This window comes from Varanus komodoensis, unplaced genomic scaffold (genome assembly GCF_004798865.1).
Source record: "Varanus komodoensis strain SLA01 unplaced genomic scaffold, ASM479886v1 scaffold25, whole genome shotgun sequence".
Classification (NCBI taxonomy): domain Eukaryota; kingdom Metazoa; phylum Chordata; class Lepidosauria; order Squamata; family Varanidae; genus Varanus; species Varanus komodoensis.
The window spans coordinates 15,557,541-15,612,479 of NW_025335661.1; the positions used below are offsets into that span (position 1 = coordinate 15,557,541).

Here is a 54,939-nt window from a genome sequence, read left to right on the forward strand (position 1 = left end):
CAGAAACAATATAATGCCATTTTTTTATTTCATTGATTAACTCCACACTTTCATCAAGAACCCCAGTGTTGGGAATAGTAGACTTTTTCCCCCTTTCTTTTTCTTTCTAAACATGCATAGCTTCTAAACTTGCATCTTAAATCTTTTGAAAATGATTTAGGATGAAGAGATGGTTGCAGCAAAGTGCATCAAAAAGCCATGCCTGTATGTCTGGGGATACCCATATTTATCTGCATTTGCTGTAGGCAGGTCCAGGAGTTGTCTCTAATTTGAGGTTTGTGATAAGTATTGAGTACCATGACATTTTGAAAGTGCGAAATAATGCCGAATTCATCCCAGGTTGGCCTGGCCCTATTCACGTTGGCGTTGCTCCATCCCAACGCACAGTGAGCCATTGGACAGCGGCTTTTTACCCACTTGAGCCTCTAATGGCCAGCTTGGACTGGTTCAGGTCATATGAGCTCTATCTTGCTCCGTTACCTCCATTAAACAATCACTCGCAAGCCTCTGCTAAATGCCACATCACCTGAAGCCCGGCACTGAGATGCAAGGACCCAGACTGAGATCCTCTGAAGACCAAGAACCTCTACCTCACCGACGCAAAAGAAAATTCTCAAACCTATAAAGAAAGCTCCCCAACCCTTTGACAAGTAAAATTGTCCAGGTGTCCAAACTTTGAGAAGTCTTCAAGAAACTTTAAGAGTCTGGGACAGGGAATTATTTAAGCAGTTACCTAGCAGACTTTACCCAGGTAGCACATAAAGGGGATATACTCCACTGGAAAGTAGGATTCAAGTTTTTTCTTCCTTCAGAACCAATGCAGAGAGCAAATCTCCCAGGAAACAGGAAAGTGTGGCACTGTCACCAGAGGAGATTGCACTGAGATCGTTCCTGGGGCGTAGGTATTCCAGAAAGAGAAGGTGGGCCTGACACATGCACCAGGGATGGTGCACCATGGAGACCACAGGTGTGCAAGGAATAAGTCGGCAGCTTAACACAGGCCTGTGAATAACTGGGCCGTGTTTTTCTGTCTCATTCACCATTTGCCACTGACTGGGCAGTTTAAACTGCTGATCACTTTGTCTTTTGAAAGTGACTGACCTTTTTCCATTCTGTACTTTTGCCTGAATCCCTCTTTTACCCTGTTTTCACCAAAACATGGGGGGAATGGGGGCTCTCAAAAAGCATGCCATGTTATTGGTCACATTACCTCTGGCTGAACAACCAGATTGCACACAACATGCTGTGCAAAGTCTGTAACCTAAGTTGTGCTCCTTTAAGGAAACAAGGGTGTTGCAAATAAGTCCATCTTAGGGAAACCTCAGAAGGGTCCTTGGCCAGTTTTTCCCAAGGGATTGAGACCTGGTTTGTTTTATTTCTGGTGGCAGCACATGGGACCCATTGGTTCTGCTGCACCAGGCCTTGCGCCTTTGCCAGGTCACCATGGTCACATACCCACATCCACAAGATGCATCCCGGATGGCAGTCCCAGAGTAACCCTACACCATTGTTCTGGCCTTGAAAACACGGAGGAACAAGTTCAAACAGCAGGAAAGTAGATTTTGGATAAACATCAGGAGAACTTCCTTAAGACCATTTAACAAAGGAATAGATTTTTTTATTTTTTATTTTTTTGCAGGGGGTGGGGGTCACTTTGTTGTAGATGTTTTGGCAGAGGCTGAGTGCCCATATATTAGGGATGTTTTAGTTTAGGAGCTGAAAATGGAATTGGAGCAAGGGCCATTTCCGCCACTTAACACGTCCCATCATGAACCCTGCAGGTCACAGCCCTGTTGCGCCATGCTGCCCGGTGACCAAAAACCTGATAGTTTGTTGTTGAAATTTGACAGGAGGGCAGTCCAGATACTCAGAAGAGTAAAAATGAGTTGCTTTGCACGCCTTTATAAGGTCTGCAGGGTTGTCACCCAATTTCAGCAACAACTGAATTTTTGGTGCTGTGGCAGTGGGGGTCATACCAGAGGACGGAGTCTGCATCAGCCCCACTGGCCTACACCTGGTGTGGACACAGCGTTCACTGTAGTTCCTGCAATGAGGATGCTGGACAACATGACCTCCATGTTCACTCCCAACCCTAAAAATTATGATTCCCCAGAGCATCCTGCTCTTTGCCCTTCTGTCTTCCTGAAAACAGCAGAGCTGAGCGAAGAAAATAGAGAAATTGCCTCCTTTGAAATGCTATCCGAGGTAACAATATCAATGTTAATGGCTGTGCAGGAGGAGAGGAATCTGCATATTAGATCAAGGATAGGAGAAACCTGTTTCTACCAGTGTACCTGTTTCACAGACATACACCGTTCAGCTCTGCATGCATGCATTCACCCTCTATTCACCCTCCATTGTTAGCCATATGGAGAAAGCAGTATCAAAAGGAATCTACAGCAGACTTTGAAGATCATGCAATGCTGCTGTTCAGGAAAAAAATTGTCCTGGACAACCTTGGAAGTTGGTAGTATACATACTCATCTGTATACTATCATCTAGTCACTGTGATAATTAGAGCTTCAAGATCTCAGTATATCTAGGTGAACAATATTCTTTGTATCGGTCTTCCCCAAAGTTTTTGCCCACAACTCCCATCAGCCCTGACCATCCTGCTAAGCTCAAGCTGATGAGAGCTGCATTCTCATGTATCTGAAAAGTGTCACATGGAGGAAGCTTGCTCTGTATTTATATGGGCATATTCTTTCATGCACCCAGATCATCAATTCCCTGGGCAGCAGGAAGCAGTTGAATTATTTCCCAGTGAAACATGAGCTTGCTCACATAACTGGACAACCTAAAATATGAACTGACTACAGGCTGTCACTGAGTTGATATGTGAATCCAGATGCAGTAACCCAGATGGTTTGTTTACTAGAAACAACCCACAAAGAGAACCTATGGTTTGTTGGTGGGATTTGAACTTGGCATTGCGTTTGACAAACCATGGTTTATCATGGCTGGATTTGTTTACACAACAACCCACAATTCAATAAAAACTCATAACCAACCCTGCACAGCCTTACTGGGTTGTGAACCCACTCTTACATCATATACCAACTTGCAGATTTTTATTAACAATAACAGAAGCTTTATCATCTGTTTATTTATTTGATATAGAACTCTCAATGTATAGGATATTTCACAGAGTACAAAATGGCAGATTCCTGCTGCAAGCAGCTCACCATCAAAATCCAACATGGGATTGATAGAAGGTAAAGTTTGTAAGCCTAATCAAGATTATATGAATTTTTGGAGGGAATAATTGAAGTACATTATATATTATTAATTGTTATAATATATAAATTAAAATGGAGGTATTAGTGGTCTCTTGGGTGGTGGGAGCACTGTATTATTTACTTTTTCATTCATTAGTTGGGCTTTTGGATGTTATATTATTGATACTGTGATGTTTGTATTGGGGGGGTTTTTTCTGTATTTTAAAAAATAAATAAAAAGGGGTAAAAAAATCCAACATGGGAAAACAACAGAGCAAAAGCAGAGAAGTGGAGGCAAGATTGAACAAGAAATCAGTCCATGAAGTTACCCTTACTTAAGCATAATTACACTGAAGGACAAGGGATGCTGTCAAAGGCTCCATGAGAAGGGTGGGTTTTGAGGATGGATTTGATGGAAGTTAAAGAGAAAGCATCATGCAAGCATCCTGAAAAGCTCTTCCAAGCAAAGTGGGCTCTCTAAGGGAGAAGAAGAGGAGTCTATCAAGGGAGGAAGAAATCAGTCAGGATATAAAAAATAAATGAGTACATGTTGAGCACAAAAGCAGGCAGTGCCATTCTGCAAAGCAGAGCCATTGTGTAGTGGTTAGAGCGTCAGATGGGGTGAGGGCAAGAATCAGGTTCAAATGCCCAGTTAATCATAAAGCTCCCTGAGCTTTCCCGGGCCAAATCACTGTCTTAGTCTGGCCTACCTCACAGGGTTTCTGGGAAGATACAGTTGCAAGAGGCACCGTATGTCACCTAGAGAGCAATTTGAGAGAAATGGTGTGTGCGCAGCAGCAGCTCACATCATGAAGCATTCAAAACACTTCTGTATAGATCATCTCGGTAATCCTTAAAACACACACAATTTGGTAGTCCTGCAGTGTCTTTCCTGAGCCAGTTTTGTTTCCTTTGCAGAGTGCACTGTAGCTTATTGCTGTTACATACTGTCAAGGTCAAGGGAATCTATGCCCCTCCAAATGTGATTGGACTCCAATTCCCACTAGCCAGATAAAGGACGTTTTAGTACAACAATATCTGGAGGGTTGCCAGTTTCCCCAGATGATGTAGGATGCATCCTCAGAGGCAGTTTCCCACACCATGGCCAAATGCAGCCTTCTGGGGTTCTCAGGTGGTCATTCCCCCCCTTTTCTCCCACGCTGCAAGAGCTTTGTGGAATTGAATTCAGCTCTTAGGAAGAACGAGACTCCCCATCTCTGTGCCAGGAGCTGTAGTCACCAATCATAAATGCCCACTAAGGAAACATCTCCAAAACTGTTCAGCAAGTATATTCTGCTAGCCCTAGAAATATCAAGGCTCATTAAGAAATCAAGTCAAAGAAAAATGCCCACCCAGCAAAATATTATCACTTTCCAGTTGCTAAGTGCCTCCTCCTTAAATATCTTCATCATTTTTACCTACCTGTTAAAAATAGTACATTTCCCCTTTGCAGCACTTCGATTTTCCACTGCTGCCGTTTCCTTTTAAGAATCCAGGGTTGCCCAGCGTAATCCAGCACCAGGAATTCCAGCATATTCTTGCCCGCTCTCCAATTCAACCTGCCTTCTATTGTTCGCTGGTTCAAAGTCCGCTGGGAGAACTGAACAGCTTTTCATTCACCTATTTCAAATTCTCCTCCAATGAGAATGAGTCAAGAAAGTTTTGGATGCATCCTTTACCCAACTGCTGCTTTTACACAGAGAAATTAGATGGGATCATTCAATTGGAAACTGGAACCTCTCAAAACCAAATTGTAGCTTAAAGAGAACTATTTAGACTTTCTAGTCTCTGCACTGCAGGACACAATTGTATCAACAATCTACTTTGCATGTTATGACACATTAAGAAATTATCATCCTTATCATCATCATCGCTATTGCATTGTTGCTGTTACCTGGCATATTTATATGGGGTATTTTAAGCACTCATAATACTTCCCCATGGATCATCTCATTAAGCCTTACTACAATGCTGTAAATTAAGTAAAGAATTATTCCCATTTAGCAGGTGTAAGGATGTAGGAAGCCAGTTGCAAGAAAATGGCAGTTTCCCTAATACCGCAAGGGCAGCAAGCCTAAATAGGTATACTGGAAACAAGTGCTGCTGAGTTTATTAAAATTCACACCCTGTTGTAGCAGCGGCTGTAGTGAGTTCACAGCTGCAGTAAGGTACACAACCAGCTTTTTACCCATGTGCTACAATGGCTCATCTGTTTATGTGCAAGCGAACTTTGAAGAGTCCAAAAAAGTTTTAAAAGTATTGCTCTTTTCTTTCCTGTAGAGGCTTCAAAAGGGAATTATTGTCAGTCTGATTCATCAGCTTGCGAGACAGCTCTGAGGACGAGAAGGAGAAGGGGGGTGGAGCAGAACTGTGACCTCTAGGAACAGCCAGCTTAAGTTTCACCTTTTCATCACTGTCCAGCAATGGACTGGCTGAAACCATAGAAACAACCCATTGATGTCATTCCATTCAACCAAAGTGACTGCAATTTTATAGCGAAGCATCGCAGGCCCCAGATGAAGAAACTTTATCCAAAGGTAATTGGATGTGACACGGTCCGTGAGTTGCACCCCTCATAAATGCCAGCAAGAGAGACAAGGAAAGCAGTTCCCCCCTGGAATTTTATAGCATTAGTATCTTAGTAAAAGAGCAAGAGATTTGCAAAGTCCTGTACCTGCACACAAGGATTTCCTCTGTCCCACAGAAGTAACTTGACCAACTATTTCTGGACCTTTAGGAACATTAGTAAGTGCTCTCTCTGAATGAAACGTGGGCATTTCCTTTGGAAGCCCAAAAGAGGGAAGTACCATTTTTTAAGGGGAGGTTAAACTGAGGAAGATATTTTAAGTTAATAAGCTAACCATAAGGTCAGAATTCCACTTCATTCCTCTTATATACATTGTATTTTAAAACTGTGGAACATGAAACTGAATTTAAAATAATTGTGCAATGGTTGGTGAATAAAGTGACAGGTTTTTCCGACTCTTCACAGAACTGTGGATCCTGAAAAACAATAACCATATTGATCATATAATCCAGTCCTCCATTTAAAGCATAACTTTCTGCTCCTAAAATCCCCTGGTCCCAGCATGTCACAGATGAGAAATGTGAGGCAGACAGCAATTTTTTTTGGAAATAACATGTTCAAAGTTGAACCATCCTAGCAAGCAGAATAACCTTGCCTCTTAAAAGAATACACATCAACATGATCAGGCACATTACATCAGAAAATAACATTCATTTAGCATCATTACCTTCCTTTTAATTTTACTTCCAACCCTTTTGGTGTTGCCTTTTTTCTCTAATCAGACTGCAGCTCATACCCACTACCCCTTCCACATGCCCCATGAATTTCTAAATCCTCCACTGACACTTTTACGTGAACTAGAAATTCGGTTTTCTGAAAGACAAGAATCTCGATAGACACTTTATTCTATCTTCTACATACAATGAACATAAAATTATGGAGTCAAGCAATGCTAGCAACTGGTGTGTGTTATGATACTGGCAGGACAATTATCATGCTGGAGGCAGACTGCAGCTGTATAGGGTGGTAAGTGGTCAAAAATTCTAAGCTAGCAATTTGGAGGTATTCCTACACACAGAGACCATGAAGGAATTTATTAGTAAAATAGCATTCTTAGACCTTATCAGCAGTTGCCAAGGCTTCATGGCTCTTTGCTGTCTCACCCCTTTAAACATGAGTGCATTTACTGCAAGAATGCAATATATTAAGAGCTATTCACAGAAGCTTGTATGTTATGATTCAGAAATGTTAGTTATGTTCTGGGCAGTTCACTGCTCTCCATCTCAGTCCCCTCAGCTTCCTGTTACACTGTTGTATGTTTCTGCTTTTGAGTTGACTTCAGAGGGTTCTACCCAATGTTACTCTAACTTAAATCCCATTCATTTCATTGTGCCTACATTAAGTAGGACTAAAATAAGATGGTCCCCACATAGAGGGTAGCTGTAAGCTGCCAAGCAGAGAGCAGAGAAACTAATTTTTGCCCTTTATGGTTTATGTTTTTCTTAATTTTGACCAACATAAAACTTTCCAAGGGTTTGCTTCTGAGAGCTACAAAATGATGCACATGGTATCTTAAGCCATCAGTAAGAGGCCATTCACTTTTCATCTTTTCTTTTTGGAATGGTAGCTCAAATATAAATACTATTAAATATCAAATGGTGGCTGCTTGACTGGACACCAATCTGAATGTTCTTTCATTTCTAATATTCTACTCCCCAAGTTCCCATTCCAGGCATGTAGAGAGCAGATCATTCTGAAGGAATTGATCATTGAAGATTTAGGATCTATTTTCAAGTGTGTTGCCACACAGCATCAGTACAAAGAGTCCCAGTTATTCTACTCAGGGCATAAGAGTCTCTTACACAGAGCCCTCTCTGTTGGCACGTGATCCATGTTGCCCCAGCATCGCCCCAGCAGTCGATTATCGGATAACAGCACACACAGGGGCCATGCGCATGCTTGGAAAGGAGTAGCGGCACCAGGCAACAACGTCACAAGCTGCGACTCATTAGCCGTGACTCTGAGCTTTTGCATGGCCAGTCAATGTGCTGCCAAGGAGAGAGAGAGAGAGGGAGAGGGAGAGATATTTGCTTGGACTGGCTGAGTTGTTTTTTCAGTTTTCAGTTTTCATTGTAGTGTCGGCACTTTGTGATAAATAAGTGGGCTTGGGTTGCAATTTGGGCACTTGGTCTCTAAAAGGTTCGCCATCACTGGGTTAGGACCATCTGTTATCTCTGGAAAAGAATGCTTTATGTCAGCATTACCCCAACTTGGCACTCTCCAGATATTCTGGACTTCCATTGCAGGCCCAGCTGACATGGTCAATTGTCAGAAAAACTGGGAATTGATCCAGACATCTGGAAGGTACCAGAAAGGGGAAGATTGCTTTATGGCACAGAATAGTGTGGTGTAGTGGTTAAGAACTAGGGCTCAGATCTGGCTTCTAGTCCCCATTCAACCATGAAGTCAACTGGGTGACTGAGTCAGTCACAGACTCTCAGCCCAGTCTATCTCAGAAGACTCTTGTTGTGGTGATAAGAATGAGCACAGGAAAATTATGTAAGGCACTTTGAGTTCATTTTAAGAAAAAAGCAGGATGTAAATTGAATTTAAGAAGAACAATTTCTTGCATACAAGGCTACCTGTGACTGAGCCTACAAGCATGGCCAGTCCAGCCATTATGCAGAGTCAAATGGCGGCTTCAGGCAGCTAATCTTGCATAGTACAAAAATGTATTATTGTTGTATTTTTACTTCCTGAGATTGTGATTTTTGATCCTGGATGTCAAAATTACTTCAAAAGCCTTGGCTATTACTTATTTCATTTCAAAAAGAACTGAAGCTATTCGGGAAGTTCAGAACAGCTCAGCACTAGGCACTCCGACTTAGGAAAAAGAGCACCAGTTGCAAAATGGCTTGGAAACAGGGCTTAGAGGAGCATTTTCCTGGGGTGATGGTGCCCTGTGCTATTACAGCCACCAAGAACTGGGTTCTACAAATGTAAGACCCTCATCATACACACACACACAATTCCCATATATTGTGAGGCTCAGGAACAGCACAAAAGAGTTCCTACAGATCTTTTCCCAGGTGTCTTCCTTGTCTGAAGAACAAAGGGGAGGATTTGGGGAGTTCTGTTTCTCTGGTGGGAACAGTACCCCTTAAAAAGGTACACCTCATGCCTAGATCACAATACTTTTGGCAGTGTTTTTTCCCTGACCTTAAGATACATAATGCCTTTGCCTGCTACTAAAATACTATTGTGTATTTTAGCTGCTGCCCCATATTATTATTTTTTAATGTCATAGCTTTACTGTACATTTTAATGTGGTATGGCATAAATAATGCATTATTTGAATTTGTTCTTCCTCTGTCCTGGAATCTCTTGGGCACAGGGCAGCATACAAATGTTTGAAGCAAGCAAGCAAATAAAATAATATAGATGATCGGGGTGGGGGAGGGAAAGGTCTTCAAGAAGCAGCAGCCCATGTGTCATGGTGCATTAGGGGCAGCTGAACAGAAGTCTATGAAGGCAGCTGCCACAGCTACTGACCTGGGGAAAGTCTTGTTAGTGACTGGAGTGGGAAGCCTGGGATATGGAACCTAGCAAACCTGGATTTGGAAGGGCCACAGGCTCACAAAACCAGGTCTGAAGGTGCTTGCAGAGCATAGAATTTAACCTGGTGGTGCAAACTGATTGCATGATCGGCACAAGAAGCAGCCCAGGAGAGGACCAGGCCAGGCCTTTCTTCAGGCACTGCTCAGCAAGCAATAGGGTGGGAGGCCCTGGCAGAGCACACACTACTTCAGCTGCTTCTGATGATGGATGGATCTTTGAGCCCCTGGGACTGCAGCCTAATGACGGAAGTGGCACTAGCAAATTTAATGGACGCAGATTTTCTGCTCCTCCTAAACAGAGGCAAGATATTGAATGTGAAAGCAGTTGAGATTAATTAAAATTCCCCTTTGACTGTTCCCTCCCTAATATGCAAATCAAATCTCTCTTCAGGTTGTTTTCTATTCTCACTGGTATACAAGGAGGACAGTGTATGTAACATGTGATTCCAAGCTCTTTCTGTCTTTCTCTCGGAGTGTGTACAAAACACAAACACAAACAGAAACAAACTCCTACGGATACAATACTAAGAGTAGCAAATGTTTAAGATACAACATCTGCCTGGAATAAATTGCATGAGTCAGTACAATTATAAAGCATAATCTTACTTTACTGTGAGGAAGAAAAAACAGAAAAGAGAATGGCATTATTTCTGACATAAATAACATACACCATAAACCTTGGCTTTGGTCCAGGAATGCAATGTGTGATCTCAAATGGCACCATTGATTCCAATTGCCATCTGGGAACAGGCAGAGAAGCAAAGGGAAGCCTGGCTCCTTCTCTTCCCCGCCTCCCACTTTCCCCACTGTTGATCTGTGATCATTGTTTGGTAAGAAGCACCGCATGCACTCGCTCTAGGAGTGGGTATGGGGGTTCATCCTGCCTGCCTCCCACTGCCCCAGGAGCAGCCATTTACAACATCAGAAGGGAAAAATCCTCCCATGGAAAAATTTCCTCTTGCTGGATTAGGAAGCCCAGCCTCAAATAATGGACCGATTCTGCATCTGGGTCCAGAGTGACACAGCAGAGGAGTGAGACTGTTACACTCTGTGCATACCTTCTTCCATATTAACCAGGTAGCAATCTCCTTTGTAACTGCACAAGAAGCTCAGCTCTGTCCTTGGTGAGAGGCTTGGATGGGGGAGGAGCAGCTGCCTGTTTATGAGCCTTCCTTTTGTCTTTTTTTTTTTTTAACTAAACAGGCATTTTGGCAGAGCCAGGAGTTAGCAAAGAGGGCACTGCAAATGTTCTGTGCCATTAACAACTCTCCTTACCCAGGCCCCTCTTGCCTGTTACAACAAGGAATCTAGCTCAATGTTTCACCCTCTTCTGCACTATTCTGTCAATACACCCATGCATATAAGCCTAATTATTAGGAGTTATACGCAATAATTACAGGATTAGACAACATGAGACACTAACGTCTAATTTATTCCCTCAACAAAGTTAAGCCACACTCCTGAGATGCAGATGCAAAAGGAGAGCTCATCCACAGTTTGCCATCACATACTTTGTGCATGCACAGAGGCAGCAATGGGGGTTCTATGCACACACCTATTAGTTGCAGTTCGCATTAGAACAACAACATAATCAAGTCTCACAGGACATTAGTAGATTGCAAGAGAAAAATGCCCCTTTACTGTGCAAGCTATTGATTGGAAAACTAATAAATAAATAAGCTCTTATTTTGGAAGCATATCCCTTTGCTATTAAATTGATTTGCAAAGACAAAACAGAATAGCAGGAATTATGTTCTCTGTCTCACTTGCTACCCTTCTAGATATGTTGGCAAGATTATTATATCATTGGGTTGCCAAATTGCAGTCAAGTATATAAAGATATGGTTGAGAACAAACAGCAATACATAATGTTCCACCAAAGTAAATGCAGTCATGTGCTCAGGTCTTATGATCAGGTCAATTATTCTTGGCAGGCGCACACAATGAAGATCACACAGCAAAAAACTTACATCCCAGTCCAGCATACTGCCTTGCATGCAAGTCCTGCTTTTAAGTCAGTGTCCTTAGGCTCCAGTCCTACGTATTAAGCTGGACATCAGCTTCACTGAATTCAGTGGAACTTACTTTGGAGTAAAGTTGTGTTGTCACGACCGCAACCTTAGAAAGCAGTCTCTAAACAACATAAGTAGATCCATTTGCACTTGAACTCATAGTCCCTGGAGAACGAAAGAGGCCAATTTATGGAAGCATGAATGATTTGCATGACTTATCATACCCACATGGGTTGGCATCACTTCCAGTGATATAATCCCAGGGACTAGGAAGTGAGAAGGGCAGGTCTGGTGCTTTGACATTTCCATGTTTTGTATACGGTTCACTGGACAAAAATGTACTATTTCTAGGACAAAGAATACAAAGCCCACAATGTCTGTAAGATGAATTCACACAACACATTCATTTGGTGGCAGCCTTGAATTTCAGCCAGCCAGTCTCAAGGAACACAACAGCATATTATGATAAGACTGTTATGTCCACACTGGTGCTGCACACTATACATTACCCAGGAAAGCTTAGCAATCTGAGCTCAATTCTGCAACAGGTGGCAGCATATGTATGTTACTGCATTGTCCCAGAAAGATCCAGTCAAAACTGAGCACTGGCTAAGAACTCTGGCTGCTGCATGCTTATATGCCCAGAGTATAAGCTCTGCCTACAGTGTTAGGGAGCAGATTCTCTACCCTCTCCAGCTCAACTCTCTAAACCAGGTGCTTCACAATTTGCCCAGAACTGGTTCCTGTACCTCAGCAGCCCACAGCTGCTCTGAGCAATGTATTACCAGCGCTTTTGCCTTTCCCTCTGCCCAGTGCCTTAAGTTTTCTCCTCCTGCTGGATACAGTTATGTGGCCTAGATTATCCTCTTCATTAAAAAAAGCCTATATTCAAGTTATAACAATATTTCAATATGCCATATGCACTTATCTCCCCAGTCAATATTTTCTGGGATGTTTTAATGTTCTGTCCTTTTCTCAGGAACCACCAACAGAAGAAATATTCTGGCAGAAAGAAAATGCAGTGTTCTATTCTTGTCCATCTGGTGTGAGTCCTTGGGCTGGGTTTTCCCCTCTTCCTTCCTTTCAAAGTCATTTTTTTAGCCAAGTTGCAACTTGTTTTAACTTCTGCATATATTTATTATTGCTTATACGTTCTTTAAACTTCTCAATGAATGTTTCTTCTTTCCAGATTCCTTTGCTTTTCTTCACCGCTTTCAGTTCGGCCTGAAGTAGCCTCCTGTGAAGCTTCCAGAATATCTGGGATTCATGAGTGAGTCCTTCAATAGGAACTGTCCTGCCAAGCCCATTTCTTAATATTTCTTCATTTAAACAGACACTAGAAAATCTACCCTGTTCAGAAAAAACAACAGAAACATTGCTGGGTATTTCATACAGTCATTTTACACCACCAGTAATTAAACAGAAATGGAGGCTGCAAATCTATGCACTCTCATTTGGGAGCATGTCCCAGTTAACTCAGTGGGACCGAATTCCAAGTAAACATGCTGAGGAAGCACACCCATTTCCCCCACCTCTTTGTTTACCTTTTTTACTACCACTAGGCAATCAAGCTCCAAATTCTTCCTTCCCAGAAGCTGGAACCATACCATTTGCGCAGGCTTTAGCTCTTCTTTTAACCAGTCTATGCCACTGGGGGTTGGGGCCACACCAGCAAGCCTGATCAGCAACAGCCCATCTGAATGCCCTAAGTACACATAAACAATGCATTTTGGTTTCATTACAACATTGTCAATGACATCTTATTAACGTAAGAAATCTAAGCAGAAATACAGTGGCTGGAGTTCTAGGGTGCTTCCAAATAAGACTTTTATTGAGCAATCCTCCCTCATTCAAAGAATTTTATAGGGAATCCAGATGTTGTCTGCCATTTGGTACTCTCCTCAATCTTCCTATTTCTTCTGTCCTTTTTCTCCTTTAAGGAGGGAAAGACAGATTAACTGCACAATACCTTTTGACTGGTAGTAGTTGCTGTCAGGAAGCACCCATTGCCTACATGGAATGAGTACAAAACATCAGTGAATATTTTCGTATTACATGTAGATTTTTAAAAATCTTAACATTTGCTATGACCAAAAAGATCTAAGAACTACTTCAGAAATCAAACATATTATATTATCAAGGGTGTGAATATGAGAAGCAGAAATGTACATACATCCCCCATCAGACCAAACTTAACTATGCTTATGCATATTTAGCTTATTTCAATTTTCTGTCTCCAAAGAGGTCAGCCTTCAAACAGGATGAAACAAATGCCCCAAAAGAAGCAAGTGCAGGTAACAGTCCTGAACTGTGTACCATACAGAGGTGTAACAGATGAAGCCCACTGACTTTTTTTTCAACCTTGCACATGAAAATCTACAGGGCGCTACAGTTGACCTTAGATTCATAGCATGTATTTCCATAGTGCGCTTGAGGCTTTGGAAAAAAATGCATTTCAAAAGTTACAATATTAGTGGGTACAAAATGCAAACTTCTTCAAAATGGAATGTGTGAAGCAAACCTCATCTATTATTCCTCCTATTGCTATGATGACTCATGCTAAGGCTTCTGTCCCCTGAAGTGGGAAAACATTCAAGAGATACAGTTTTTTCCATCATTGCAACACTGTTGTAAGAGCTTCTAGGATGTCTCAGTTTAGCTTTTAAAAAAGAAACACATAGCAACATGATAGCTTTTTAGCCTGAGTTTTGCTTTTTTAACTCCTCCCTTCCAATCTTTTTTCCTTTTGTTTTAGGTATATCCTTTAACTACTATTAATCTTAAAAGCCACTCCCAGAGTCCTGTTTGGCTAAAGGGCAGAGTATAAATACTGTAAATAAGTAAGCAAACATGAGTGGAAGAGTTCTACTGCACTCATGTCCTCCTTGTGGGTTTCCTACAAGAAGCTGATTGTGTTGGTCACAGTGTAAACAGAGCGGAATAGAAACACCCTTGGTCTGATTTAGCATTCTTGTTAGATTCTTATGATGAGGTATCTAGAAAGAGATACAGCACTAAATGTAACTGAAAGTGTCATTCCTATTAGGGTTCTGATCCTGTCTATCTCAAGCAACACCGAGGGGGAAAAGCATATGGTATGCAGAGACACCACCAGCTGCAAAAGCTTAGAATCACTAAAGGACTAACTTCAGTCAAAGGGTTCAAGCATATGCTGAAATCTTTGCAATTTTTTCTGTGAATGTTAGACCCCAAGTCATATCACAGGGGCATAGTTATCAAGCTAGCATATTGAGTCGCTTTTGCTATACTGGAAAGTCACAGGTCTGCAGCCAGATGGGATGACATGTAGAAGCAAAGAGGGGGCTGACTCGATGGCCTTATAGGCCCCTTCCAACTCTTATTCTATTCTACTCTACTCTGTTTGAAAGTCCCCTCATTCTGAAACAGTTTGTAATGTGGTATAGGAGAGACAGTATTCTTTGAGAAAGACAAGCCTCAAACTCACTTGGGAATGCAAAACTAATTATGCAGCTCATTTTCCAGTTGATTTCTCTATATTATTTTGAAATGGGATTGGTACCAAAAATGCCTCCGCAATATTTCTGACATATTTGTTTTCCATATGCAAAACCCTAGGAATACCTGCCCAAACTTACCAGGGAGATTGGGAGTAATTAAATATCAAATTTGCAAGTAGTTAATCAATGTTTAAGCTTGCCACGATAAGCTTAATCATCCCTTTCATCTTACTTACATCTCCTCTGAAAAGATGAAATGATTGGAAGTGTAATGGGAACATGTTCAATTTGTAAACCTTGCTCAGTTATTTGATGTAATCGTCCACGTAGCTTAACATTCTTCTTTATAAATTCTGGTGGTATTTCCAAAGCATTTGTGAATTTGGTTGTCTATTCATAAAAAGAAAAGAAGGGCCAAGAAAAAAATTCAAAAATCAGTGCAGAAAGAATAACATTAGAAAGGATTTCTGCAATAACTTAACACACACAGCACAACTTAAAAACACTCGCCAGTGGCAGACTCTCTAATCTGCTTCTATGAAGCTTGTGCAGCCATGAGCCACATCCACAGTTTATGCATTGTTAACCACCCGAAGCCCTTCACATGCAATGGGATACATATCTAAGAGCACAGTCCAGTCCAGATGTCTGCAACCCTCTAAAAGAAGCATGGAGACAAAGGTTACCTCTGTACTGCTCCCAACTTGCAAAATACTCAGATGACCAGCTTTGGCTAAGTGCTGCAACTCACAGCATGAGGGAAGGAGGCTGAGGCACCAAGCGAATAGCTCATTTCACGGCAGCACTGGTCTGCTGCCCTCCCTACCCACAGAAATGCCCACTTAATACCTTCTCTTCCAGCATGGAAATATACCAGCAGAAGGACCCAGACAGAAGCCAAGAAACAAAGCGTTCTAATGACAGAGAGCAGCAAGAGAGGAAATAGATCAGCCTTCCTCAGTCTTGTGACTTCCATAGGTTTTGGATCATTTCCCATGTCAGGAACACTGTGAGCTGTAGGCCAAAACACCTGAAGGGTATTGTGTCGAAAGTCAAGAAGAGTCCAAAGATGAAGGGAGCACTATGCCTTTCCCACCTCTTTCCTAGGTTAGTTGGCTTATGTTTCACAGTAGCAGCCTGCTGTGTTGCTCCCGGCCACAGTACTAATAGTGCTATTACTCTACTCATACTACTTACGCTCCCTCCTTCACGACACCCTCCACTGCTTTATCACCAGCACAGATCAGAGATCTGTGAACCCAATCCCACTTTTCAGTCATCCCAAGGGATATGCAACCTGATTGTTTATCGATCGCTTAGTAATCAAACATACAAAATTATTTCCTCACGTATCTAAACAATCACATAAACATATGTGATATCTCTCTGCTGGGCTGGGGAGCAAAGATTGTGTAGCAACAGTATTGGAAAGCATATTGCACAAGGAATTCATTTGCTATGAGCTGTTGAAAGACCCAGTATAGACACTGTTGAAGAGTGTCAAACATAAGAAAAGTTCCTGAATAATCTGTGAAGAAATCTATGCAGGTGAAAGTTCACATAAAATAGTAAACAAAAGTATACTTTCACCAAATAAAACACTCCGAGTGAGATCCCTCCCACCCCCCGATCTCAATGGGTTGGTTTCTATGCAACACCAACCTGCTGAGGGATTCTGTCACAGTGAGTTGGTTGTTCCACAATGTAGCCGCAATGTGTTCAGGCTCACTGTGGGTGCTCTGCTCCCTCCCCTTCTTTCCTGGCAAACACCACGGAAGGCACAAGTCCTCCCTCCCATCCACAATGCAAAGCTGATTTGACCTCACTGCAGCTTTTTGACACTTTTTAAACAATCACATATTATAAGTGTTTCGTGCCAAGTGAGACACTGGCTGTGGAACTTTACCCAAAGTAAGGTTGTCCAACTGCAGACTCCACAACAACCCACCATGGGTAAAACCCAAGAACAATCCATGGGTTCTCATTATGGGTTCTGGCAAAAAAGGCTCATCATGCGCAATCCATGTTGGGTTCACATGACAGGACAACCACCTGCAGTCTGCTACCGCTGGTTGGCTGTCATGCGTACTCAGTCAACGTCCACGGTAATCCCAAAGATGTGCATATCTTTATTTTCACAGGATCGTGGAGTAGTAAAATTGGAAGAGGCCAAGAAAGCCATCATGTACAACACCCTACACAGTACAGGACTCTAGTCTTAGGTCTTCTATAGTCCTATCAGTGAATTTTCACCAAAGTCTGACATTGCTTGAAAGAGAAAGTAGTTTTTTTCACTTGGTTTTAGATAGATAATATTATACATTTAAGGAAGGATCCATTTTCTGACAGATTTGTATATGCTTTCCAATTCTAGCCTGCTCTGAGGATCAGGTGGGTATCACACACATGTATAAGCCTCGATTAAAAATTATACAACCGCAAGCAATTAGTTGCTCATTATTGTATTTTGCTATATGCACAGCATCTAACTACTGTAGGTGCTTCATAAATATTTATCATTAATCTGAGTCCAGAACTTACCAGTTTAACACTTCTTGCAAGTAAAATCACTCCAGCTATTGCCAATCCAGTGCTGATATTCTGAAGGAGATAACATAATTAATTATTTCATACTCTGCTCACCCTAATCCAGAGTTTGAACAGAAAGAGAGGGCCTTCCAAATGTTCTCCCCTTGTACAGACAGCTTCCTCCTCCCGTACATGAATTACAGGCAAACAGTTCATACAGTTGCCTTCTACCAATATTTCCACTGTTATCATCATTGTTCACATCTCTGCTAGGTAGAATGAATCAGGATGGGCAAAACAATTCAACTTTTGCTCACTTCAGAGTATGCTCTCTGTTATAAAAGTAGCTCCTGCTAAGTCATCTAGTTTACTATTACAACTATGAAATTTTTTACTGAAAAAAATATTTAACATTTTAATTTAGGAGTACAACCCAATTAAAGAAACTGCAATTGGCTATGAGTTTTAATCAATTAAGCTGCAATGCAGTGCATTTTTAGGCAGCAAATACTTCAAAAAAAGCTCTGCCGAACCATGTTTAGGATTATACTTTTAACTTATATTTACATAAATCTGTATACAGTGTTATTATCAAATCCCAAAGCATACTTGATTTGTTTTTATTTAATGTATATATTTCATAGCAAGTGTTATCTTAGAACAGGCATTTCTCCTACATAAGAGAAAAGGGTGAATGCCTCTTTTAAAATGTAGCTTAAAATATTCACCTGATTTTTTAAAAAAACTTGTTTAAAATATTATTTAACAAAATGCAAACAACTTTCTGCTAATTGTTTGGGAACACCTTTCAAGTTGAGATCCAGTGTGATTTACCCATTGTGAATGTTAGACTAGGACTCAGGAGATCCAATTTCTAGTCCCCACTCAGCCATGAAGCTTACAGGGTGACTTTAGGCCAGTTATGGACTCTCAGTCTAACCTACCTTACAGGGTTGTTATCATGGGTTCCTTGAAAGAGGAAAAAATGTGGGGTATGAGTGTAATTATTAATGAAGTTGTTTAAGGGGCTTATTTATGCCCCTTTATTCTGCTATTTATGTTTCAGCAGTAAGGGGGCTTACAACTTCCAGCATATTGCTGCCTTTACTTTAATTCTCACAAAGTCCAATATGGCCCTACTGGTAATATACTAAAAGCATATTGCCAACACTTTATTATTTATTATTATACACTACAATATGTGTCATATAATTTGATCCACAGAAGCTACACAACTGTGAAATACCAATTATGTTGGTATTTCATCAAGCCAGTGGCACAATGGATACAGCATCTGATTACAGATCAGAAGATTGTAGTTTCAATACCTGCCTGGCTCAGGGGGTTTGTCTGTCTGGTTTTTTTAGAGATCCACTGAATATTTTTAGAGATACTGGTTACACTGTCAGCCTGAGGATCTGGGAAGTCTGAGTTTGAGCCTCCACTCAGCCCATAGAATGCACTGGGTATCTTTGAGTCAGTCAGTCTTATGATAAAATTAAGAGGAGAACCATGTAAGCTGTTTTGGGTTCCTTGCAAAAGGAAAAAATGGGGTATAAATTTAATGTAATTATCGTAATTATCATCATTCCTTTTTTGGAGGGAGTATGCACCATAAAACATAATGTCTAACCACTCACAAGAATAAGTCAGAATACTGAAATTTATGGCTTGCCAGAAATTAGCATGCATACTAGAACAAGAAAAGGACAAAATGATATCCACGGTTTGTTTCACATTCAGTAGGGTTTGTACTTGGCCCCAGATTCCAGCTTCTAGATCATTATGTGTGAACCAGGCCAATGGGTCTTATATCACATCAACTGGGACCATCCCCTGGAAGCAAAAATGATGACACTGATGCTGTTGTGCTCTGGCCATATCATGTGATGTCAAGATGCACTGGAGAAGACAAAAATGCCACGGCCAGTCAAAGAAAGAGGACGAGGAAGACCCACTATGACATGGTTCGAGTCCAGAAAGAAAGCAATAGCCTTGCGTTTACCAGAGCCTTCAAGGACAGGCCACTTTGGAGGGCTGTCACGCATAGGTCACCATAAGTTGGAGGTGACTTGACAGCACATAACAGCCACAACAAGGCCAATGGGACTTACTTCTGACTTAATATGCACAGGCCTGCACATAAACTTTGAGATAATTACTGCTTTTGTTTCTACAAGGACAAGGATTGGTGAAATGGGATGAAATGCTTTGCAGTATGATTTACAGTAAATTGTCATAGCAGGGATACAGAACCTCTAAGGGTTATATTCCCTTCTAGAGAAGCTTTGGTGGCCACACACCAGTTGGGTACAGAGAAAATGAAATATAATAGCATATTAAAGCTCTTATGGCCAGTAACTAAGCCTTAGGAGAAGCATGGGGGGCAAACTTCACAAAAGCCTGGAAATCACCAAAGAATCGGTTGGCTGGGGGAAACAGAGTGTGCCCTTCCGGGGAACATCCATAAGGCTAGATTTGGACCCAAGGCTTTGCCTATCTTCTAGTATAAGCATGTTAAGAATTATTTCCAGTGAGAAAAAGGAGTAGGAAAACATAAGAGGGCTGCAAACTGAAAACAATGTTTTCCAGACCTCCTGTAAAATTATGTAAATTAAGTGGTATGACTGCATAATAAAAGTTTTGCCTGAAAGCACACAGGTCTTTGTGGGGCTCTGTCAATGACTTCTGCATTAATTACCTGATTTACAGGGCTGAGATTTAGAATTCTATTATATATACAACAACCTTCCCCAACTTGGTATCCTCCAGACTTTTGGAACAATAGTTCCCAGCATTCCTGACTACTAGCTGGGGCTGATAGGAGGTATTTTATTTATTTATTTATTTATTTATTTAAAACATTTCTATGCCGACCCATCGCAACAAAGCCTTGGAGCGGCTCACAAAGAATACATAAATACATACATACATACATACATAATAACAATAAAAAAAGGTAAAGTTCAAAACATTTGGGGGACACCAGGTTGAGAAATGTTCTGATATACAGTGTATGACTGATAGGATTAATGTATAAATGAGTTCACTTCTCAACATTTTGAACCTGGCTGTGCTCAGTGAACCAATATTAAAAGAGAATGTATATCCTACATGCCTGAAGTCTGGCCAGCCCAGCACTGAAACAGCTTTCTCTAACAGCTTTAATTACTAGAGGGAATTTGCAAACTTTTCTCTTTTAGCATTGAAATGGGAAACCTTTTCACAAAGCTGAAATATACACTGTGATAAATCTTACAGAGGCTTGTGTGAGAAAGGAGACCCCAAATACTGTAAGCACATATGATATTACAATTATAAAGATCTAGTTCTCTTGGGGCTCCTTAATTCCTGTTGATGTGTGACTGCAGTGCAAAGTTTAGTTGATTAATCAGTTAAAATATTCCATTCATTTAAATGGGATCCTAGTTAACTGGCAGAGTTTTGAAAAATGAATTGTTTGATTGGATCTCCCATGGTATTTAAAAGGATAAAGGAAATCATGTTGGAGGGGCACATACTGATTTTGCTTGGGGTTGCAGATCTGGCAGGAAAGCAAGTTAAATTCTTCCCCTCCCATTTCCAAGTTGTGAATCACAGGCACCCCAGCTGCTCTTTGCACAGATCAAACATACAGCCAGCCTATGTGGCAAAAAGTGCTTTAATAGAAAAATGGTATTTACACATAGGTATTTTGTAATATGTCTTTGGATCACGGAGGAACATTTGTACTAATGTAAACCCTTTGGTCAATGACAAGCATATCCACTTTCTTCTATTCATCACTTAATCATATGTTATATGTAAACAGAGGTAAGGTAGGTCAGAAAGAACATAACTCTGTACCAGAAATCCATGTTACTTAACTGGAAACTGGCTGCTCCTCCACCATGACCTAGCATGACATCAGGGCACTTGTTCTCCTACCAAAGCTATGCCATGGCATTATAAGAGATCGCGCCTGAGCATATACAGAGCACCCATCCCTAACGACGATCTACAGCCACGTAAGAGCTCGGGAACTCCTGGTGGGAAGCCGCTATAGAAATTAAGCACACCGACAGTGCAATATTTATTTATCATTATTAGATTTGTATACCTTCAATTGTCCTCCAGAGAACCCAAGGCGGCTCAGAAGCGAGCGCCAAGAAGCCCACCATCGCCCCCTCCCAGTAGGTGGCCGAGGGCCGCGGCCATTACGCTCAGTGGGACTCATTTCCGAGCAGAGGCGCACTAGAGCTGCACGGACAGGGTGCTTGCTACCGCTCCTTATGCTTCAGCCCAGCCTTCCCCATCCCTGCACTTCAAGTCCCATCAGCCCGGCCAGTGGCCAGGCTGGCTCGGGCTTGTGCTCCACACCGTCTGGAGCCCCCAGGCGGAGGAGGGCTGCCACGAAGGGCCCGTGCGGCGGCGGCGGCGGAGAGACAGACTCCCGCTCGCGCGGCCTCGCCTCGCTCCCTCCTCCGCCTCGCTGAGCCGCACCAGCCCCGCCGCGTACCCGGACAAGCGTGAGGTGCGCGTCCGCCCATTCCGAGAGGCGGGCGATGCAATTCGTCGGCTCACCGCCTCGCTGCCCCGCCATAGCCGCCGCCGCCGCCGCCGCCGCCGCGGCCTTTCCCCGCCTCGCGCCTTCGGCCGCGCCGGGCGCAGCGCCGCTCGCTGGCCGCTGCCGGGAGTGGCTGCCCAGGCGCCCCGAGCGACAGAGCTCTGGCGCGGCGGGAAAGCGCCGCTTGGCGAGCTGGGGCGCCGCCTTTCCCCCTTGTGCTTTCCCAGATCCTGCACTAAGGGCGCGGACCACTCCGTGCCCGTATCGGCCTTATCGGCCACCTGCGGACGCACCGTGGACAACTCACAACCCGTTAGATGTCAAGGTCCTCATCGAAAATGATGGACGACATCACTAAGGGGGGCGCCATTAAAGACTCCTTCTGCCCGAAACCCCAAGTCAGGCCGTTCAGATGTGGTCGTGGGATGGCAACTCCCATCAGCCCCAGGCAGCATAGCCAGAGTTGGGAGCGGTTCCAGATGTGGCTGGATTGGAACTCCCATCATCCCTAGCCAGCAAGGCCAATTGTCAGGCGTTAGTTTCATTTATCCATTGCCATTTTACCACAAAGAACCCAAGCACGGGTACTTTACTTTATCCTCACACTGGCTCTTTGAGGTAGGTTAGCCTGAAAGCCATTCACAGCTAAATGGGCATTAGAACCCAATCTCTAGAGTCTCAGCCCACCTTGATAAGCACTGTACTGCACTGGGATATGGGAAGTTGCATTTAAGCACCTGGAGGACCACATATTCCCAATTTCTTCCATGTATGAACATGTGAAGTCTGATAGAAGTCGATAAAGTTCAACCTCCCTCCAAAGGGTTCAGGATGCCATATCTCTTGCTCTCAAGCACACAAATGTGCACACAGACATACACTGCAACCCCATGCAGTTAATAAATTAGGCTAAGCAGTGACTGGCCCAGATCATCTTAGTAAGTCTTTGTTCGGAGCTAAGATTTGAACCTCAGTTGCTCTTCATTTATGTTAAGTACTGTATACTAAGCTAGACCATTTGGCCTGCACTGTCTGCTCTGAATAGCAGCTGCGCTCCACAGCATACCCAGCAGACATCTTTCCCATTACTGTACTCTCTGCTAGACAGGCTCCAAGGACTGAATCTGGCACCTCCTGCCTCTGAAGCCTACACTTTGGTTTTGCATTTTTTCATTTAGGTTTTGCAGTTTGCTGTCTAGCAACCATGTATTTGAGGAATTTAAGAACATAAGAACCACGCAGAAAACCATTTGAAAAATAGATGTGTGCATGGCAGGGGTGTGGAGGGATGACTTGCTCTCTTAAGTCTCATAAAGTTAACATATCTCAACATAATCTGCATTGGGAGCTCATGCACTGAAGTAAAATAAAATTTAAAATCCCAGGGTGGTGGGAGGCACAAGAAGATACAGTGTCATCTACAAACATAAAGCAAAAGAAGATATTGCTATGGTTATGATATATATCCAATAGCAGCAAGGGTTATTTTAAAGCAGTTATTCAGTGGGGCAAATCCTTCCAGCTACACCAATCAATATGCAAGTGAAAATTAAAATTGGAACCATACTGAAACAAAAAATGGAATTTCCAACAGCAGGACCCCTGTCTCCACAGGAACAAGTTCCTAGCCCCACAGCAGACCTCTGAAACCACGGATTATAGCAAACACTATTTACTCTTTGTATATTTTTTTTCTTTAGGATGGTGTTCTTACCTAGCAACTTCTGCATACAATTTTTCTCATTTCCCTATTGAGAACTTTCACTTAAAAGAAGCACTTAATGACTTCTCTATGGCACTTTACGATTTCTCTTTTGCATAGAGCTCAACCCCAATGAAGTGAAAATGTAGTAAATGGAGCAGCAGATACAGGGGTCCTGCTGTATGTTCTTCTGTTTCCATAAACAGAACTTCCAACAAGAAAATTATACTGTGATTTATCAAGTTATTTATCAAGTAACATGATTTAAAACATTTTATAAGCCTCAGTGTAAAGGAAAACCCAAACACTTTTGGTAGAATAGTGAAATTATATAATTATATGGGTTGCATTTTATAAGCCTACCATTTTTAATTGTCTATGCACCAACAGACTTGTTTTCATCGTCAAAACTATTAACCATCACTGCAAAAGTAAAAGCAATTTTAATATAACACTGAATAATTTACAGCAAATCATACAGGAAAAAAACAAAACTCAGAAGTAATCCAGCATATACATTATCTCTATTTTACAGTCATTGTAATTAATTACATTGTTTTAATAGACTTCTTAGCTTTCCCACAAATATTTGCAGAGGTCCATTTGAGCAATATTGTAATACCTTTTCTGCAACAACTATGTACACCTTGTTTGTATATAATTTGCCTCAATCTACTTAAGTTTCTTCTAAGATTTTTTAATTACAAATAACATCTGGTCATTTCCAATGTAACTCTGAAGATACAAGTAGAGTATATAATTCATAGAGTTATCCAGGCAAAAACCATTATATTTATAGCCGACAGCAAACCCAGAAACAGTAGCAAGGCTTTGTAAATTTAATAATGACAATGAAGACAGCATTGCAAAGTGCTGGATAAGATTGAGAAGATAAGAAGCTCATACAGTCATTATCAAATAATACTCTTCTCACAGCTCAGTATCCTTCCTTCTTCCTTAGATTTTTCCTTCAACATAAGGTGATTATTACAAGAAATGTTGTCTTGTGAACCTTAGAACACAAATGAGATCACATGTTCCAGTTTTCATGAGGTAATTCTACTTGACGGCCTGAATGCTCAAAACTGCTATCCGGAATGTATCATTATCCTGAAAATGGGAAGCAATTACATACTAAGACTATTGCATATTATCATTTATCTCTATTAAGTGAACACCCCATTTAATAAAATTGCAGTGAAATTCAACCAGACTTTAAATTTGATTTTTTTTTCTCAGCAATTTAAAGCATTTCTATCCTGCACTAAAACTACAGCAGTTGGCATAATTAATTTACCTTTCCACACACTGCAGATAGCTTTCAATAATTATCACTCTTTTGTTCCCATTTGATAAGAGTTAAAAAGCATCAGATTTTCACTTTCTCATTATCCTGAAAATGAGCAGCAATTACACGCAATTACAATTCGTGAAAATGCTGATGCTTCAGTTCATGAACTATTTAACTTGTAGTCCCATAGATTCATATCCCTGCTGTAGCAGGTGGTGGCCCTCAGAATGTTTTTAAATCCCCAGAAATACTTCTGCAAACCATATCAGTGACCAATGCCCAAAGACAGTAAATGAAATGTTAAGAGTACAAATTCCAATGAATTGAAAAGGTAATGCTAACTTGCCCTTGGATTCACTGTATAAGCACATGTGTTTGTAACCCTTAGGAACATAATATTGAGGAAGGATCATTTTATTCATCTCTCAATGGTATATACTGAGACTATATTTTAGTAACAACAACAAAAATAATTACACTAATCAACACAGGTGGAATATCTATAGGTTAGGCAAAAGATCTATTTAGATTCCAGAGGGTTTGGGCATGCACAGTAAGATTCTTGACTTTTTTTTAACCTTGTAGAACAGAATGGTATGCTGTGAGCTGTTTTGAAAGTTGATTGCATTTTATAATTAACTCGGATTTTCAAGGGGAGAGATGCTATTCTTTGAACAACATAATCCAAAGTCCACCTTGAATAGTTCTTTGGGTCCCAGCCATTACAGTTCAGCTGCCTTTTCAAATCTTAGTCCAGCATTGCTATTCATTCTGGGTTTTAGTGTAGGTTACACATTTAAAGAATTTACTTTTCAGTACCAGACATTTGTTTAAATACATAGCCTTTATTCATCTTGGCACATTGTATAAACAGTAATACGACAATATAAAAAGGTTATCTAGATAATTTATTGTGCATGTTCTACAGCCCTTACACACTTTTCTAGAAGTATCATCTCTCAAATGCTGTGTAGAGACCATTAAGGAATTTTCTTTTTCGATAAACTGGTCTTCTATTTATGTTATCACAAAACAAGAAATAAATGGAGCAACAATAAAACTATGCTAAAGCCATTAAATAACCTAATTTATGTAAGAAGTACTGAAACTAACATTATATTTGTGCTTAACCAGCCAATGAAGATAGATCTAATTTAAGGCAAACAGAATTTGGCTATTGCAAACAATGGACAAAAAGGAGAAGTGTTTCACAGAGTGCTATGGATTTTCATTCAAGTAAACAGGTCTGATTATTCATCTGAAATATATTCCAAAATGAAGATAAAATACTACCCCTATGTAGGAATATGCCAAGAGGAAAAAATCTGCAAACCCCAAACGCGATAAGGATGGCCAACAGATAGTGTATCATGCCTTCAACATCTCAAAACTTACTGCCTAGCTACAGATCATAACCCAAAAGTGCCCACAGATAAATTTATAATTAATTAATCAGTAAATGGAACACTATTACTCAGATTCAATTTTGTTTAGGGCCATGGATTCAATCAGTGTTTTGCTATTTCACTATTTCATGGTAGGCTGGGATTTTGAAACAGTATTTTTGGAGCAGCTTGTTTCAAGGTAATAGACTTCTAGCATTGTTCCAAGTATAGTTTTATTTGGAGAAACTGTTCTAAGCCGCTCCAAATAAAATATGTTTCAAGGCTGCAGCCTATTACCAAAGTCCATAAACCAGGTAACAGTAATACCCTGAAATAAATCCCAGTACCAGTGCCTAAGTTTTTGGTGACTTAGATTAGATACTGCTGAGGCGTGGGCAACTTCATTCTTCATGTGGAGGAATAAGGCTAACAAGAGTTCTCTCTCTGCTTGTAGTGTAAAGCTTCTTTTAACCCCTTGAGTCTATCTCCATTTCTTTGGAAACAAGTCCTATGCATTTCTATGGACAAGTTAGCATGCTTAAGTATGTGTTAGCTTCCTTTTCTAAAAGGCTTAATGTTTATTTACATTCTGAAAAGAGCTATGAAAGAAAAACTGTACAAAGTGAATTATCTATGTTCTCTTGGAATCGAGAATATCCCATTTCAGAAAGAACTAACCTCCTAACATAACCAATAAAATTAAGAAAATACCTTTGATATTAATATTCAGCATTTCATTCCAGTATCCTAACTATGACACTAGGCTGTGATACCTTTGGAAGGTATTATGTAAATAGTAATAGAAGGTATATTAAATAGTATTATGAAAGATGTACAAAATACATCCAACATACTATTTAGTGCCCCTTTTCATTTGCTGTGCATCAAACTGTACATCATTAAGGCACTAAGATGAAAATGTCTTCTGAATAATGATTATTCCCAGAATAACCAGCCACAGGAAATCCATGGCACCAGAAGGAAGGGGCACTCCTATACATGTTCAGTCAGAAAAAGGTCCTGCAACTCCCAGCAGGAGTCCCAGAGAATGCTGGGAGTTGGACCTCTTCCTGTCTAAACATGCATAGGCTCGCTACTTAAGTTATGGCAGAACAACATGCATGGTCTAAAATGCAGCAGCACAGACACCCAATTATCCTTTTAACAATTTCTTTTCAAAAGGCACCGAATCTCATTTGCTTAGTCCTCACTGGGTTCTGCACACAAATGCACAAGTAGTATCTTCAGTTCTAGAGAAATCATTCAGTTGTCTTTTCTACATACCAACTGAATTCACTGACCTTATGCCTGTCCCTAATCTTTGGGAAGCCTTTTTGTTCAGGACTGCTTAATATCCCACTGTGCCTCTCAATTACGTATGATTATTGTCGGAAGTCCAGTGAGTCATTCCTTCAGATACTAATGCTACACTGAAGAAATCATTTCTATTTGCAAATCAAAGTGCCTTGAAGTAAAATGTGTACATTTTGAAAAAACTAAATTGTCACTATTACAAAAATATGCCTTTTATAAACCTTTAAAGCTTATAGGAGCCAGGAAGAACACATCTGAGAGAATCTTTCCTATTCATTGTTTCCTCTCACAAAGTGTAACTAAGCTATGCAATATAAATGTGAAACCATTAAAAAATACAGGAGGATTTTCTGCTCTATAGCTTATTTTTGAACCATACAACCATTCTATTCAATCAAAAACGTTCCAAGGTACCCATCTGCAGATTTAAGAAATATCATTAAAATCAATCAGAGGACAAAAAGACAGCCATCACAAGTTAACATGACAGCTATGTAGTTTAAAAGTCCTGTTTTGGAGTACAATTTTTGTTTTTGCTTTTTAAACTTAAGGGAAAATTTAGATATGGAAGATAAAGTTTACTACAGATCCATACACTACTCTCCTGGCTTTACTTTTTTGTAAAGTCATTTGGCATACATAAACTGACCGTTTTTTAAAAATATAGGTATTTTTTTCTCTTGTACAACTTTGGAACAAGGCCATAACAATGTCTTTTGGTCCAGCATTCCATTTCCATTATCTTGTTCTCCTGCATTTCCATGAAGATGGTCTCTCATCTTGCAGCTTTTTGAATTTGGGTCCAAGAAACAACCACCAAGCAAACCCCAAAACCATGCATATTATGGACTCCACATAATAACCATCCATGGTAGTAGCACAAGATCCACCTCCTTTTGCACAAAGCTGCAAGAAAGAAAGAAGGGTGTTTGGAGGTATTAGATATGCACATTAATTGAAAACATAGTATTATGGATGAACAAACTGCTTTTGATATAAAATATATCAAATATATCAAATAACTGTCCAATGTGAATTACACAGCTGGTATTCTAGTGCTTTGAACTATATCATTAACAAAAGCTCAGCCAATGTCTTGCACATAATACTGAAGAGTAAGGGGGCCAGAGGAGATAGGAAGCAAAGTAACCTGGCTTCTTAAAGCTTTTAAATATAGAAGATAATTTATCGCTCTATTGAGACTCTTTGAAGAATGGAGAATTCCCTAATACCAAACTTACTTCTGCAGCAGCTGCAGTCCTACAACTGTGTTCCTGAAGCCCAGTGCACTCTTTCACTGTAAGTGGATCCACAAGCCAAAGTGCTACTGTGGCAGGCCAATTTCCTCCCAGATTTGACAGTGTGTTAAGCAAAGTCATGTATGTTCCTCCAATGAGTGGGTCACTAACTTTGGCATTGAAAGCCATTATAGCAACATATATACTGTATACTGTAACCTGGAGAAAGATAACAAACAAGACACAAAGAGATTTAACGCAAGAGAAAAACTTTAACTGTGTTATGGTGAAATGTCTAGTATTACTAAATTAGCTTTCTAACATTTTACTCTGTTAAATACAATGGAGTTCAGGTTTAAAGGTAACATTCTTTCAGAAAATTCCAGCTATTGAGAACTACTGGGAGCTTAAACAGAAGTCTAATATTACAGACTCCCTGCTTGTACCTTAAAGAGAAAAGTAAGATGGTGACTTTTTTTTAGAGGAAAACTCAACAGGCCATGGGCTTAATCATGCCACAAAATTGCTAATAAAAACAGCAACCTTGTAACTTGATCCCCTCTTTTCACCCCACCTGATACTTTATAAGGGAAACATCTGAAATGATATCACATTGTGTGATTCCTCTTCTCTGCTCACCAGCAGTCCTTAATATGGACCATGGCCAAAGAAATATGTGAGTGATGCCATCTTATTACATTTTGCCTTACCAAAATCAAGATGGAATTGCAAAGGACCTAGTCAGGTTGTAATTGTTGGTGGCAACTCTATGAACAGTACGTGTCCAATGCAGCAGAGTGCATTAAACTTTTTTGGTCTTTGTATAGATATGTATGGTATTTGAAACCATCTATACTTCAATTTCCAGTTTTTGAGTTAATATCCTCTTTTTTGTCAAAGTATAATAGCCAATCTACTCTGCACACATCACATTTCTACAAAAGATCTCAATATATCTGGATTCATTTGTACACATGCAAGCTCTCAAGCATGTATGAATGAGGACATTCAGCAATGCAGCTGATCTTGACATCAAAACCAAGGCGATGAATAAAAAGTTCAGACTTTACAGAGTCTTTTAAGAAAGCTTACAGCAAATGTTCTACATGTCTATTCAAACATAAGTCTCAATTAGTTCAATGGAGCTTGCTCCTAGGCAAGTGGGTATAGAAATTCAGCCTTAATTTATCCTAATTGACTTTAAACAAGGATGTAACAATGTAAAATAACATATTAATATTAATTTCACAGAGAGTTCCAGAGCAAATAGTGATTTCCAGTATTATGGTCATATTTTGGGTAGCAATGGCCTAGTGCTTGGTAATGCCTGTAACACAATATATGAGACAGTTTGAGGTTGTTTTCCAGTAATTCAGATGATTTGTTCACAGCTCAATGGACTCACATCACATTGACTTTGTGTTTCTTTTTATAAAAATGTATAAAATGAAAAACTTTGAACACAGACTCTTTTCTAACAGAAGATACCCAAAATGCTTTTCAAAGCTAAACCACCCTCAGTAGGAATTTACCTCATGCAATTCCTTTTGCTGGATTGCTTTGCTGACACAGTATGAAAAATGCTGTTAAGACTGTATTAATAGCTACAATCAAGATTTGGAATAAACAGACAAATATATTTTAGGAAATTGTGCCTAATTCAGGTACTCACAAATTTTGAGCAGAAGACAAGTGTTCACATATATAAGGATGGTTAAAACACAAACATTTTATCTATCCAGAAAGGTCAGCATATATACTAAAGTATAGCAAGGTGATACCTGATGCAGAGCATAACTTAGCAACAATATAATATAGTAATAGATGGGAAATCCTCCTTCGTATTTTACTTTGGGAGTCCACCAAACCAAGAGAGCAAATTCCAATCCAAACAGTAATCTGTAGTGAAAAGAGGAGGGGAAATAGCTGAAGTTGATTAACTGCACTATATTTATAGGACCTCGCAAGGCCAACTTATGAGATGGACAAGCAGAAGAGAAGATTACAGTCCACTGGTGACTCATTGGCTAATTCTAGAAAGCTACCTAGCACATGCAGGTTGTGAAGAATACGCATCTAGGTGCACCTTACATTTAACAGATTAAAACATTTCTTAAATGTATATTCTAAAGAAAATGTAACACTGACATTTTAACAGGAAACACAGTCAGTCTCATGAGGTGGTTAGGTTGCTGGACTAGGTCTTGAGAAATCCATGTTCTAGTCTCCATTCATGACATGAAGCTCACTGTGTGACTTAGGGACCGTCACTTGACTTTCAGCCTAACCTACTTTGCAGGGTTGTTGTAAGGATAAAAGAAGGAAAAGACCATGTGATTTCCTTGAGTTTCTTACCAGTGGAAAAAGGCAGGATAAAAATTTAATAATAAAATAAAAATAAAAGGAACTTCTTTATGCATCTTGCTTTGTCAATTAAACATGCAATGGTGGATCACAAGAATTCTAGTGTTAAAAATGACACAGATCAGGCAAGACAGAGATCAGCTTATTTCACACATGGATGCTTTAAAACCACTGTTGCCCACTCCAAAAAGGCTGGAAGGAAATGACTGGATGTAGACCAAAAAATAACTTTCATGAACTGGCCAGAAAGTTTCAGATGCTCCAAATTACTCCTGGTATACCTAACAGCATTACTTACAGGGAAACTCATTTGCTGTTGAAGTAAACTGGGAGAACAAAAGTATGTGCTATTACAAAAGGGGTTTTAATCAACCACAGTTCTTGAAAGGTATAATTTTGCAACGCTCTCTCACATCACAATAAATTGTATAATGAACAGCAGGGGGACATGGATTTCAAGCCTATAACATGGTTAGGTTTACCAGTAAAATCCTGGCATGCATATCATATTGCATTGGATTCAAGTTTAATCATACATACTTAGAGCAAGCGCACTGAAATTAATGGGACTTAATGATAGGCATGGCTGAAATCAATTTGTTCCTTTTAATGCTTACAAAATTACAGTTCCACATTAACAGATTATGCTGTATACTAAAATGTACAACAATGAAGATATAGTTACCTAAATGGCATAGCTTTGTAAAATGTGTTCAGGGGCTGTGGACCTGCTGTGTATTTGCTGATAACAAGAGGCAATATAATCTGCAGAGGAACCATTGGAACAGCAAGCAGAGCTAAGTGTTCTTTAGGTACTCCTTCTTCTACCAGTTTCAGTCCTGTTACTGCATCTGCTGCTGAGAATCCAATCTGTAACATAAGATCTTGTGAATATCTATAGGATTATTAGTGCAATACGCATTTTGCAATCTCCCACATTTACAAGGAATCTGGTAAGAGCGCCTTATTTTTCTGCTGTACTGATACGATGATTTGTCCAGTCCCTTACAGGTTATGGTATTCAAACCAAAGACCATGTCCTAAAACTGAGTCCCAGACTTCCAATTGAGGTTATTTTTTTAATTGCTTACCCAGTAATTTCTTGCTTGCCTGCCTTCAGACACCATGACAAAGCATGTAAATCCAAACCATGTCGTTTTTCATCTGAATATGGTTTGTGAGTCATCACCAAAGCAATTTACCTAAACAGCTTTTGAGGATACTTGCAGTTTGCACTAACTGTGATTTACTATTATTCTTGCATTCACAAGCCACTGGCCAACAAAAAATATAATTGCGAATTTGATACTGCATCATGAAGATGAGAGCAAACTTATGAAGTGGTGTGCTAAGCACATGAAAAATGAACACAGTATTAAATTGCAATAGGGATTCCCAATGCCATACCCACAGTAACTTCCTGTGGTGCCCACAGAGCTCCCCACTCTCTGCCTACTTCTAAAAAGTATGTTTCCCTAATAAAAACCTTGGAGACTATTGGGGCATTAAGTTTTCTTTCCTGTTCCTACACCTGCTCCAGATCAGCTGCAGGTAAGAAAGCAGAGAAGGCATTGCTTTCTGGCCCCAACTCATCTTTCACTCATACAAGACTCTTCCCCTGTGGGTTATGAGTTGGGATGGCCTTCTCTTTGGCTCCTTACCACAGAGAAATTCCAAGGAAAGGGCTTTTAAAGGTGACAAATAGAGAGGCAACAGCCAGCAAAGGGCTGGTGTACATGGACCTACTGCCTGTGATACCAAGATGAAGCACCCAGGCATCAAGACTAGAAGCCACTTTTAAAGCCATACAAATTCACTATCACTATTGCTCGTGGAAGTAAATTCCATAGTTTACCTATGCTCTATATGAAGTATGTCCTTTTATCTATTCCAAATCTCCCAATCATCAGCTTCATGTGATGACCTTGAACTCTAGTGTTTATGGGAGAGGGAGAAAAATGTCTCCCTATCCACTTACACCAGATATGCATAATTTTGAACAACTCTATCATGTCTCTGCTTACCTTTTTTCTAAGCTAAACAACAGTTACAACTGTTACTCATAGGGGACTTGCTTCAATCCCATGATCATTTAGTTGCCCTTCTCTGAACTTTTTTGCAACCCTGCGATATCCTTTTTCAAGTGCAGTGACCGGGACTGTACACAATTTTCTAAGAAATTTTGTTTTGCCCCAACATGCATGATTTTGCATTTACATTGAGCCATGCTTGCCACTAACCGTGCTTCTGCCAACTGAGAGAGATTGTCCTAGAGCTCCTCACCATCCCTTTAGTTTTCACCACCCTAAATAGGTTGCTGCCATCAGCAAATGTGGCCACCTCACTGCCACTTCTAATTTCAGATCATTCCTAATTGGTTGATTTCTTGCTTCTAATACGTATATAGTGATACCTTGGCTCACGAACTTAATCCGTTCCACAACTCTGGCTGTGACCCAAATTGGTTGTGACCAAGTCAAATTTCCCCACAAGATTCAATGTAAATAAAGTTAATCCATTCTGGCCCCTCTGAATGTGGCTGTGAGCCAATTTTTGGTCGCAAGCCAAGTCAAATTTCCCCATAAGGTTCGATGGAAATAAGGTTAATCCATTCTGTAACTATTTTTTTAAAATCAGAAAAATTTGAAACAAAGTGACAAAGTATAGTACGGTACAGTGGAGAATACTAATCTAGGTGGGGGGGAGGTTATTGTTTTGAGGGAGAGTCCCCCTCCATAAGGACATTGGGGAGATCGCTTTCAGGGGTTTCCTCTCTTCATTGTCTCTTAGCTGCAGGGTCAATTTGGGTGAAAAATCTGTCTATAGTCACTTGTTTTTTCCTGCACTGCATAACCCTCTGGAAATGAGAGACCATGTTATCGTTCATCAGATTCAACACTCTGTTTGTTACAGTTATGTTGGGGTGGTGCTTCTCAAAGAAATCCTGGCATGGGAGCACTACTGGAGGAAAGACGGGCACAATCACGGCCATCTCCCCACCCCACCCCAAGCGGGGACATGGCCACAATCGCAGTTGCATTCGTGCAGGGAATCATGTGTGATCATGGGCGCGCTCCTGCAGGAAAGACAGGCGCAACACAGAACAGCCGCGATCATGCACGTCTTCCCTGCACAAACACAACTGCGATCATGGCCATCTCCCCGCTCAGGAGGGTGGGGAGATGGCTGCAGTCTTGGTCGCCACCCAATGCGGCGTTCACGACCCAAGTCAAAATTTTCATGAAACTTTTGTTTGCGACCCAATTTGGTTGTGAACCAAGGCGTTCGTGAGCCGAGGTACCACTGTATATAGAATTCTGTATTGCTGGCTTTGATATTGTTAATGAAATGTCCCCCCTCCATTTTTATTTTTATTTATTTATTTATTTTGCATCTCTTATTGTCTGCTTGCATCTCTCTAATACAAGCTTGTGCCCCCCTTTTTTCCTAATTTGGGCAAGACTTCCATTTTCCAAAGGAACCCTTCTCTCTAGTAGCTTCTTTGACACTGCTTGTTAACCATGCTGATGACCTCTTAGACCTCATGGCTGTGAGCAATTTGTAAGCCTTTTGAAGGGATTTAACCCTCTTGACTCTCCCTTTCAATTTCCTTTCCATCAACTTTCTCATTTAGAGAAGTTTCTTCTTTCGAGGTCAAATGTAACTGTGTCAGATTCTTTCAGCTATTTTCCACTTAAATGTATATTAAATCTGATTGCTCCATGGGCACTGTTTCCAATCAGTTCAACAACATTTACCAGGTCCTGGGCAATTCTACCTAGGATTAAATTCAGGATTATCTCCCCTCTGGACACTTCTGTGACCAGCTGTTCTAGGCCACAGTCATTTAGGACACTAAAAATTTTAACCTGTTTGTCAGAACTGCAACATATATTGCCCCAGTCAATGTGGGGGCAGTTTGACTCACCCAGTATAACAGCAATACCTCTTTTTGGGGCCTCCCTTTCACTTGCCATCTCTAGAGCAACTTGAGCATTGCTAAAAGCTTCTAGCATTGGCACAGAAACAACATTGTCCCTGTCCAGATGTCTCTGGAAAGTGAAAGTTCTTTTTTGGTGTTTAGGCCTGTTTAATTGGTTATAATATTCTAGCCTATTCTTATGGCCTATTTTCTCCCTTCATACATAAGTGCAGTCAGGAACTTTTCCATCTCCATTGTACAGGATGATTTAATCCAAAACAGATGCTTTGTGGCTACCATCAGCTTTTAAAATGAACCTGGAGGAAAGCAATTCACCACCTTTTTATGTGATGTGCCAACAGTCTGGTTCCATTTTGGTTCAAGTGTAGCCTGCCACTCTTGTACAGACGTGGCTTAGATCAGACCTTTGGGACATCTAGGCCCAGTGAACTCTTGACTATCACGAACCTTCATGATGGGCATAACATCTAGAAGAGTCCACTCAGATACAAGTTGATGTGTGTAGGGCATTGAGGAACCTTTGATTGAGCACCATCCTTAATTATGCCTACAGAGTTTACATACACAGTTTATACACCTATATACTCTTCCAGATGTTACATCAAGCTATTTATGGGGCAGGATTACAACAAAAGCAGTATCTGAAAAATATATTGTTTTGTATCAACATTGCTCCAGTGGCATCCCATAATTCTAAAGCTACAAATTTTGCCATATTGTGCAACCTATAAATTGCAAGGCATCATTATAAAATTTCATAGCTAAACAAAGACAGCAGCTCCCCACATAACAACAGGTACAACTAAACTATATCACCATGACATCTTGCACCAGAGTACTATGTCAATATAACAACAAAGGTTGTGATGTGAACTGACAGCAACCAAAGTATTCTTCCTAATAATTCACTTGCTTTCATACAGGCTTGTAAGACAGGCTTAGTCACTCTGGGTAAATAACAACTTATACAAATGGCAAATTTTTGCTAATAATTGCAAGTCATTTACTCACCTTTGCTGTTAAAATCAAGGCGCTGAATGTAAGAACTGCTGGCATTTTGACTATTGAGAAAAGCAGCTTGTATGTATCCATGATGCCTTTTGTTTCTTCTTTTGAGACATTTATTTTATTTTCTTTTTTCAAGAGTGCTACCAAAGTAGTAGTTATTAAGAAAACAGCACCCCAGAAAAACAGGAAATCTGAAAAAACACATATGTATTTCCAGTCATTATTCAAAATCTGTTTCATACAAAGAAACTTTATGCTGGTAACATACTAATTTACACTCATACTATGGCTAGCTTTGAGTGGCAAGAAATCACTGAATTAATATAGCATCAAAATATGGAGATTTGTTTGAAAAAAAAAACCCTTTCTCTTTAACAAACTTTATTTTGGGTTGCAATCCACAATCCATTTATGCTACACCAGCTCATTCAAATTCATGGGGTGCTGTATCAGAACCAATTGTCTATGCACAGTAACCTTTATCTTTACAAGTAGGAAAGCTGCCAAACTAATTTCCATAGTAATGGGTTCAAGGACCACAACATTAAAAAGTAAATTAAGTAAAAATGAACAATCAACATTTTAAGAACTCATTTAAGAAAAGCTTTTTATCCCTAACCCTAGGAACCTGCATTATTTAACAAATTGAGAACTTGTTATAATTGTTTTAATTAATCACAAAAACAAGAAAAAAGCAGTCATTCCAAAGTCACTCAAACATCTATTGTCTAGTTCCTGTTTCTGATAAAATAGCTGTTTACAATTTTCAAGATAAGTAGATAAATCCAGTGTTGTATCATGTACTACCATCTATAACATACTGGGAAGATTTATAGGACACAACAAGCTGCACTACAGAACATAGTCAGTGGTAACCTGGAGGGGAAATCCATGCACACCCTCTTTTATAATGCGTTGTCCTGTACTTATGTGCACAAATCATTGCATTCATAATAATTTTGTTCATTCACACTTCCCTGGCCGTGCAAATAGAGCAATCGGGGTTGAAAAATGAGGACCATGGGGTAGGTAATGGGCAGATAGGGCAACTGCTGGCCAAAATCAGAGGTCACTCACCTGCTACAGTGCCCAGCACTGGATATAGGTAAGTATTCCCTCCCTCCTCCCACTCTAAAGGACCTGTCAAGTTGACAGGACAGGCAGACTGGGCACCTCCTGGCAAAGCTAGAGCATACTTTGAAAAAGGCGCTCTGTCCCACTTTTCCATGCACAATGGCCACGGGCAGCCTTCGCTCAGTGTGGGTAATTGAGGCCCACATATGCACTGGACCCTCCTGCTTGACAAATGCCTGCAAGATGTTTGACTGTACACAGTTCTGAGAGCTTTCACTAAGAATGTATATAAAATCTTTAAATAAATAAAGTGAGCTTCGCAACATGTTACGATGTTGTGTTTTGGAATGTAATATATTGTTCTTATCCTTACATTGTATTTTCATTCCTCTTGTGAGGAACTCAAGGTGGCTTGCATCGCTCCATTCTTATCCCAACAACCACTTTGTGAGGCTTTGTGACTGGCCCAAAGTCAGCTAGTGAGCTTCACGGTTGCATGGATCTCCCAGTTCCCCAGCGTGACACTCTTAGCATCACACCATACAGGCTCTCACATTATGAATTATGAACACAATTTTCTGTGCACATAATCACAAGAAGGGGGGGGTCAAGCACAGGTAGCTATTCCAGAGCACTGCTAGGGCTCCCTGGGAGGACTGCCCATTGGGTTCAAAACCAAACTGGCTTAGCATATCATGTAGATTAACACTAGTCACTGGCATATTTCAAACATTCTTCTCTGAGTCCTCATGTAGACCATGCACACAAATTTCCTCTATCAGCAAACAGATCTCAAGAGAGACGTAGCATGAAATGTACATTTTAATGCTTTCTATAACTACTCAAAACAGTTAAGGTGGCAGATTCTACTGGACTATTCAATGGTTCAGTGCATTCATAAGACTGCGAATGGGAAAGCCAGTTTCTAGTCATCTCTTAGCCACAAAAATCACTGGGTGACTTTAGGTCAGACACTGACAGTCTAACCTAACTCACTGAGTTGTTGTGAGAATAAGACTGAGAGGGGGAGGATTATTTAAGCCACCTTGAGTTCTGAGAAAGAGAAAATAGGTATGGGATAAAATAATTAATATGATGTAAGCATATGGGGAAAGAAACAGCATTAACAAGAATTATTTCTACTAAGCAGCAAATCCCAGAGCTGAGGTGGACTGACATTTTGGAGGGCTTTCATTTATTTGCTTTCAAAAGCAAAAAGACTAAAAAATTGATAGGATATGATAGGATAGGATAGGCCTTTATATGTCAGTGGAAAATCAGCACAGAATCATGTGTTGTACAGATGCAGCAAAACATGCAGTACAGATGCAAATGAAATATGTAAGAGGGATGGATGGAATGCTGAACTTGGATAGTGGTGACCTGAGTTCGGCAGCCTGCTTAGTCATGGATCACACTCTGTGGCCTTGGCTGGTCTCATCCTAACATATCTTAATGGTTCACTAACAGGATAGAATTAGGTTACTTTATGAATATCATCCTGAACTCTTTAACAAAGGAGCAGGAAATATAAATTATTTTATTACATTTACATCCCACCTTTCTTCCTTTTGCAAGGAACTGAAGGCAGCTTACACTTTTCTTGTCTCCATTTTGTCCTCAAAGTAATCCTTTTAAGGTTGTTATGCTAAAAGTCTTTGACTGGTCACCTCTACTATATCTCTTCTTGGGTGAAAGACTACATTCTTTATTGGCAACCAATGCAGTATACTGCTTAGAGTGTTGGACTGGGATCCAGGAGATCTGGGTTTAATTAATTACACACACACAAACACAGCTTTTTCCTTACAAAGAACTCAAAGCAGCTTATATCATTCTCCTCCTGCTGCTCTCAATCTTATCCCCACAACAACCTTGTGAGACAGGTTGGTCTGAGAGTCTGTGACTGGCCCAAAATCACTCACTTGGGTCCCTGGCTATGCAGAACTAGAACCCAGATTGCCTGAGTCCTAGTCCCATGCTCTTAACCATTTCAGGACAGTGGCTCTCTCTCCAAGTGGATTCTAATCTCCACTTGGCCACAAAGCTCACAGGTGACTTTGGGCCACACAAAGTCATTCTCAACCTAACTGACCTCACAGGTTTGTTGTAAGGATAAGATTGAGAGGAGGAAGCTAATTATGTAAGCCATAATGAATCCTTTGAAGGAAAAAAGGCAGGATATAAATATATTTTACCCTTAAAGCCAATTCCTAACTATCTGTCACCTATCCTAACAGAACCAAGAAACACAACTTAGGGATGGAACAAAGAATTGGCTTCATTATCACCCCAACCTCAGTAAGAGAGAAACTTTCCAGCTATTAGTATCCAGAAGCAGTACAGGTATGGACTTCATCCTTCCAGCATCTCAGAGTGATTCCTTTATGCTTCATAGAGAAGTTTTTCATGTATGTGGAAAGTAGAAGTATTGAAGTCCAAGACATACATAGGAGGATATTTGTTATTCTATTACATCTTCTACTGGATAGCTTAGCCTCACCAAAAGAACCTTATGATGGTGATATAGTGTGTCAGAGTTGCAGACTGTTGCTTCTTTTAATTCACTATGACATTTTCAATCTAGGTAGGCTGGACACTATATGCAAGGGTACAGTTGTCATATGGCATGAAACAGCATATGCTGTAACAAACTGTGCACCTGGGCTTTGTATCAGGAACACACATAAAAGATCAGGCAGCTACTAAATATGATGTGCTGGAAAGACATAGCAATCCTAAAGGTCATTGCACTATTTTCTTAAGCATCTATACAAAACAACCCACACAGAATTAAACTATCACCACTTCCTCCCGCACTTGAGGTAAACAATTTTTAACTTGAAACAGGCATATACACTTGAAAAGAGAGAGATAAGACACTCCCAGTGATATTTGTATCCTTATATGCAATTCAATGAATACCTGAAAGTGTAACTATTCCTCTGGGTTGAGGCTGAAAGCGCAAATACTTGTTGCAAAATGCAGGTGATTCAAGCGCCAAAAACAGGACATTTCCCAAGAAGTAACCTGCTGTTTGGCCCACAGAGTTACAAGTAGAGGCATAGCCCACATTCTCCCGGGAAAGCATTGTCAAAGCCCAGCCATCTACAGCTACGTCTTGAGTGGCTGCCAGGAACTCAAACAAGAAGAACGTCACAGTAAGGGCCACCACATCTGGGCTTTTGCCATCTGTTTCCCCAAGCAGAGAGTCCACCTGCACAGACAGGTACATCATAAAAAGGCCTAAGATGTATTGAGTGGGCACAAGCCAAGACTTTCGACGACCAAAGTTCTTGAAGTACACAGCATCCACCAAGGGAGCCCACAATAGCTTCAGGCTGAAAGGCCAAAAGACAAAACTAAAGAAGGCCTGATCTGTGTAGCTAACATTCTTGCTTTGCAAGATGAGTGGGATGCTACCTGCAAGCCCCAGAGGGATACCCTGAAGCACATAGAGGAAGAGGAGAAGCAAGATATTGCCAAGTTCAGCCCGATAGCCTTTGGGGGACCCAACAGGTGTAACATTTTGGTCTCCAAGGAGCATTTCTTGGTCACCCTCTCCAACAGTCTCAGTGCATCCATCTTCATAGACATCAAGAGGCAAAGGCTCATTCTTCATCACATCCAGGGAGTTTTGGACTCTGCCAGGCCGTCGCTGCAAACTGCTGTCCTTGTAGGTTACTGCTGGAGACATGTCGCATATGTAGTCCAAAGCCGTTGTTCCAAAGAAAATGAGGGGATTCCTTCCCCTACAATAGCTCCTTTGACACGTTCCTAAACGACAGACCAAATCAAGGAAATCTTCCGACTCTGCCCGGGACAGATTACCAGAACTTAGGGAAATAGTTCGTCTCCCTCTCCCGTGCTTTTGATCTCGGCCAACAAGGTTAAGATTGAGTGCTCAAGCAGCATCTCTTGCAGAGCAGCAGAAACAAGGACAGAAGTCTCAGTTCCCCACTCAAAGGTCACGCTTCGCGTTGGGAAGAAATGGGTTTTCGCTGAAAAAGCTCCAAAGCTGGAAAGGCGCGATCATTCCTTCCTCGTCACTGTCACAAAACTTCCTTATCGCCAGGAGAGTTGCGAAATCAACGCGGGAGCATTCTTCGAGCACCGAAAACCGGCACAGTACGACCCACTAAAACTTCCGGACTGCAAGCGCAACCCAACGCCAAAGGTACCTCCAAACCCACCTAAGCACCTAGCAGCCGTGGTCCTAGCCTACTGGCTAAGGGCGAGCCGACGTCACGAAGAAGCGGCCTTATCAAAGAAAGGGAGAGGGGCGGGGAAAGAAGATGGAGGAGGAGCCAGAGCGGTTCTTGCTGACCAGGGCAGGAGCCGGCTCAGCGAACCGACCGTCGTGCTTCCACTTCCCCATTGAGCTTGCGCAGAGGCCAATGCGAAGGGGCGAAACGTTGCGCCATAAAGACGTAGGGATAGAGCGCCCTCCTGTTAACCGCATGCGTGCGGGCGTTCAAAGCGGAAAAGGAAGTGGGGGGTTACGCTTAATGCGTTTTTGTTTTTTGCCCCGGGCTGTTGGGTTCGAGACAGGGATTGTTTTGGGCGTTTGAAAACGGGGGGCGGGGAGGGGGGTGTTGCTTGGCCTTTTTGGTCCCTTGAGCAACTGTTGCCTATGTTAGGTTTTCTTATACCTTAATCATACGTGTGTTTATTTGGGAAGTGAATCTCATTGTGTCCGGTCTGGTTTAGTGGTCAGTCAGTCAGTCAGCATAGGCTAAGCAGAGGCGAGTGTTCCGCAGGCGTTGGTTCACAACCCCATCAGCCCTTGCAACATTGCCAGTGTGGTGTAGTGGTTAGAGGACTAGAATGAGTTTTTAGAAGATTTACGTTCTAGACTTCATATAGCCATGTAGCTGCCAGGACAAAATAAATGAAAGCTCTGCCATAATAGGGCTGCTGAAAGCCTGCCACTGTAAGAATAGCTTTAGATGTCAGATGAAATTTTTGATATGAGCATGTTGCAAGTCTTGCTCCCCACATATAGCTTAGATACGCCAATACATACATGTCCTGAAAGTTTTTCTTTTGTGTTCTCTTAATCCAGTCAGCCCTATTGTTTTACTTTCATGTTCCTCTAACAAACTGATCCTCCACCTTCCCAGACGCTGTGTATGTAACTGATAGATTATGAAAGCCTTTCATATTTTGCTATTTGGCTGTGTTGTTCTTAAAATGAATTTTAACCAAACTCCCCCTTGTGAAGGGCTGCACGATAATAAAACTCCCACTTGAATTCTCTTAAGATTGTCACCAAGTTTTGCTAATTTCTGGACAATAATATCCAAAGCAGCTTTCTTTTTATTGTTTCTAGAATGGATCATAAGGGAGAGGATGCTGGCAGAAGGACTTAGAACTCCCCAGACAAGACTAGGGTGTGTCAGGAGATTTACTTTGACTGGGGGCAGCATATTAGTAACTATTTTCTAGAGGAATATTACAGAGAAAGAGTTGACTAGGAAACGTTTTATGCTCTTTTCATATCAAAACTCCCCACTCTATCTGATACACTCCCAAATCGGTCATTACAATAAATGACGCCTTTATGGGAAGGGGGCATTTTCTGTAGAAAAATGAGACAATGAAATATCAAGGTCCCTGAGTCTGGATTGGACATCAGTGTTTCATCAGTTCCAGATTATTTTCTTTGATAAAGAGGAGGAAAGCCTTGTAAGCAAACAAATACTCTGCAGAAGTTAAATGCAACAAAAGTGCACTTGAACCACAGTCATAATTCCCTTATCTGAAACTAAATCAGCCACAATAGATCCAGATCTGGGCAAACCAGCCAAGAACACGATTTTATAAAGAAGGCTTGTCGGATATAAATGGAATGCCATTTCTGAAATTGAATAGAGCTGTGGAAAGGAGAGCTATAAGATAAATCTTCAAATATATTTTATGTATTTCACGTTCAATTTGAAGTGTGTCTGTATGTTTTCAATGAATCATGTTACATTTAATAGGTATATCAATTTTTTCAGAGCTTCTGTTTACATAAAATATTAGTGTAAGGGAAAAGAATCAGCTACTGGGTTTCATGACTGCATTGTCTATGCCTGAATGTTAAATCTATGACAGCAAATCTGCACATGCCTACTTCACTTGTAAACCCTACAGAGTTTGAGTCTTGTGCCAGTTAATCATTTTTTAAATTCTATTAGATTTCTATCCAGCCATTTTCTTACAAAGAAATCAAAGCAGCTTATCCTCCTCCTGCTCTCAATCTTATCTCCACAACAATAACCCTGTGAGGTAGCTTGAGTTAAGAATCTCTGACTGGCCCAAAGTCACCCCGTCAGCTCCATGGCTGAGCAGGGACTAGAACCCAGATTGTCTGAGTCCCAGTCCTGTGCTCTTAACCACTACACCACATTGGCTGTCCAGAATGTGTAGCAGGGGTGGGCAGTTTATGACCTTTTTGAAGGCTTGATCTACATCAGCCATAGCCAGCCAGGATATTATGAGAGCAGTAGACCAAAATAACAATTCCACGCATCTTGCCCTGAGGCATCCTTAAATGAGATTAAAAGATACTGTTGCTTGATGGAATTTTGATTAGTTTTTATATACATTTCATTATGAGTATTTTATTTAAATCTCTTAAAAACAGGACACCTAGCAGCCTCTAGTGAGTAGAATGTAGAACTGCATGGTTAGTATGAAAAGCACAACAAGTAAAAGCTTCAGGGCACAAGTCAGCAAGGCTGACTATAATTTTCCAGCTGTAGTTTGATCACTCCCACCTCTAACTTTGCAGAACCCTGAGATCAGAATCTAATAATTCTAACAAATTTATTTGTTGTGAATGTTTTCCTCTTCCTTCAACTTGCTTGCAGCCTTAATATTTCAGCAAGGGAGTCAAGAATGTAGAGAATTTTGAGATGGTGTTAATGGGTGACCTGCAACAGCACCCAATCACTTTGAGTCAGTACATTTAAACATGCATTTACTTTTTCAAATGTCGGTATTTCCTGCTTGCATATTCTTAGTAGATTACATATCACATATAACTACAGCACTTCCTTCCACTTCTGAAGAAGCATTTGAGGAGGCCAACTTAAAGCCATCAAAAAGTCAGATCAAGAATGGAGAGTCAGCAACAATATTAACTGCAGACATGTCAAAAGTTGCCAAAGCATTAAAAGCATAAGCCATGCTGGATCAGATCAAGGTCTATCTAGTCCAGTATTCTGTTCACCCAGTGGCCAGGCAGCTGTGCATTTGAAATCCATAAGCAACAACACTCTTCCATGTTTCTCAGCAAAGGGTACATAGAATTGCGTCTGATACTTCATGTAGCATACAAGCATCCTCAACAGTAGCTGTTGATAGCCTTCCCCATGGATTAGTCCAATCTGCTGTCCAAACTGGAGACCAAAAGTCATCTCTGGCTTATGCTGACCCTGTGAATGAATGCCCTGCAAAATGCCCTGCCCTTGATATCCATGCTTCGCTCTTGTGAACTCAAGGCTGTGGCTTCCTTTATGGAATCATGCCATGTGATAGTCAGTCTTCCTTTTCTGCATTCTACTTCCCCTAGTATATTGTCTTTTCCAGAAAGTCTTGTTTTCTCATGTGTTGAAAGTACAATAACTTAAGTTTTGTCATTTTAATTTTATGTCCAGGGAAAGTTCTGGCTTGATTTGATCTAACACCCACTTCTTCATGTTTCTGTTAGTCCGGCATATTTGCAAAGGAGGGACTTGCCTTCTGTTGTCTAGGATCTTTTGCTGGAGGCCTTACATGTGCTGTCAGAGAGAATATGACCTAGCCTTGCATGCACCCCACCCCCGCAACTTAGAAAGTATTCACCCATTTCAGGCTTTCTGTGGTGGACAATTACCCTTTTTGTTACAACTTTGTAGTAACACAACTTTCAAGATACTTGGGCCATCTCTTATCTAGCCTACATTATGGGAAAGTACTGGGGAAACAAGGGCAGACTGGGGCGGGGGGGGGCAATTAACATGCACTGGAAACTAGTGTATACCAGGAGTTCAGCCACAGCCTCCCTTGCTTTTCGGATGAGACCCTCTGATCAGACTGGTTGCAGCAGCTGGGCCAGCCTGCCTAGAGCCATATAAGAAGGCAGACTTGTAAGGGAGCATCTTAGCCCCAGTGACAAATTAAACAACTGAGTTTGGCAACAGGGAAAGGTGGCCAGGAGGAAGAATGCCATCCTCCATTCTCATATTAAGTAATTGCAAACCGTACATTAATACCTAAAAGTAAATTTTGTACCTTCTCCTTACTGAAAAAATACTAATTAAACAACAGTGACAACTAAGGTAAGAAAGTAGAAAGCCAACAGGGGTGTGGGAGATATCCAGTGCATTGCACTGAGTGCCCCATATATGCAACTCTCTGCCCACTGGACAGTAATTATTGGTATTTGTTTGGTATAAGGAGTTTTTGGCTCTCAAGGAGCAAGTATGTTCCTCAAAGCCGATGTTACTGACCTGGAGAAGCTAAGAGAGGCAGAATGGTTGGTTGATGAGACATTTCCCTCTGCCCACCCACCAGGGACCACATAGTAGGGTTCTAATTCTGGGTGACAGCTCCTCTGCTAGCATGGGAAATGGGCGTCTTGGACAAGGAGGGTTTCACTCTGAGGAAGATGGAAATAGATTTATTCCTCAGAAGACAAACATACATCTTCTTGCACCAAAGATGTGCTTTCAGAAGAGGGGACTTGTGGTACTGGGAGGTTCAATCATCACACACACACACACACACACACACACACACACAGGTTTATGATGATCGTGTAGACTATATGGTAATTTGCCTGCCTAGTGCAAAGATACTGTGTGCCAACTAGATAGATTATAGGTAGTGCTGGGGCAAAGTTGATGGTTTTGGTCCTTCTTGGTACCAATGTCAAGGAGAAATGTAATCATAAGGCCAAATTTAGGTTCCTAGGTAGAAATTTGCAAAGCAAAATGGCTTTCTCTGAAATGTTACTTTTACCACACAGGATCAGCTATACATGCAAAGCAAGATGTCTCTATGTGTGAATGAGACATAGAAACATGTGAGCGAGTCAGAAGGGGCCAGAGAGTCAGAGACAGTAAGAGGTTCAGATTTGTTAGGCAGAGGGGAACATTTTGGGACAAGCCAGGCCTGTACAAGAGGAACAGGCACAACTTGAACCTAAATGTAAGCAGATGGAAGCATATAAAAGGTGGCAGAGCAGTTTTTAAACCAAATCATGGGGGGAAGGCAACAGGAAATGGGAAGCCATGAATGTACGTACGTATTTTTGACAAAGACATATGCATACTGTTCCTATTAGGAATACCTGTTCTGTAAAAAGTAACATATAAAGTAGCACTTAGCCACAGAACCTCAGAATAATAGAGTTGGAAGAGCCCAAGAAGACCATTGGGTCCAACCCCCTTCCGTCGCAAGTCACCAATTTACACCATCCCACTCAGATGACTGTCCAGTTTCTTTTTTAATGTCTCTAGTGTGGGAGAGCCCACAGCCTTTCTAGGCAACTGGTTCCACTGTCAAATTGCTCTGACAGCAAGGATGTCTCACCTGAATCTGGGCTGTAACAACTTGAATCAATTATTCCATGTCCTACACTCCTGTATCAGCAAGACTTCATGGGGCAACTTTGAAGGTAACATGGCAACCCATTCTGTGTGGATTGTTTACAGAATGACCAGTAGTGTTCCCAACAGACATTTGGGCTTACTATAAGTTATACCTGCATACTGTCGCCCTTGGTCTTCCAGCAAGTATTTCCCTGTCATGATACAATGTGGGGGAGGGGGTTGGCTTACTATCTGCTTTCCTTTAACCTCCCCCCCACACTTTTTTTTCCAGTGATCATTTTTAAAAGGATGAATACAGGGTGCTTTGTGCACACTTGACAGTTGTTGATTGGCAAGCTGTCAAGTGAAAAGCAAAGTGGCGAAGGAATTCCCCCCTCCCCCAAGGGGGGGTGTTGAATATATTTCCTGCTTTCATGTATGATCCTCTGATATTTTTGGTATTACTCTGACAGTTCTGTCTACTTTTCTTGATACTCCCAACAGTCTCTAAGTACTTCATGAAGGGGAGATCTAGATCCCTTCATTTTGATAACTGTCAAAAGAAAAGGTTCTATACTTTCAACCTGGATAACATATTTGAGCATGGAAGGCTGGGGATGGTGAAATTTATGCAGATTCCATAGCTGTATATTACACTGTGGAAAAAAAAGGTCAAGTGTATGCAAAGCCAAGTGTCATAAGCTGAAGTTCCTCCGTCAAGCAATCACCAGCCACAGACCGTTTTCCTTGCAAACTTTCTTCATAGCTCCCAAGTACAAATCACCCAGAGTGGATCTCTGAGCATGCATGGAATGGTTTGTTGGACCCAGTCTAGAGTGTGCCTCCAGGAACTCTCCTTCTGAACATGCCTGGGTTCCATCCCTGGGGAGGAGACTTTCTGAAGATGAGCACACCTCCTCTATGCACACTGCTCATTCAGTTGGACCTCCCAACTCTGCTGATGCCTTGTCGTGGGGTCAAGTGCAGGAATTCCTTATCCTCAGAGACTCCTCCCACTTGGTCATTCCCAGAGATTGCCTGGCTCGGCGAAGCTCCTGGCCTTCGGATAATCACCTCCACCTCCTTCATCTCAGAATCTTGAGCTAGCCCGTACTCCCCAGTCTCACTGTAATTACTTTCACATTCCAATTCTGAATCATCTGGGATGCAGCCTGCAGTCCATGAGATCAATTGCTTAAGACTGCCCTGCTTCTCACTCCCAACAGCAGGCTTACTTGGGTGTTGTTTACTGAACTTTGACAGCAGACATTTAACAGGGCATTGGACAGGCAAGACTGCATTTCAGGCACCAGTATGTGCACAGCTGTGAAGGGTCATTTTAAAAAAAATGAACAAAACTGTGAACATTTTGAATGCCCATTTTTCAAAATGGCCACAAGCCTGTCATGATCACTCCAGAGTACTTCTTTGGCACCCGTGGAGTGGCTGATGCTGGTGGTGGGTTGGGCAAGTTTGTCAACACCATCAAGGAGGTTGTGCTGCTCTTGCCAAGCACTTTGCTCACTGCTTTCCACAATGATTCGATTGGGTGCAGGCAACATGACGACCATTGTAAGATAACCCCCATAATAAGTCATGGGTTGTCAGGGTGGCGGTTTCCACAGGAAAACCTTATTGTGGAAGTGGATTCATTTGGATGACACAACAAGCCGCCGCCATGTTTAGTTTACCCATGACAGGTTTTCCTACTTTGAAAATCAGGTCAGTGCATTAAGATGCTTACATTGCAACCTATCCCTTGTGGATGACAGAAGATGAATTATAGAGCATCAAGTAGAAAAGGTTTATTTTTAAAAATGAAAGAAATTATTTACATTTCTTCTGGTAGCACCACCTCATTTATCTTTCTAAATGTGTTTTGACTGAGTGTTCAATTTAGTTTGTGCTAAGGTTCCTGCACTCAGATAATATACATAATGTTTCTGGCTTGTTTTGTTTTTAAAAGCAAGTATAAAGCAGTTTTGAGTTTGTTTTCCTTTCGTATTTCTTTTGCTAATCTCTCTATTTTCAGTCTCTCTCTTCTCTTTTGATTGCAGAGAAAGCATTGACATGCAGCTTATAAGAAAATGCTGTACTGTACAGTTGTCCTTTACAAAAAAGGGTACATTTCTGCTTCCTTTTAAAATCAATTTTACAAGAACTTCAAATCCAAAGAATAGAAGAAATAATTCACAAGCTATGAGTCACATACTTGGAAAATACAAATACACATATCTTACCAAAAATGATTACCTTGAAGGGCATGCCACTTGGATATGGTCTCAAGGCAGAACTAAATGTTATAGGAGACATGGCACTTTCCCTTGTCCAGTTGCAGCACCAGGTTTTTGGAAGCTTTGGGCAAGACATGCCCAATGCCGCCATCTACTCACCCCCATTGTTACCAGTTATGATTTCTCCTCATTCTCAAGCTAGCAAGCAACTACTTCTTAACGGGCATGAAGTCAGTGAACAAGCAGGCAATAGCATTTACCACTCCTCATTTGGAACACTCTGTTGTCTGAGCCAGACTGAGGCGGGTGAGCAAGCAGGTTCTAATGGTGCAGAAGAAGAACAAATCCTAGAAATTCTTCTCAGTGGGCCCTGCTGGGTGTGGGTCCTTGACAGGTACTTGATCATGTCTTTGCTTGATGCCAGCCCTTTCCTCCTCTTTTCCTTTAACATCCACTGTTATGCGAACCTATGATGAAGTTTTCTATTGGGTCTGGCTGGAATTATGTGCAGCCCTGTACTGTACATTATGACTGGTCATGATTCTCTAAGGACCTGCGCAGCCCTGTTAGTTGACACAGGTTAAAAACTGTGTCACTGGGATTGAGACTGGGGCTTTCTGCAATGCAATGCATGTGTTCCACCACTGAACCACCCCAAACTATAGATGCATTAAGTTATGTTACTGCATGTGTCTCCATCTCCATAAATGGTGGCCAATGATGAAGAAGAGCGTGTGTGGATAGTGTCATTTCAACTGTGGAAGCATCACACCTGAGAAATTGACTTTACCTTTAAGATATGACCTTGCTGGAATCTTCAACCACAATAAAACAGTTCGGTATTGTTGTCATATTTTATATAAGGAGCAGAGGTGAAGAGAGAGCAGCTTATCCAAGGCTATCAAGAGAGTTCATAGTACAGAAGAAAGTAGGGCATCCATAGGCATCTTTTCCACCCACTGAATCCAATGCATATTACTTTCTAGAGTCAGAGCTTAGAAGTAGACCCTGAATGTGAATAAGTCTCTAGAAATGTGGTTATTACATCAGAAAAAGTGGAATCTACAATCAGTTGTTGCTTTGTTAAGGATTCTACCCAGCTACTAATGCTCCATTTCCTCTCCCTCTGTTTATTCTTTCCCCATCCCCAACAAGTCAGCATTCTCCGTCAACTGAACACACTTAGTCCTCATTTTCTTAAATGTTACTTGTACTTCTGCACACCTCAGGGTTCCATTTTACATGTGGATGGTGTCATCTTGGCTGCATCAGGATTCATGCTCTAAGAAGCTCTTACCTATCTATAATATTATTTGGACGCCTTTTTAAAGGCTGGTGCCCTCTTGAGACATGATAATCAAGTGGATCATGTATAATAACCAGGTGGATAGGGATTGTTGCATTTCTTGAACAACTGCATGTAAAATGCCTTTCAATACTGCAGCCGTCAAAGGCAAGCTCGGTGCAGAAGTCTTCCTGGTGGCTGGTCCCAGACTGTGGACCTCCCTGGAGGCCAAGTGGCCCTAGGCAGGCATCCTCTTTGCTATTCTTCCAGCAGTCAAAGTTGCTTCTATTCAAGCACACAACTGACATGTAAACTGGATTGTCAGGTTAGGTGCTGTTTTCATCCTTCTTTTCCTGCTGTGCTCTTAACTGTCTTTTAATATAATTGTGTTAGGATTGCTTCCAGTTTTATCTTAATTTTTGGCTGTAATTATAAAAACCATTTCCTGGTAGAAAGGCAGGGCAAACCACTACTCATGACCTTTGCTGCAGAAGCAGAACATGCAGCATGGTCCTTTCCTTCCTAGAAGATGGCAGCTATACGGTATATCAGTAGTATAGGACTGAACACTTTTATGCAAACCTTTTAAAAACAAAAACAGCATTCTGGCAGGCAAAATATTCCCAACCATGCCCTGCCATAATCAGCTTTCCTTTCTGGCTACACATACTGGTTTGGTGCCTTGAATGCATTAAGGCTTGCTTCATAGCAGTAGTGCATAGGATTGTGTGCTGGTAGCACAACCACATTCCCATTCCTGAAGAAGTAAGATTCTATAGCATGTATTTCTGAGTATGCATGCAGAGAGTTTCAGTCTTCCCTGGAAGTGGTTCTAGCCATGGGTGCTTCCACCTGAGTGTTTTGTTGAACCATGGCCCTGCCTCATTCACAGAATTTTATAGAACAGGGAACACGGTTCAGATGTCATTTTCCACTAGTAGGCTTTCTGCTCCCCCCCCCCCACTGCTTTTTAGCCTTTTTTCATACTGCAGAAATTTCAAGGAGAAAAAGATGGAATAGTTGCACAGTACTTCTGACCAGGAATGTTCCATAAGGAGGCACCCTTACCAAAAGGTGCTTAGGACTGAAGACTGGGAGCTCAGAACAGTAACGTTTGAACATGCATCGTGTGAGTTGGTGAAATAATAATTGTACAGATAGAAATATTTATTCTGAAATGGGAAGATTGGCAGGGCTTGAAGGATTGAGTGAGATCTTTGGCCACAAGGTGGAAAAAGCGGTAATACTGAAAACCTTGCAAATCCACTTGAGATTTAACAGACTGTTTGAAACTATTTTCAGACTGCCGCTGAAATGTTTGATTTGCCTTTGGTGAGTTCAACTGTTTAGAAAAGCTAGATTTTAAGTCTGAGCATGCACAGAACCTTGACCGTTTGCTCAGTTAACCTGCCAAATTGAACTTTCTATTTGGTAAACATCAAACTAAAATTGTGAAATCAAAGATGATAAGCTGAATTTGGGGACTAAACTAAGCCACATTTGAATGTTTTTCATCTACTGAAAGTATTGCTGAACAGTATTTCAGTCTTAATATAAAGCAGTGGAATCCTTGAAGAAAATTGTGAAGAAACAAAAAGCAATAGAGCTGTCAGGTGAAAGTCCCAGCAACTCTTCAGTCTTGAGCGTGACCAAGAAGGGGGAAGACCTGGAGAGATGTAGTTGGCGCCCAACCTATGGAATTCACTCCCCAAAGAGGTCCGCCTGGCACCGTCATTACTGGTTTTTCGGTGCCAGGTAAAGACCTTTTTATTTAAACATCATTTTAATTGTTAAAATATATGATCTGGCCAGGGCAACTTCTTCTTCCTTCTCTTTTCTCCTCCTATATTCTTTATTTACTTATTTTATACTGTTAATTTTAATTTTATATTATTATGTTTGTATCTCAGTGTATTTTTTGTATTTTTGTATTTAGTGGTAATTTATTATATTCTATTGTATTTCAAGGTATTTTATTGTGTTGTAAGCCACCCCGAGGCTTCGGCAAGGGGCGGCATAGAAATGTAATAATAATAATAATAATAATAATAATAATAATGGTATTCTGGCCAGGACAGCTGATTCCTGGCTTAGAGCCACTTCCTTCCTGACTTCTGCAGCAAAGTAAAGAGGTATCATTGCTGGTAAAGAAAGGTCTCTGGTCTTTCTTCCCACCAAGGTCTGAGTCTCCTTGCTTCTCCTCCTTCAGTTGCCTTACGCGTCATTGAATAACCGTGGGGGTTACTTCTGAGTAAACATGGGCGTGAAATCAGGAAGGCATTTCATATGTTTGCATGGAAGAGAGAGGAGGGTACGGTTAGCATCAAGAACAGGTGAGGTTGGGACCCTGCCAAAGATCCATGCCCCACTGATTGGATTTGCTCCTCCTCTATACCATGAGAACATGCTTGCTCACCTGCCTTTTGGGCTGACCCAGTGATGGTAAAAACAAGGAGCACAGGATGGTGCTGTAAGGCAAAGCCAGGGGTAGGCAGAAAGCAGATTGGGATCTCTTGATACATCTCTAAATGATTTGGGGTAGATCTACAAGGATTTCTTACTGTCACTGTTTTAATGTAAAACATAAACGCCTTTTCCTGCTCCTTGACAGCTATTACTTTTTGACAGTTAACACCCAGAAAGCTTGTGGGGAAACAGGAGTAGATTTGTGCAAGAGCCCAGTTCTAGCACTGGAGGAAAAAATCCCCGAGTTTAGCATATGCTTAGGGAAACATCCTTCTCCACTCTGTATCTGCCTTTCTGAGCCACCATTGCATTATATGAATTTTGATGTTTGACCCTGGCTCCAGGTTCTATGAAAAATGAAGTCAATCCTGAAGCCCTGAAGTCTCTTTCCACCAGGGCTAAGACATAGGTGTTAAACCTCTGCTCCTTGGCCTGGGTTAAATTTTCTGCCACAGATATTTATTAGATTTTTATCCCACCCCATTAGCCATAAGGATCCCTAGTGAATATTGATACTAGTGAAAACAATTCATATGGCTGCTCCAAAGGCAATATTTGATCTTCAGATGCAGTAGTAACCCTCTTCCTGCAGTCTATCTACACGTTCTGTCAAAACAAGTTATGGTGGGAAGGGGTAAGGGTGACCATTTGCCCCAACCTCTACATGAAGGTAAGGATGGGCCCTATATATGTGCCTTCACATACACATACCTGTATTTGCTGCCAGGAACTTTGATTGTAGCAGTATTCAGGACTGTAGATACAGGTAGGCTCCATGTGGGAACACTTGCATGCCCAAAGCCTTTTCTTGCCTTTGGCTGTACACTTTGAGGCTGGCCAGGGAGTGAGGCCAGCACCTGGGTGGAGGCCCCGGATGGGATCAGTCAGCAGAATGCAGCTCCCACTCCAGAGCTATTATGAGGTGAGAGAAGCCTGAAGTGGTCTACTTGACTGTGCCACTTCACCATGTGGGAATCCACTTCTGACCATTTCTTTCTGAATACTTGCTGGTAAAAATGGATTATGGTAAGACTGTAGTTCAGTTTGGTCCCTGAGATGCTGGTCTTGTGAGGACTTTTGTTGTGCTGTTCCACAAGGTCCTATTAAAAATGCATCCCTCACCAGTTTAGGGTGGTACAGTCCTTTGTGCTATCTCAGATCTTCTCTGCTTTACCATTTAAGGCCAGGCTTAAACTACTGCTCTTCAGGCATCCTGTTGGAGTGGAGACCAGTTTGGTCCCTATACTGGTGTCACTGGAATGGTTTCCTTTTTCTTATTCAAGTGGATAGCATCTAAGGTAAAGTCCACCTGTACAGCCACTGATAATGAATACTGAATTCTGGAGTTTGGCGTCCCAGTTTTAATTTATCATGTGATCAAGGTGTCTTCCTTCCTCTGTACTTTGAATTTCTTGAGGATGGCTGCTTGCCCCAGACTTGTTGCTGGATGGGAATGAGCAGTGTACTTGCCAGGGAGATGCATTAGGAAGAGAGAAAAGTGGGGTTCAGATCCCTATTCAAAGCTGAGTCAGTCACTATCTCGCAGTCTAATTTACTGCACAGGGTTGTGAAGATAAAAATGCAGGCAAGACCATGGACGGGCTCCATTTCTTCTTTGGAGAAGAAAACAGTCGAACATAAATGCATTAAGGCTTCAGTCCTATACATACTTATTTGGAAGTAAGTCCCATTGAATACAACAGGACTTAATTTTGAGTAGACCTATATAGGGTAGTTGCATAACTTTCTTTAGAATAAGCCATAGCCTGTCTAGTGAGTTCACAAGAGGCACAAAATTAGGCTTTTCGGCAAATCAATTTTTTTTAAAAAAAATGAATATCCTTATTTATGGGACCTTAAAAAATAAACACGACATGGTTGATTTATAAAATGAAAAACGGGATGGCAAAACGCAGGACTCCGGCTTGCGGAGTGTTTGCCAATCCCATGTCCACTATTTTCTTAGAAGTAACTCCCACCGTTTTTCATTGAGGTCTAAGGTTCAATCCAATGCACGTCTAGGCAGAAAGAAGTCCTACGACTTCCAGGTATTCTTCAGCCAGTGCTGCCTGGCGAACACTTGGGAATTTATTTGCCTAAACGTGCACAGGGCTGCGCTTTTAACCGCCGGGGAAGCACTGATG

The 54,939-nt window shown here is 41.1% G+C and overlaps 2 protein-coding genes across 2 annotated transcripts; both read right to left on the reverse strand.

The window, feature by feature from the left end:
• Positions 1–9,949: 9,949 nt before the first annotated feature.
• CUNH3orf33 (chromosome unknown C3orf33 homolog) lies at positions 9,950–21,999 on the reverse strand. Its single transcript, XM_044433027.1, has 5 exons — positions 21,881–21,999; positions 17,395–17,454; positions 15,090–15,243; positions 12,919–13,079; positions 9,950–12,724 (listed from the first exon to the last, which is right to left on the reverse strand). Exons 1-5 carry the CDS (start codon positions 21,962–21,964, stop codon positions 12,464–12,466), a joined length of 720 nt encoding a protein of 239 aa, XP_044288962.1. The 5' UTR covers positions 21,965–21,999; the 3' UTR covers positions 9,950–12,463.
• Positions 22,000–23,944: 1,945 nt separating this feature from the next.
• On the reverse strand, positions 23,945–41,465 carry SLC33A1 (solute carrier family 33 member 1). Its single transcript, XM_044432975.1, has 6 exons — positions 40,173–41,465; positions 36,177–36,364; positions 31,908–32,092; positions 30,640–30,757; positions 28,862–29,077; positions 23,945–28,526 (listed from the first exon to the last, which is right to left on the reverse strand). The coding sequence occupies exons 1-6, from the start codon at positions 40,942–40,944 to the stop codon at positions 28,359–28,361; spliced, it is 1,647 nt and encodes a 548-aa protein (XP_044288910.1). The 5' UTR covers positions 40,945–41,465; the 3' UTR covers positions 23,945–28,358.
• Between the last annotated feature and the right edge of the window lie 13,474 nt (positions 41,466–54,939).

Excerpts from the sequence above, each read along its gene's own strand:
- CUNH3orf33 (XM_044433027.1), bottom strand. The coding sequence starts at position 21,964 with ATGGCGGGGCAGCGAGGCGGTGAGCCGACGAATTGCATCGCCCGCCTC. Across the intron at positions 17,455-21,880 it reads CGCACCTCACGCTTGTCCGG|AATATCAGCACTGGATTGGC; the intron begins GTACGCGGCGGG and ends TATCTCCTTCAG. Across the intron at positions 12,725-12,918 it reads GCCTAGTGGTAGTAAAAAAG|GGTAGATTTTCTAGTGTCTG; the intron begins GTAAACAAAGAG and ends TTTTCTGAACAG.
- SLC33A1 (XM_044432975.1), bottom strand. The coding sequence starts at position 40,944 with ATGTCTCCAGCAGTAACCTACAAGGACAGCAGTTTGCAGCGACGGCCT. Across the intron at positions 29,078-30,639 it reads TAAGTTATGCTCTGCATCAG|GTTACAGTATACAGTATATA; the intron begins GTATCACCTTGC and ends ATCTTTCTCCAG. Across the intron at positions 28,527-28,861 it reads GGACTGCAGCTGCTGCAGAA|CTTTGTGCAAAAGGAGGTGG; the intron begins GTAAGTTTGGTA and ends TCTTTCTTGCAG.